This window comes from Impatiens glandulifera, chromosome 5 (assembly GCF_907164915.1).
Source record: "Impatiens glandulifera chromosome 5, dImpGla2.1, whole genome shotgun sequence".
NCBI lineage: Eukaryota > Viridiplantae > Streptophyta > Magnoliopsida > Ericales > Balsaminaceae > Impatiens > Impatiens glandulifera.
Window position 1 is genome coordinate 7,915,295 of NC_061866.1, and position 72,089 is coordinate 7,987,383.

General features: G+C 30.4%; 5 protein-coding genes and 1 non-coding gene across 7 annotated transcripts; 4 read left to right on the forward strand and 2 right to left on the reverse strand.

Moving 5' to 3' along the window:
* The first annotated feature begins 13,891 nt into the window (after positions 1 to 13,891).
* Positions 13,892 to 15,295, forward strand: LOC124938965 (benzyl alcohol O-benzoyltransferase-like). Its single transcript, XM_047479484.1, has one exon. It carries the CDS (start codon positions 13,892 to 13,894, stop codon positions 15,293 to 15,295), a length of 1,404 nt encoding a protein of 467 aa, XP_047335440.1.
* A 1,241-nt stretch (positions 15,296 to 16,536) lies between these two features.
* Positions 16,537 to 18,528, reverse strand: LOC124940508 (probable WRKY transcription factor 26). Its single transcript, XM_047481030.1, has 4 exons — positions 18,147 to 18,528; positions 17,949 to 18,050; positions 17,226 to 17,857; positions 16,537 to 17,108 (listed from the first exon to the last, which is right to left on the reverse strand). Exons 1-4 carry the CDS (start codon positions 18,462 to 18,464, stop codon positions 16,730 to 16,732), a joined length of 1,431 nt encoding a protein of 476 aa, XP_047336986.1. The 5' UTR covers positions 18,465 to 18,528; the 3' UTR covers positions 16,537 to 16,729.
* A 2,374-nt stretch (positions 18,529 to 20,902) lies between these two features.
* On the reverse strand, positions 20,903 to 28,451 carry LOC124940617 (protein SCAR2-like). 2 transcript variants are annotated; one of them, XM_047481139.1, is made up of 9 exons: positions 28,171 to 28,451; positions 26,781 to 26,944; positions 26,108 to 26,231; positions 25,916 to 26,030; positions 25,623 to 25,690; positions 21,895 to 25,519; positions 21,560 to 21,646; positions 21,362 to 21,466; positions 20,903 to 21,269 (listed from the first exon to the last, which is right to left on the reverse strand). In XM_047481139.1, exons 1-9 carry the CDS (start codon positions 28,323 to 28,325, stop codon positions 21,222 to 21,224), a joined length of 4,491 nt encoding a protein of 1,496 aa, XP_047337095.1. In that variant the 5' UTR covers positions 28,326 to 28,451; the 3' UTR covers positions 20,903 to 21,221. The 2 variants fall into 2 exon arrangements, with proteins under 2 accessions (XP_047337095.1, XP_047337096.1); XM_047481140.1 differs by having other exon boundaries at positions 26,781 to 26,933; positions 28,171 to 28,305.
* A 17,142-nt stretch (positions 28,452 to 45,593) lies between these two features.
* On the forward strand, positions 45,594 to 46,909 carry LOC124938803 (protein LURP-one-related 15-like). Its single transcript, XM_047479316.1, has 3 exons — positions 45,594 to 45,887; positions 46,262 to 46,492; positions 46,567 to 46,909. The coding sequence occupies exons 1-3, from the start codon at positions 45,630 to 45,632 to the stop codon at positions 46,711 to 46,713; spliced, it is 636 nt and encodes a 211-aa protein (XP_047335272.1). The 5' UTR covers positions 45,594 to 45,629; the 3' UTR covers positions 46,714 to 46,909.
* Positions 46,910 to 48,011: 1,102 nt separating this feature from the next.
* On the forward strand, positions 48,012 to 48,087 carry LOC124940780. Its single transcript, XR_007099517.1, has one exon. It is a non-coding gene; the product is annotated as a small nucleolar RNA SNORD36 (small nucleolar RNA).
* Positions 48,088 to 67,671: 19,584 nt separating this feature from the next.
* Positions 67,672 to 68,262, forward strand: LOC124938966 (protein LURP-one-related 15-like). Its single transcript, XM_047479486.1, has 2 exons — positions 67,672 to 67,938; positions 68,029 to 68,262. Exons 1-2 carry the CDS (start codon positions 67,702 to 67,704, stop codon positions 68,260 to 68,262), a joined length of 471 nt encoding a protein of 156 aa, XP_047335442.1. The 5' UTR covers positions 67,672 to 67,701.
* The last annotated feature ends 3,827 nt before the right edge of the window (positions 68,263 to 72,089 follow it).

Genomic DNA, 72,089 nt, shown 5'->3' on the forward strand with positions numbered 1-72,089 from the left:
GTGATAATATAACCTGAACGTCCTATTGTTATGCATACTTCATCAGAAATAAACACATAAAATATACACGTGTTGAAGTCATCGACTTTGTTTAGGCAAATGAGAGAGTCATGATACCCCATTTTACGTTAATCAGATTTGTATGGCTAACCTTGCAGATGTTGAAAGGCTAGATGTTGAGATGACAAATTCAGACAGATTTGATATGAGAATGAGGGATGTCGTGTAGATTGAGGAGAGATTAAATGAGCCCACATGTTTTCATGAGGCTTAGATCGAGTATCCTTCTTCAGAATCCTTGGGGTGCGATGCCATTCAGATGTCAAAAAAGGGTAGTGCAGAGAAGTGTTGGAGTATTAAAAATTGAGGTACCAACCTCATCATATTTTAGATTTGTTGTTCGAACAAAAAATAATTGATTAGGTAGAAAATAGATGCTAGTCACATGTGGAAGACATAATCCAAGCCACCCCTATTAGAACCATTTATCATGAAATTAAAAACAATGAATTGTTAGTTTTCATTCATGATGTGTCTGACGAGGAATCAATGATTCTGAGCTAAATTATGATGTCAATGAGAGTATCTTAATGAAATTCTCGACACATAACATGACATTAAATAAAAACAAATATCACTTGAAGGAGGTCCTTGAATTAGATACTAAAGTGTGGCCCAATGTGCACGAGATCTCACCCCTTTCATATACTTTTCATCCAAACTCTTCTTCATTAAACAACTATCAAAGTTGTTAGTTGAAGAAACTAAATAATTTGGAGTTATTTTTCATTTTTTCAATAAAAATTACTCGATTTGATCTCATATGGAGGACTTTTTAAAAGTATCCTCCCATGATTTATATGAATTTTTCTCACTATTTCGGTCATATATGTAGATGGTCTATTTTCATTTGGCAAAATTATTTCTGGCGTTGCTTATCAACTCTGGCTAAAGATCATATTAACCACCGTTCATAATTTTTGATAGGGATTCTTTCGACAATGTTTCATTAGTTCGTTCGGCTTGCTCTCTTTTTGGATGAATTCTCAACCAATAGCATAATCCCATTTCTAATGGAAGTTTTAATTTTATAAATTGTTTATGCAATTTAATATTAGATCATCAATTAATTGATTTTGATTTTTTTTAGTGATACTGTATTATTTACTAATTAATTTTTCATATATAACTCTTATTTGAATTTAACGAGAATTAATTTTTTATAAAAAAAAAACTTATAATGAACTTATTATGTATCTAATTATGAAATAACTAAATTAACATTCAAATTTTTTTTTGATTAAATGATCTTGTTAATTATGTAATAATTAAATTAATATGCACACACTCTTTCCTTAGATTTTTTTTCTTCTAATTATGCAATAATTAAATTAATATTCACATTTCCTTTAAATTAGTACTTAGTGGTATTTTATAATAATTCAATAATCTTCACCATTTTTTTTAAAAGCTATGTATATTAAAAATGATTATATTATTTATAATATTCACTCAATATGCAATAAATTAAATTAATATTAAAATAATAACAAAATCCTTACAATACAATGTTATTTCAACTAATTAAAAACTAACTCTAAATTATGAGAGTCTTCATCAATTTCATTTCCATCAAGATAACCATAAATTTTATTCAAAGCTTATAAAACTAAAATATAAAATATATCATTGAAGAAATTACGTTTTTCAATAGATAACCACAACTACAATTATTTTAACATCTTCCAAAATTTCAAATAAAAATCCAAAATTAACACTAATAAAAGGGGCATGCCAATGCCATTATTTGGATCTAAGATGAGAATATCTTACCAAGCACATCAACTAAGAGGACTGCTTCATCTGGATTATCGCCCATTTTCCAGACCTTGAAATCCGAAGGAAAGTATTTTAAATCATACCAAAATTTTAATACCTCCAATGAAAAAGGCCCTTGTACATCTCCTTGCGGGTCAAAATAATGCCACATTACAACTTCAGTGTTCTTAGAAAGACAACCAACCCTTGTTTGTAAGTTACCACGATCAACAATCGCCATACCCCGTCCTAAGGAATCTTGAGCATTTTCTTGGACATCAATATCATCATCGTCGTCATCACTGAGTTCTTCGCGTTTTCTTTTTATACCTCGGGAAACAATTTGGACATTTCTCGTGTCTCCAGAATCTTCAGGTCCCGTTTTCACAGTTATCTTTGTGACTTCATTTCCTTCATTCTTAGAAGAAATAAAGGTATGATCTTTGCGAACTTGATCCATACGCAAAGATGATGATAATAGTTGTCCCTTAATCATTTCCCCTGTCCAAATAATAATAATTGTATATAGTTAATGCATTATGTAATTCACTTATAACATTTAATGGCTTGGTATGCTTTTCAACGATTTGAATGCCACAAAATATATAACTATTGTTATTGACTATTATTGGAATTTATAAAAACTATATGAAATTTCACCATCATGTTTATAAATGCAAACTTAACTAAAAGAAGAAAAATGAGAAGAAGGGTAAGAGGCACAACCTTACAAATTAATGAGAGAATTGATTAATTGACAAATTAATATTTGTGTGAGGTTTATCAAACAATTTTTTTGTATGAGGATTAATGTTTTAATTGTACATCTAAATACAATATGACTTTTATGGTAATTACTAAATAGTAGAATATTACGAATAAGCTCATTACTATAACTTATGATTCTAGATTTTATTGATGAACTTTTTTAATGAGTAAGATTACAAAGTATGTCCTATTTAAGATTATTAATGCAATAACTTCTATGAAAATGATAACTAATTAGTAAGTCATTTATTTTTAGTAATTTTTTCATGTTTTTTTTATATATATATTCAAGATTTAAACTCCATTACTATAACCTTGTGCTTCTAGTGTTTACTTTTTTATTGACAGATTACAAAATATTTGGTATGTCCCTATTTAAGATTATTAATGCAATCTCTTCCACGAAAATGATAACTATTTAGTAAGTAATTCTTTTTATGGATATAATGTTTTTGTGGTATATATTCAAGATTTAAAGTCGATTACTATAACCTTGAGATTCTACTATATATAGAAAATTATTTATGCCAAAAATGATTTCGTTAAAACTTAAAAACATTTAAGTTTTATTGATAAATCCAGTAAGACATATATAAAGTGTAACTTTTATAAAATAATATAATTTAAATTTTATAAGATACAACTCATCTTCAATAATTAATATATACTTCTCAATTAGGCCAAATAAATCAACACTCACTATCATTTGATTGAAACGCATGCATGCGCTCAATTAGACCCTAAATATTAATTAGGTTATAATTAATCTTTTTTCTACTAAATTAGTAACTCAATACCCTTAAACATATATACTTCCTTCATGATTAATAAATCTTACCTCCCAGATTGTAGAGGTTGTACACTTTTAATGTGACATCCAATAACAGTGTCGTTATGTTAACAAATCTGATATTATTGATTTGTACCATCTGTGTCTTTCCTGACTTTATTTTTATTTTTTTAAATTTTGCAACAAATAAAAACAAGATAAATTCTAAATAATTCAGATTTTAATTATTTTTAAAACCGAGGAAAACAATATCGTTTTCAAACTAGTTATTTATTTTAATCAAATGCAATGATCAAATATAAGAATTTTTAGAAAATAAGTTCGTTGGCTCGGAATATATTTAAAATTATAAAATTTAGGCGGTAAAATGTTGGTGTCTCCACGTATATACACAAATTGTTTTGAAATCATTTTTATATATATGAATATGTTGATTTGAATTACTATTTATAAAACTTTACTAATTAAGATATCACAAACTATACAATATATAAGATTATTTTATATTTTACGTGCTACTAATAATATGAAGAAATATATTTATATCTTTTTTTTTATTAAATATAGTTGTATTTTCTCTCATATTACATTTTCATATTCGTATAATATTATTTTTCTTAATTTATATATATATATATATATATATATATATATATATATATATATATATATATATAATAGTTTAATAGGTTATATATATAGAGCGTTATTCACGGTGAAACTTTTACGGATGATATGTGAACAGAAAAATGTTGAGGTTACTCGTATGTGTCACGAGAAAGTTGAATCGGTAACTAACTAACTTTTGTCTTGTTGTTGGGTGACTAGTATCTGGAGTCTTTTGTAGAGTATCACTATGATTCATTGAGTGATGTCTGAGTGTTTGAGTAGTTGTTGAGAAATTTGGATTGATGTGGCTAATATGAAAGACCTACATAATTGAGTTACTATCCCAATTATATTTTGGTGGACTATCCAGCTGGAGAGAATCATTGTACTTTCACTGATTATAATTCTTCGATACGTATCATTCATAATGCTATTATTATAATATTTTCTAAGATTTATTTCAGAAGGTCGATTGAGTTCATTGGGGAGTTAATTATTTTTTTCGAGGACTTACAAGCTCAATAATCTATTGCTTTTGTTATTGTGTGCTCAAACGATTTTTTATCATTTTTTAAATATAAATAGACATTTTCAAATATATATATAGGTAGACACTAGGGATGACAACTAGTCAAATGAGATATTGCTACGATCCCACCTCTTCCCGGTGTTCCCTCTCACAATATTTTGAATATTAAAAACAAACAAACATATTTTACTTAATTATCCCTTTTCCTTGTGAGGAGGAACATGGGGAGCATTTATATTCCGGAGTAGAGGATCCTTGTTCATAACGGGTACCCTACCTACTGAGTAGTGAAGTAACAAACCAGATTCTCTACTATCGATTCCGGTGTTCCCCTATTCTGGACCAATCAAAGTGCAAAATTCTTATTATAATATCAAATCATCTTCATTCATGTAAAACCAAGCCTGAAAAACGCAATACAAGGAAGGAAGACATTTTACATCATTTACATAAGGAAGTCAATTACATGAGGAAGTCAACGAAACTTTCTTCATTCCACTCCGCTTCACCACTGTAAAACATATTAATTATTTTATAATCTATATAATTATATATAAAAACATATTTATAATTTTATTTATGTTGTATTTAAACTAATTTGTATTAATTATGTTATAATTTATATAATTATATATATAAATATAAAAAATAATTATAAATTAATTTGTGAGATATTTAAATTAATTATTAATTATTTTATTTGTGATATAACATATTAATAATTTTATAATTTATATAATTAAATTTATTTGTGGTATATTTAAATTAACTTGTACAAATTATTTCATAATTTATATAGTATATATTTTATAATTTATATAATTAAATATATATATAAACGTTAATGTAAATCCACTAACACATTAATGTAAAAACCTTTATATGTTAATGTAAAAATATTTATGATTTCATGTAAACCCTGCTAGAGAATAAAAAAGATGAAATAAGCGTTACCTAGTGAAGCTTGTTTCACTAGATATTTACAGCCTGAAAGAAGTGGAACAAGCGATACCTAATGAAACTTGTTTCACTAGGTATTTACATCGCTGAAAGGATTTAAACAAACGCTAACTAGTGAAACTTGTCTCATTAGGTATTTACAGCGCTGAAAGGAGTGAAACAAATGCTACATAAGTTAGTTTCACTAGGTATTTACAGCGCTGATAGAAGTGAAGCAAGCGCTACCTAATGAAGTAAACTTCAATAGGTATTTACATTAATCAATCACTCACTTCACTTTTATTTAAATAAATAGAATTTTGTCTGCTGCAATCCCACTTTTACTTTCTCTCTTATCGATTTTTCAAACCCTAGCACGAATCTTCTCTACTACAATCTTCTCGCGAGAATGACATTTGATTGGGTGACGTCGAAGGATCTTTGTGATCTTTGGGTAGATGTTAATGCAATTTTGGATCCCTTGAAGTGTGTAGCGACTTGCTGTTGGACATCTGCGATTTCTCTATTAGAAATCGTCCGTCGAGTTTTTGTCTTTTTTTTTTTGCAAATTCAGGTTAACCAGATCTGCAAAAGACTTTTCATCTTCTTTTCTGATTTTAATCGTCTTCCCAAAGTGTCCGGATGAAGTCGTCTGTTAACCAGGTAAAACCCTAAAAGATCCTCTCGTATTTCTTAACCGGTACCATTGTGACTTTCTTTAACAACTTCTTCAATTTTCTATTTGATGTCTATTGAGAAAGACCTATTTAAACTACTATCCTTCAAAGTATTTATTTATTTATTTATTTATTTTGGAATTACGAATTATGTTTCTTGATTGACAAAAGTATTTCCCTAAAAAATTTATACTTGCTATCTTGGTTGGTGTCAGGTGTTATTGCTCCAATATCTTCAATAAATGTTATAGGTGTTGAGGCCTACACAAATACATTCATGTTTCCCTTATTCACCTAAGGGGAAGGTTTGTTAACTTATAGTGAGATTGTAGAATGGAGAGGCTTAGAAACTTCCCGACTTATCATTATTCTAATCTCCATATACTCTATACTTGCCCTTTTTATATCGCTAAAAGATTAATTAGCTGTTTAGACCTAGGCAAGAAACAAATGTTGCATAAATTCAACATTTTGCTCTATTAATGGTTCCATATATGGTACAAATGTGCATGGACCCTGTAGAGATTCCATGGGGAGATTATGGCGATCACTATGCGGTTGAATCTTCAGGTATTTTCAAACTATTGAAAATGAGAAAATCGTACTTCAATATCTAGATGAAGATTTCGAGATGTCCCTAGCTACTGCAATTTTCTGAACAATTGCTGCTTCTGTAGCGAGATAATAACCAGTCATCTTCTCATGGGAGGTCCTATTTAATTTGTCTATACAACAAATGTTATCGAACGATACACAATCCTCTATTGGATATAATGGAGATAATTTCCATAGTTGGTTATATAACTGATGAGAAAATGCACAATATTACCTGAGACTATTTGGAGAAAGCTACACGAGAAGCCCGTGGGATTCGGCCTATTAAGGTAATGTGATTGTATGTGTGTGAATGATTGAAAATATGTATAGATTTTTCTTCTAAAATGTTCCGATCATTTTAATTTTTTCTGCTTATATATAAGATATTTAGTTGTAGAAGAGTTTGGGTGTTAATCACATGCTTCTATATATGTTATTCTTTTGCTAGGTGGAAGTGACATACGATGCTCTTCTTGCTTTGATTGAAAACTTTGTAGAGAAGCAAGTGTTAGAAATCTTCAGAAACAGATAGAGAAAATATATCGTAAGGTTGCTGCTCTACGACTTGTGCGATGAGCGGCAGATAAAGAATCGGAAGTTAAAGAAGAACTAGTCCCTGAATTGGTGGATGTAGTCGTAGGAGATGTCTAGTTAGTGAGATGATCAGTAGATAAAGTGTTGATATATAAATTGGAGCTTACAGATTTTATTGGCAAACCGCTGTTTAATGCAGAACGCATATTTGATTAGACAACACCTATTAGGGTGGTAATGAGTACTCTTTCTTGGACTTCTACGGGGGGCTGACTTACATCTGACTGGGAAACTTATGGTGTGTACTATTTTGGTGGATAATTATTAATGGGTGAAGAAGGAGAAGACTATAGTAGCTAGACGAAGCGGTTTCAAGATAGTCACATTTCCTTCAGCCTACATAAATATTTTGATGAGCTTGCACCTAACACTAAGGAAGGACTTGAGGTCCACTTTGTGGATGACTACAGTCAAATATTCGATTTGACTTTTGGAGAAAATATAAATTCCTTACCAGACAATTAAGATCTTTTAAAATTACTACTTTGTAAAATTTAACTGGATTTGATTTTTTTCTGACCAGTCTAATTCCTATTGAAGTTAAAACATTATAATATTATCATTTATCCTAAATTATTATTATTATAAATTATTTTGAGTAGAATGAGGTTTATTAGGTTAAAAGAAATTGATAATATATATGATTCTCGAGACTAGTTTTTTTACAGTAGTATATGTTTGTACCAAAAACTACATAAAATAATAACCTTCTTTTTTGACTTCTAATGTATTTTCTTTTAATGCAATTCGACATATTTAGGGTTTATTATGATTTTTCCTACGTTGTGTGAGGGTTGTGGTATGAAAAATTGTCATATTTGCAGTAACAAATTTGTAACAATGTTTTGATTATTTTAATAAAATGAATATTTAACATGGCGATCAAAACATGATAACAACAAACACTAACCAAAACAAATGATTTGTCATGTGCAAATAAGTAGTAAGGTTAAATTTCTAACTATTTTTCCAAGGAAGGTCCATAATTCATTTGTCAATAGTAGAGAGACATATATTTTAGATGCCACCATTGTTTGGCAAACATAGTAACAACATTTGGAAGCAAATTTTTCTTTCATATTGGACAACAAAACTGTATCCTTTTGAGAGATTGACATGAATTTAGCTTAAAAACTAAAAAAAGACATTACATGGGCTCTTGCTATCTTGATTATAAATTTACATGTCAGAATCAAGAACGCATATAGCAGACGATCACAGCTTTAGTGCATAACATGCACGACCATGATAATGGACATGCATGCGCAAATAACTGTACTTTTTTAACCACTAATATCTCATTTATTACTAATCACTTAAATTATTCTCCATTTCAGGTAAACCAACCACCAAATCTCAATTGACATCTCATCTCATCTCATGACCTTATATACACTTTTAAACACCTCATATCCCTCGACAAACCAAACATCAATCTCCACAATCGACCTTTAATCTTATGACCTACATTTTTTCATATACCTCTTTATCCCCTCGACAAATCACTAACCAATCCTAATTTTGATCTCTAATCTCGTGACCTTACACACATGTTTATACTCCGGTCAATCAACATATCATTTATATATTTTTAACCGTCGATATCTCCTTTTATTATTGGCTTCTTATCTCGACAAATCAACCACAAATCCTCACCTTGCATCTCATCATATTTACTCTTATCGCGACTTCTTTTACCCCCACTTTAACAATCAACAACCAATCTCCCAATCAACCACTTCGGTCAATCAACATCTCATTCATATATATATATATATATATATATATATATTTTAAAAAACTAATATCTAATTTGTTAAGAAGACCCCTTATATTTACACTCACTTCGGCCAACCAATCACCAAATCTCAAATGACATTTCATTTCGTGACCCACACACCTCTTATCCCCTCGGCAAACCACCCACCAGTCTTAACCGACCTCTTGTGACTGACACTTTTTCATACGCCTCTTTATCCACTCGACAAACCACTCACACAAACTTAGTCGAACTCTTGTGACTGACACTTTTTCATATGCCTCTTTATCCTCCCTCGGCAAACCGCCCACCAATCTTAATTGACCTCTTTTATCCCACTTCAACAAATCAATAACTAATTCCAATCGATCACACACCTCTTATCCCCTCGTCAAACCAACTACCAATCCCCCAATTGACTTTCATCTTGTGACTCACACTTTTTCATATGCCTCTTTACCCCCTCGACAAACAACCCACCAATCTTAGACGACCTCTTTTATCCCCCACTTCAACAAATCAACAACTAATATTAACTGATCACACACCTCTTATACCTTGTCAAACCAACCACTAATCTCTCAATTTACCATCATCTTATGACTCACAATTTTTCATATGCCTATTTATCCCTTCGACTGACAAACCACCCACCACATGACCTCCATCTCATGACCTCATACTTTCAAATGCCTTTTATCCATTGTTTAAAAGTTGTGCCACCATATATTATACTCAAGAAATCATTCTTTAACATTGATATCTCAAATATTTATAATACTCACTTTTAAATTTGTAGTTTTTGGAATCGAATCCTAGTCTTCAACATGAAATGTGAACACTTTAACTGGTAGACCACTTGAGATTGTTGAAATAATTTTATAATTTTGTGTATGTATATATATTTTGTATTTAATATTTACTACCAATTAGTTAATTAGTCGACATCTTATGACTCACAATTTTTCATATGTCTCTTTATCATATTTTCATATGCCTCTTATCACTCGGTAAACTAACCAGCAATCTCAATCGACATTTAACCTCATGACCTCACACTTATGAATCAAATATTTGATTCATATTTTTTTTGGGAAAAACGACTTAGCGTTATTTCATTAAAAATTCCCAAAAATGGGAAAAAAACCACGAGTTTAAGAGATCATTTTAGACAGGCCTATAATGATTTTGAAGTTGTAACATTCTGAATAAAAGCTAAAATGCTAAAAACGTAAATGAATTATATGATTACAATGCTTTCAATTCTAGTGAGTTTAAAAAACGGTAAATTCCAGTTCCTACAGATATTTCAGTTCTACTCCGTGCTTGAAATTCTTGTCCACGCACTAGTAAAAAATGTGTTATTAGTGGTGAAATTTAACGGCGGTATATAAAACCGTAGTTAATACCTTACATATAACTACGGTATATAAAACTGCAGTTAATATCTTACTCTAACTGCGGTATATTAAACCGCAGTTAATAGTCTTATTTTTAACTACGGTATATAAAAACCACAGTTAAAAGTCTTAACTTTAATTACGGTATATAAAACCGTAGTTAAAAGTCTTACAATTAACTACGGTATATAAAACCGTAATTAAAAGTCTTACATTTAACTGCGGTATATACAACTGTAGTTAAAAGTCTTACCTTTAACTGCAATATTATATACCGCAATTAAAAGTTTTATCTAGTATATAAAACCACATTTAAACGTCTTATTAAGATTATCAAACATAAAAAATCTTATTCATAAATTGTAATTTCTATTATTTTAGAAATTAATTGGGATACAAGTTACTTTGAGTATTTCTTAACTTTTATTATTTTAAAAATTAATTATGATATAAGTTTATAAAAATTTGGATAGATAAAATAATTATAAAAGTTAAATGATAAAGTATTTATCATTAATGTATAATAAATATTATTATTAATATTATATATATATATATGGATATTTTTATTAAGTTATTAGAAATATATATTACTAATATTATTTATAAATGTGTTATATTATTAAAAAAATATATAAATTATTTATTAATGTGATTAAATTATTTTAATGATTATATAAATATAAAACTAATATAATTTAGTTAAATCTTAAAAACAAATTGTTAACCGTTTTCAATTTTTTTTTTATATATAATTGTAATGGTAAATTTTAATTTTTTAGAATATATATTATATATAAATATAAATTAAGTAAATATACTAAAACTTTAAAATTTAAAGATATTTATCTAAACTAAATAATATGTATGAATAATCTTATATATATATATAATTTATTTATTAATAATTATTCTAAAATTATGCTTTAAAATATATAAAATTGACCTTCTAAATAATATAAATATATTATTTGTGCTTAATAATATTTATAAATTACTTTATTTTCAATATTTATATAAAATACATATTATTTTAACTATTATATATAAAACTGCAGTTAAAAGTACTTTAATAATTTGATAGTGGTAGGTATAAATTATATAGAGTATAAGTTATATAAAAGTATAAATTATAATTAAGTATAAATAATATAGGGTAGTATAAGTTATTGTGGTTCACCTGCCTATAAATTTAAAACTGTTAAAAATAAAATTTAAAATGTTATCATATTTTTAAGTAATTATTTTCACTGTTTTTTATCATTAATTGTGCAAATGTACTTATTAAATGCTAAAGACAGAAAATATTAATATATTATAAGGATATAAATATAAAAGTAGCTTTATAATAAATTTGATATTTGATATTTTATAATATATAATATATAATTAATAATATTATATACTAAAAATTAAGAATTTGAGGCATATGAAAAGTAGGGTTCAAATATGTTGTTCTAAATGACATATTCTTTTCGGGAAAAATGCCAATTTTATCACTGAATTATAATAGAATATTCACGTATATCATTGAACTAATTTTTGTTCGCTTATACCACTGAAGTTAAGATTAATATTCATCTATGTCACTACTCCACCAAACCTCTAATCCCGTTAAGTTTTTGTTAAATGAGACGACATATGGAATTAACATGTCATCTTTTTTAATTAATATATTGACATGTCATATTTTTTAATTAATATATATTATATATATTTTTATTTATTTAAAATTCTAAATAATAAAACATTTATAAAGTCATTAATAATTTCTTTCTCCTGTCCTAATTAACTAAACCCACCATTCTTCTTCTTTTTGATTCTTGTTTTTCAAAGGATTCGATTTCTCAAATAAAGGAGAACCGAAGAGAGACTGACGAGTTAGCGAGAGAATTGAGGGAAATGTGAGATGAGATTTTGATTTCAGAACCCTACAACGACGAACTTTGACATTTAGCTGAGCCTTGGACCTCAACTTTTTCTTCTTACTTCGACCAGTCTCAAACAAAGTTCACAATGAACAATGATGACAGGTAATGAAGTTTACAAATCTTCTTCTTTCTGTTGAAGGCTTATTTCTAGATTATTGTTCTTGTTCTCTTCCTATATGCTTCCTTATCTCTTCCGAGTTTGTTCTCCTTTCTCTTCCTATATTTCTGAATTATTGTTCTGTTTTAAAAAGATGAAACTATCTGATTGATTATGGTTTATATTATCAACAAGAATACGTTATCAAGATAGCATTTCTGATTGATTATGTGAATCAAGAGAAGAAGAATTGTGGGTTTAGTTAATTAGGGCAGGAGAGAGAAATTATTAATGACTTTGTAAATGTTTTATTATTTAGAATTTTAAATAAATAAATATATAATATATATTAATTAAAAAAGATGACATTTAAATATATTAATTGAAAAAGATGACATGTCAATTCCACATGTTGGTTTCATTTAACAGAAACTTAACGGGGGTGGAGTAATGACATAGATAAATATTAATCTCAACTTCAATGGTATGAGCGAACAAAAATTAGTTTAGTGATATACGTGAATATTCCATTATAGTTCAGTGATAAAATTGACATTCTTCCCTATTCTTTTCTATATACTATTTTCATAAAAATTAATTATTTTATAGAATAAGTCAAAAGTAATAAAGAGAGAAAGAAAAGTCTACCTATTTTGTATTTTGTGATGGTGATATCCATTAAAAAAGCGTCACATGTACAAAGAGAAAAAATTAACAAATGTGTGCGGTGAGGTGATGCTTCACTTTTGTGTATAGGTACTGTCACTTCATGAGTGAGATACAAGTAGTGTATGTATCTATTAAGAAAACGCCACATGTACAAAGTGAAAAAATTAACAATTGAGTGAGGTGATTGTTCACTTTTGTGTTAATTTAGTTATATATGTGAGAGTAAATGAATATTTGATTCGGATTGTGGTTGACCTGTCTATTAATTTAAAACTGTTAAAAATAAAATTAAAAATATGGGCATGAAATGAAAAATGGGGTTCAAATATGTTGTTCAAATGACATATCTTTTTTTATGTACTATCTTCACAAAAATTAATTATTTTATAGAATAAGTCAAAAGTAATGAAGAGAGAGAAAGAAAAGTCTACCTATTTTGTATTTTGTGAAGGTAATATTTATTAAAAAAAACGTCACATGTACAAAGAGAAAAAATCAACAAATTAGTGCTCAATTTTGTGTATAGGTGTCACTTAATAAGTGAAATACAGGTAGTTCATGTATCTATTAAGAAAACGTTACATGTACAAAGAAAAAAAAATTAACAAATGAGTGTGGCGTGGAATAGCCCATTGTATATGGGTATAAAAGGAGCCGGGAGATCTAATGGAAACACTTAATATGAGAAGAAAGAGCTCCTTGAGAAATTAATTAATGGTCGCCCATCGATCTGAAGCCATGAAACAGTTGGTGTTCAAGGTGAGAAGACAGGAGGCTGAGCTTGTGCTTCCGGCTAGGCTGACCCCTCGTGTTCACTTGCCACTTTCAGACATCGATGACCAAGAGGGTCTTCGTTTTAATATTCCCTGCATAAACTTCTACGGGGGCTCTGAACTTGATATTAGTGATGATATGGGTCGCCGTAGAGATGACCCAGTAAAAGTTATTCGTGAAGCCCTCTCCGAGGCCCTTGTCTTTTACTATCCATTTGCCGGTCGTTTAAGGGAAGGACCTGCAGGGCGTAAACTTATCGTGGATTGCACCGGAGAACTAGGAATCTTGTTTGTTGAGGCCGATGCTGATGTTACCCTCAAGCAGTTAGGCCTCCCCCTTCAACCTCCGTTCCCTTACTTGGAAAACCTTCTTCACGATGTTCCGGGCTCGGACTGTATACTTGGATCTCCATTTCTTTTATTTCAGGTAACGCGCCTCACGTGCGGTGGCTTCGTCGTGGCATACCGCTTTAATCACACCATGTGCGACGGGACAGGAATGATTCAATTCTTAACGGCTGTCGGAGAACTTGCACGAGGGAGAGAACCTTCTGTGCCCCCCGCATGGGAGAGAAAATTGATGAGCGCCAGGAATCCACCGCGTGTGACTTGCATTCATCATGAGTACGATGATGATGATCAGTTGGTCGGAGGAACCCCACTTGGCCTTGGGGATTTAGTTCATCGTTCTTTCTTTTTTGGATCATCAGAAATTGAGACATTGAGACATCTCGTCCCTACTCCCCAACAACTGGCTACCACATTCGACTTGATAACGGCCTGCATCTGGCGATGCCGTACCATAGCTCTCGGGTTCGAACCAAACGAGGATGTGCGGATTTTTTTTGCGGTCAATGTCCGCAACAAGTTATATAATCCGCCCCTCCCAACCGGTTACTACGGCAACGCTATTGCGTTTCCGAGTGGTTTGAGCACGGCAGGTATGTTATGCAAAGAGCCGTTGGGTTACGCATTGAAGTTGGTAATGGAAGCTAAAGAGGATGTGACAGATGAGTACATGAGGTCGATAGCTGATCTTATGGTCTTGAGGGGACGACCTCCCTTCACGGAGGCACGCGCCTTTTTGATTTCAGACTTGAGGAGGATAGGGTTTGGAGATGTCGACTTTGGTTGGGGAAAGGCCTGCTATGCTGGAGTAGCCAAGTCCGACGTGGGACACATACCGAGCTTGATCAACTTTTATGTATCCAGTAAGAATGATAAAGACGAGGACGGAGCTCTCTTGCTACTTTCCCTTCCTGCTACTGCCATGATCGTATTTGAGGATCAACTACAATGCCTACTAAAACATGCTATTAAATATCCTATCATATCAACTTTATAAACATAAATGAAGTGAAATTGACCATGACAAATAAGTTTATTTAAGTTATATTTTAAAATATTATGTCATCTATAAATTTGCTTTGTAAGGTATATTTGCTTAATTTGTGTTGTTATTTATAAATTTCTATATAGTTTTTTATATTTTACTATAACTATGAACTTCTTGGTCTTATATGTTATTTTTTAGTATCTCATATGAAGAATCTAATTTATTTGTTTATAAATGTAGTGGATGGATGGGTATTATCTAAAATATATATTTATCAATTTTCCTAAGTTGGAAGAGAAATTACTGCACATCCAATAATCACTTAGTGGGTTAATTCACATCAACGAGAGGTAATGATAATAAGAGTTAAATTCATTCTCGTATCGATAGATTTTTAGTTAGAGAATCTATTTTTCGAGGGTTTTCTAATATATTTTAAAAGGTCCTTCCATGAAGTTGTTCAGATCATCGACCGATTTTGATGGAACGTCGTAAGATGGAGAGAACATATCGACCATTTAGATTCGAAAATAAATGGTTGATCAATGAAGACTTTATATCGCGTGTGCAATAATGGTGGATGAGTTAGACATCAGTTGGTTCTCTATCGAGTAAACTCTTTGTGAACTTAAGGAATCTACATAAATTTCTCAAAAGCTGGTTTGTGGGAGATCGTACTTTATTTTGTGCTAAAATCAATGACATGTGTAATGAAATTAATGTCATTAACGGGGCTGAAAAGATTCGTGAACTCTCCGTCGAGGATGTTAATTCTCAGATTCACATTATTAGTAAGTTGTAATGTACTAACTTACACAACCCTTTATCTATTTACGAACTATAACATATCATTTATTTATTTTTGTCTAGTACAATGTATTTTATTGATTTATAAAAGGAAACAAAATTCTCTATATTTCATTTCAAAAAGAACTTCCAACACCTTAAAAAAAGGTTAAACTTCGACATCAGATAGTATGGTTGACCAAATCGATCAAATTCGACCCTAAATAGTTAATTATTTAAGTCATTAAACAAGCCAAATTGAAAAGCCTCCCACTAAAATTTAAACTAGAGAGTGCTTCAATCTTCAAAAAGTCCACCCATGGAAAAGATTCAATTCTAGCTAATTATCTTTAAAAAATGTACAATTTGTAGAGCCCAATGTCAGCACCTTCGCCATAGATTTGTTCTAATGTCTATGTCTCAAGACTCAACAATTGAAGTGATATAATTTGAAACACAAAAAGGAGCTAGAACTTAGAATCAAATAGTGATTATAAGAAATATGATTATCATTGATTTATAAGAAGTGTTGATATAGAATTATTAATATTGTCAAGGTTAATTGAGAGCTTATTATAACCTTTTTATCTAACTAAACCATAAACCTAAATCTAAACACAAAACCAACAAACAAACATTTTTTTTATCCGAAAACTTTCAACGTAGAAACGAATCAAAGAACGACTCCTCCATGGTTTCTTTCTTTGCGGCGTATGAACCACCATCCGCCATTGAGCTCCCGACTCCTGACAAACCGTAACTTCCGGGCCCTTGGATCAACTCTAGCCTATGGGGGGCTTGCTGCTGCGATTGTGGCCTTGTTCCTAAGCTGCCTGTCATTGCCAACGGCCTAATTGTTGTGGAACCGGCTATAGCAAGTTGTCTATTGACAGCATAACCGCCACTTCCCCTTGGTGCTGGAACATCGTGGTTGTGTTTTCCCTCGTAAGTTGTAATGACGGCTCTCAAATCCTGGGATGCTCTTTCCACGTGTTTTCTAACCGGACAACCAATCGACGTACATTTGTAATAGCTCCTGCGCCCAACACAAAAGAAAAACAAGATTAAATTTTGTGCATGAAAAAGTTTTCATAGCTAGAACACAAAAACTAATGTCTTCAAAGTAACGAGTACTTCTGACATAACTAATTACCTAGGATTCGGATTTCCTTTAACGACTTTTTGTCCGTATTTTCTCCAACGATAACCATCGTCGAGAATATCAATATCACTCGTGGTCTGAACCACGACCCGAGGCTCACGCACAGTCTTGTTTCCATTAGCCGAAATCGCCTCGTTTTCATTTTCATTCTCATCTAGAACTCCCCCTTTCCATCTTTTCGAATCGGGCTCGTTGGTTTCTTCCGATTTGGTCATAGAAGATTCCTTATCGACTTCTTCTTCTCCGAACGAAATTGAAGAGTTATCCGGCGTGTTCACGCTGACACATTCCGGTTTCGCATCATAGTTCGAAGAAGATAAGGTTGACTTTCTAGAAGGTTGAGGTTTAACATGATTATGTGTTCCTTTGTAAACAATCTCTGTTATTTCACCTTCCAAATTCCTCTCAACTTTCTTCTTTGTAGGACAATTCGGATAAGTACACTTATAATAACTACGAGGATTCTCACTTCCTTTAACTTGTTTCTGTCCATATTTTCTCCAATTGTAACCGTCGTCTGATTTCCTCTGTTCTCTCATGTATTGAGGGTTTGGCAGCGGCTCTGACCGGATCATCGCCTGAACCGGTACGAATTCTTCTTCTCTTTTGAACACAGCCGACGTCTGTTTCAAGAACATTAAAGAATCTCAGATAATTTTGAATACAAAAAAAAAACCATTAAATAGAAAGGAAGAAGAAGAAGAAGAAACATACCCCTGTTTGTGGAAATTGAAAAGAGAAATCCGAACCATTGTTAATATCATTCTTAAAAGCAGCAAAACCCGAAAAGCTTCCAGTTGTTGGAGATGGGAAAGCCTGATCATAACAAAAACAGAGTATTATTATCATTACTATTACTACTACTATTATTATGAATCGAATTAAGGCAAAAAAGATTGAATCTTTACTTACATCAGAAGAAGAGAGAAGAACAGGTGAATCCAAGAAAGAGTTTTGATTCATACCAGGTGGAAAAGAGAAGAAAGATGAAGGAGAAACAGGAGGAGGAGAAAGAGGTAGAAATGGGGGAGGGATTGATTTGAACTTTGGAATATCATTTCCATTATAATCTGAAAATCCCCAACTATTATCAGTTAAATCTTGGCCAAAGTTACCCATTTCTTCATTTCCTTTAGCAAGGAGATCAGTGAAAGAAGAATTCATGAATTGGGATGAGAAAGAGAAGGTAGGAGCATGAGAAGTATTCAAACCGCCACCAGAAGAAGACATAAGAAAAACCAGAAGATAGAGAAAGAGAGAGAGGTGGAGAAGATGATGATGATGATCAATTGTTGGACATATCTAGTGGAGTATATATTATACTCCTTTTATATATTGTAATGAAAATTAAATAAGTGTCTTTTCTTTGAGCTGCTTCTTGGAAACTAATAATAATAAATAAAAATAAAAGGAGAATTTTGACTGGAAAAAATTTGTGGGTCAAATGTTGTGGCCTTGACTGGACTTCACTAGGCGGCTGAATTAGAAGGGAGGAGGGGGGGTGTGATCATATGTGTTGATGTTTATTTGAGTATTTTTACACAGCCACTTGTCACTGTTTTAGTCAACATATGTATAATAAGGGTAATATGGGTATTGTAATGTTCTTGTTCTTAAATTTGATGATAATTATGCAACTGATTGCGTTGTTTTTGTATTATTATTATTAAACCGCCAATTGGCGTATGTTTTCAGGTGTGATTTTGTTTTCCACCATCAATGGTGTGACAACCAAATTAGGACAACCTATAATGGTTAGGTATATATGATCATCTGTTTATCAATGGAATGAAAAAAGGAATATTTGACTAATTTTGGAAGTTAAAAATTTTATTTTCGTATTATGAAAATTCATTATCGAATGATAACTTTACGAATGAATGGATCGAATAGATTTGAGAAATTGAAAAATGGGTATAAGTTATTTATTTTATGACACAAAAAAAGAAAGCTCTTCTATTCTTAATTCATGGTTTCTCTTGGCTATAATGTTCATCCGATGAGAGATGGGCTCGATTCCGATCGAGAGTATGCTCGTAGCCACCAATTAAATAAATAACTGTTAGGAACAAAAAGAATCCTTTAATTTAGTCTTCCACCCTTTCCTGGTAAAATAATCTCTTGTTAAAGGTGAAATCTTTATATATTTATGGGTCTATTTAAAAAAAAATATTCATGAATAGTCTATATTTAATTTATCTTAAATAAAAATATTGATAAAAATGTGTTCAATATCAATTAATTTTTAGTCATTGGAATATTGGTATATTTTTAGAAATTAAGTTTTTGCCTAACATTATTCTTGAACATTATTCTTCTCATGGCATTCACTTCATGGCGTATATAAAATTTCGGAAAAAAAACTGACTTAGACGTATGTACTTATACAACTAGCTCATTTAAACGTACGTACTAATAAAAAATCATTTAAACGTACGTACTATCAAAAATTGGCTCATTTAACCTCTTTTAGTAACCATGGTTAACTTTTATTTTTAAATTTATATATTTATTAATTAAATATTAATATATTTTCTCTCTCTTTCCTTTTCATTTATTATTTCATTTATTACTAATAAATGAATCTTCTATTTTTATCTTTTTTATAATTTTTTATTATTTTTATATGAGTATTTATGATTGATTATTTTAATTTTATTTTATATATACAAGCATTCATCATTAATTATTTTAACTCTATATTTCTTCTTTTTTTTATATAATTTTTTATATTCACATTAATTATTTTAAAATTATTTGATCCCAATAATTGAATATAACAATCAAAATTCTTTCAACAAAATTTTTTTTTAACACAAAAATAAATTAATTAAGAATTGAATAATAATAAAAACTCATTCATCAAACACTAAAAAAGTAATAAAGACAAAACAAATCCTTTACTAATATAAGTCGTGAATAAAAATTATTAAACTAAATAAGAAAAAATCCTTTTTTATTTTTATTATATTAAATTAAATAAAAAAAAAACCTTCAAAAAAATATTACAGTAAAACATAAAACTCATAAATAAGTTGTTAAATTTTTTTTAAAAAATGAAAATTTAAAAAATATGAGAAATAAAAACTAATAAAAAAAAAATGAAATATAAAAGTGAAATTAATATTAAAATAATAAAAAATTTAATAATAAAATAAATTATCTTGCTTAATTAATGAAAAAAAAGAGAGAAAATGTATTAATATTAAATTAATAAATATATAAATTTAAAAATAAAAGTTAATCATAATTATTAAAATATGCTAAATGAACCAATTATTGATAGTACATATGTTTAAATGATCTTTTATTAATATATACGTCTAAGTGAGTTAGTTGTACAAGTACATACATTTAAGTGAGCTTTTTTCCTAAATTTTTTTTTTTTTCGGTAGGATTATACTTCAACCACTTTTTAATAATGTTTATAATTAATAATGTTTAATTATTAATTTAATATGACACAAAAGTCAAATGTTTATTCCAATAAAAAAATACAAAAACTCTTAATTGCTCCTCATCAAGGTGATATCTCTTGAATCTGGTCATTTTATGATATTAACAATAGACTAATAAGCATACCAATCAAGTAAACAAAATTCCTAATTCGCCCCTCATCAAGTCAGTCTCACAATCCAAGAGCATTTCTTGTCCAAATATTTCAAACATGCCAAATCATATAGAAATTTCTTTATAAGAGAAAAAATATTAAATACAACACTAATTTATCTAGTAAAATGAATAGTGTGTCATTAAATATTTCAAACAAAGCTAATTGACTAATAGACCCCTTATATCTACTAGATGAATTGAGCAACAGCCCGAAACATACTCGAAACAAATTTGCTCTCCAACCTTCTTGGGAAAGCGATGGAGAAAGGTGGGTAATTTATACACGTAGAAAATATACAAGGAACATATAATTCAGTGAATGATCAAATATATTTTGAATAAGAAAAATAAATAACAGATTACTCACATTTGGTTCTATGAATCGCTCCAGTCATCGTCATCATCATCACTTCCAGCCAATGACTGCATCCAAACCATGATAATGTCAATATGATGTATAGAATGAAAGAAAGTTATGTTGATCTGAGAAAGAGTAAATGGACAAAGAGAGCGACCTGGCGAATTGAATTGGCTTTCTCTAATATAGCAGCAACATTTAGATTGGTTTTAGGACCCTGAACGCTGGGTCGTGTCACTGCTGTAGGTTTCAAGTTGAAAGACTGGAAAAGTGGAGAAGATTTTATCCATCAGCAGCAGAGAAAAATTATAGAATGAATAAAGATTTGCTGAAAAAGCACTCTAATTTGGCTTACTTTCGTTCTTATTTGTTCGAGGAATGTATCCCTTTCGTCAACCTTCTTTCCACTTGGAGGTCTAACCCTTTCTGTTACTTTCCTCAGCTGTTTGACAGATAAGTATTTTTGTTAGAAAGGTTTCATTTTTCTGGGCTTTGACAACACATATATAGCCAGTTTTGTTAAACATTTTCTTTTCACCATGATTTGAAAAATCTAAATTTGTTAGAAAATAATAAAGTATAATTTGGAAAATAATTTTGTATACCAAATGAAGCAAAATAAATTACACTAGAATGTGGAGCGTGATCCAAAGAAAAAATCTTATACCAAAAACATACAACTGTCCATACCTTGGTCTTATCAAGGGCAACAACAGCATCGATCAGAGGGTTTCTAGGCCGTGGAATTTTCTTCTGGAAACCTCCATTTGACTTTACATAAGCAGGCTCCGGTTGTGGAGCAAACATACTGTGATCCTCTGAATTTGAAGAAACTGACTGGGGTTTCCCATCATCCATATCGGTTGAGGCCAAAGCTGTATCAGGTGGATCCACTTTTTTCACCTCCTCCATAATTACGTTGAGAGACATAGACTTCTCATTTTCTGGGCTCGTGTCTGGAGCTAAGCCATCTAAAGGATCAATAGATTTCTCCTGTAATGTTTTGGAACCATTAGTTGAAGAACTATCTTCCTCTTTATGAGGCAGCCGTAACCTATCATCATCTGTAATTGATGGGACCATTGAAGATTGAGCCCCATTTGGAATGTGAAAATCTTCAGGCTTTTCGTTACTAACAACAGTTGATACTGGGGACAAATTGCACTCATGATTAGAAACCTCCTCTTTTATAGCTGAGAAAGTTGAGAATTGCATTCTTGTACTCTCTCCCTCTCTTATTTCATGGTCCAACTCTGATTGTGACATTGTCAGCGGATTAACATCGAACTGCCCCAAGTTTCTCTCTGGACCTTCAGGAGCATGTTGAAGAATCTTTGGTATTCGCCACTGAACCGGAGGTAGAGGTGGTAAGGGAGGCATTTCATCAAACATGTTTCTCGATGGACCAGGAAGATCAAATCTTGGAAAAATTGCAATTGGTGGAACCATGACTTCCTCATGTGCATTACTTGGAGGTAAGGGCGCATTTGGCCCTGAAACAATGGAATGATCCTCTTGATCCAACAAATTTGGAGATTCTATTGTTTTAACCGGAAAAGTTGACATTGGAGAATCTACATAGCCAACGTGAGTTGGCTTTGAGAACTCTGACATGGGAACTTCAGCAAACTTGGGAGAACCACTTGGTTGTTCCTCGAGATACAAGAAATCTGTAGTAGTTGATTGTTTTTCGCGTAAATATGCCTTTGGGCTTACTTTTTCTGCAGATTTCAGTTCCTTTTCGAATTGTTCAACTATCTGCAGGACCCTGTGTTCAATAGGAGCTTCAATCTGTGAATTGCATGCTGATAGTGTATCTGAATCCAGCACACTTATTTCTGAGGTGGTTAGTTCTGATCTTTTCATGATTTCATGAATATCCAAGGGCATTCCAGGATTATATTCCATATTCGTGTCTGCATTGCATAAACCTGTCTCCAAGCAAGTTCCGGCCCCTGTCTGTTGACCCATCTCTTCAAGCAGCAAAGCCTTTTCAATAGGTCCTAGAGAATGTTCTATCTCTATATGAGGATGTAGGGGTCCAGTTATTGAATTCGACTCTTCTACCACTGGCAAATCTGAATCTTCACTTAAATAAATATCATTGATAGCAGAAACCTCCATTGTTGCTTTTGACTGCTTTGTTTCTGTACCTTCAACAGAAAGAGGAACATATTCTTTGGAAACCTCTTTCGAATTTAGAGTATCTGAGTGGAACTCGTGTGGGACAGAAGCTGTCCTATCGACAAAGAAATCATTTTCTCCGTAATCTGCTTCACTGACATGACCCTTTAGATTATCCATGCTTGGTAGTTGAAGTTCAACTGGAGAAATGACTTTTGGACTTTCTGAGAAAGTCTGTTCCATAGAGTCATTGGTGAGACAATGGATTGATGGACTATATTTGCAGCTAAATACCACTTCTGGTATGACTATGGCATCATGCTCTCTTAAAACCACACTGCAAGGATCTGTAAGGGCCAATGACTGTGACTGCAATTCCGCACATGAAGCCATTGATAGAGGTCTCTCTTCGGTGTGTGATGTTATCAACTGAAGCTGCTCTTCTTTATATGCTAATGTAGATTGAGGCTTTTCTGCTGCAAGTGATGGTAATAATTGAGGGTAATCTTCTTCCCTTGACGATGTTGATTCTTCAGCTAACTGCATTTCTATATCTGACACAACCAATGAGGTATGCTCTTCTTTGTGTGAAACAACCAATTGATTATGTTCTTCTGTGTGTAAGAGAATCAAATGAGACTGCTCGTCTGCATGTAATACAGAAAACTGATCCTGCTCATGTGAAACGGTCATTTGAGGCTCCTCTGAGCGTGAAACAGCCCATTCATGATCTTCTTCTTCAAGCAATACGGTCATTTGAGGCTCCTCTGAGTGTGAAACAACCCATCCATGATGTTCTTCTTCTTCAAGCAATACAGAAAATTCAGGCTGCTTTTCTCCGAGTGCAACAAACGATTCAGGCTGCTCGTCAACGTGGAAAACAGTCAAATCAGATGGATCTATATGATGATCAAAAGGATACAAAACAGGTTCTTCTGCAATAGTCTCCACAAAATCTGGAGCCTTGAAGACCACAGTTTCGGTATCAGAAGTGTGTGGTTCTCCTTCAGTAGCATTTTCTGTGAAATCTACATCTTCATTGTTTTCACTCTCTAATAATTTTCTAAGAACAAGCGAAGTATCATCTTGATCTTGATAGTCTAGGTGGTTTTCAGCAGAGGACACAGAGAGAAGTGTTTGAACAGCATCTGAAGGAATATCAGAGATCTTGGATGCATGAAGTAAGTCATCAGAAGGGTATTCTCTATTTTCATTATTAGTATGACCTTCTTCATTGGATTCCGTATTCTCAGATGCATCTTCTTTTAAACTTCCTTGCAGATCTAAAGATAAAGATACAGGATGTGTATCTGTATGACATGAACTAGACTGTTCATCCCCAATTCCACAACTGTAGGTCGAGGTGTCAGCTTCAACTACGTATACATCATTGCAAACATTTTCCAGATGATGTGTTGTATTATTATTGTCAATTAAAGGCTGTTCAGATAACAAATGGTCATCTTCAGCTGAAACACTATCGTCAGACAGTACAGCCTTTGTCAGATTGCTATTATCAGTATAAGAGAGTTCGGATAGCTCTCCACTGGAAGAAATACTCTCGTTATCTGTTAAAATGAAACTTTCAATCGGTTGAGAATCTGGTAAGTCAGCCTCACTTGCGTCAATATCGGGTTGCTGCTTACTGGAATGAATATTGTTCTTGGATCTGCATTGCATGTCTGCTTCATTGTCAGAATCAATTGTAGCAAGGGCATCCATGTAATTGTCTACATCACTGGCAATGTCATCTGACTGGTAATCGCTTTCCATTTTTCTTTCTCTGTCAACTTCAATTTCCTTTTCATCATCGTCAATGTGAAGAGGGGAGAAAGTCTCATACGTTTCAGAACTGAATTGCCTTTTTACCCCTGAGAGTTCATATTTAGCTTCCTCAGTCAACTGATCAATTGGTGGTTTTGCTAGAGAGTCGTCTATATCTGAAGAAGATGAATATGAACTTCTTTTTGGCGATAGCTCTTCTCTAGGACTTCCATTACAAGGCAACAGAGGTGCGGAACTAACAGATATTTTGGGAACCACGTCAAGCTCTGATGAGTTTATTTTCAAGAATTTCTCCATATAACTCTGCTCCAGTTTATTTTCATTCAGTCTTCTCTTCAATTTTACACGAAATGCAGGACCATTAATACTATTTTCAACAGTCTCTTTGTGAAGCAAGTCATGCAATCTGCAATTTTATGATTCAACAATAGATAAGTTATTATCAAATTACACCTACAGTTAAACCACACTCATAAGTTTAGTCAATGATTGAAAAACTATGATCCCACCTAGTAGTGTGCACTTTTTGCAGGGCCTGGGGGGTATTATCTCCATTCTGCAAATGTGATCCTTTCTTCTGCAACAAGTAAAGCATATATTTATAGAAGAAAACTATAAGTTACAAAACTGTGAGTAACACTATGAACTAAGAAAACTGAAATTCTAATGATTTTAGACCTCATAAAGCCGTTTCAAACAGACAATTGAGCATATTATTTGTTCTCAGCAGCTCAAGTCACAAAAGAAAGCAAAATTTCAAAAACAGGTTAGTAACTAATGTGACATTACTCTTATGACTCACCTTAGCTTTCCTTTTCTTTTCCCTGTGACTTTCAGGATTTTCCAGTCCATCAACCTTAAAATAAGATGGATCAGTGTAACGTTTCAAACATGCACCAGCACCCGCAACATCAAACCTGCATCATCATTTATTTAACAAATTAGTCTCTTGCATCTCAACTTCCCCCAACCAACACAAACCATAAGGACATACTTGTCTAGAATGAATAATCTTGGAGGACCACGGCATTCTTCATAAGAGTCCATAACAAACCGCGGAAAATCTCCTTGTGTTATCAGATTCTGCTCCATCCGAAGATTAGGATGCCACTCAGTACCTACATTAGTTACACATCAACGGCATAATCAAATTTCTTAAAATGTAAGCATTTGTCTGCTATCCCTCAATAGCATGAGCATACCTAATAGTGTGTTCAATCACACAGCTTATTAGTTAGTCTGAATAATTTAAGTGCTTATTTGAATTAAATTTATTTAATAACTGCTTTTTAAAATCACTTAATTATTCAGATTTAGTTCAAATTAAGCTAAAAATTCTAGATTAATTTGATAAGTTATGAATGACTTAACTCAGAAATATGGTAAGAGAGTAAAAGAGACAACTGTAACCCTAAAAAATTAATCAAATCACATTCCTACAAGGATGAAACAGTCTAAGTACTTTTCCAATATTAGTTCCACATTTTACCATATCAAGTACTTAAAATTTAGATATTTTTATTTGATTTATCCAACATTTATTTTTAACACTTCAAAATTCAGTTTTCAGCATTCGTCACTTAATTTTCAGCTTTATCAAATACACCATAAGCTTTGATATAATATCCTCAGGAAAACAAGAGATGAAGTTTAAAATGAACCCATACCTGAATTATTAAGGAGAGACGAATGGCTGGTCTGGGATAATAATGTCGTCTCAATAGAAGGAAATTCAGCTTCAAGCTGTTGAACACGAACCAATAGACCATGACCTCTGGCAGCAGTAGCCATAACTTCTTCATGTAAGTTGTGAAATATTTCTGCAGCAAACCTTTTACAAATTGAAAGAAGTTGGTATTTTGTGAAGAATATTTGTCAGAGGTACAAATAAAGTAAAGGCTACAGAATAAGCAAGAAAAAATGGGATGAAGGAACACATTCAAAGTCACCAACAGGTGACAACATAAGTTTTTTTGCTGTCTTCCATAAACAAGAAGGAAAAATTTGGAAGGACCAAGGCTTCAAACTTGCAGAAGATATCAAGTGATCATGGTTAACCCAATGAGAGATATCTCTACCTTTATCTGTCTTGCAATGTATATCTACACTAGGACATTTAGAAGTAGGTAATTTTGACCGAAAACATTTGGGAACACTTTTGTTTTTGTTTCTGTATGTGAAAACATTTCTTGATACATAAACACTGGAATATCCAAGCTATTCAAACCAAGTACAGATTCTGCCATGTAAGATAGAACTTAAAAGCGTTTATTTTAATGTGAAGGGGAAACTATCATCAACCATCCTGCTTCATTTGCCAAATTCTAGTGGGAAAAAAAGGACAAAGAACATTATAAACTTCTTTCAGAAAATTCATATCTGGAGGTGATAATTCTCAGGTATCCTTAAATAAGATCACTGACCAGAATATACAACAAAAATAATGTTTGAAAATCGATAAGAGTGAGAAAACAGGCAACTCAAATTACATGTAGTTCGAACCTTTGTTAAAGAGAATGGTTCTAGTCCTGGTATCATAATATATCACTAGGTTTTAGAATTCATGAAACCCAAAGTTGATTGAGCATACTGTATATGAATATGATCATACATTGAAGTAACCTTAAGACAAGGAATTCATTGAAACATGATTAGTTAAGAGCTTCTTAATTCTCAAAGTCAACAAATTTGATTAGTTTTCTTGTCCAAATTCTCCTAATTGAAGAACTTATGACATCCATCATGCACTAAATCTTCAATACACAATCAACATTGACCAATCGAAACAGCATTTCAGGATGTCAACAAATACTTATCATTAGACACAGAAAGATCTCAGGTCTACATTCTTCCTAAAACATATATACACAGAAATCTTCATTTGAAGAAATCTAACATCAATTATATGTTTAAACCCAAATTAAGTTACTAATTAGAAATCATCCATCGAAATACCAATTAAGTAAGCACTAATTGCATAAACAAAACACAACCCACAAAAGCTACTAGAAGAGGGTCAATAGATAGAACTAGAAAAAGTTAATTAAGAAGACTAACTCTGCTAAGTCGCCAAGCTGACGCAAAAGACCGACGAGGCCAGCCATGGCAACACCTTCAAGTAAAGCTTCAGGATCATCTTTATCAGCTGCTCTATAAAGCTCTGGATCGGCCAAACCATATTCATTCTTTATTTGGTACCGACTCAAAGGCATATTCTTTGAATAGAAATTCAAAATCTCAGCCCTTTTCTTTGGTTTCCCTTCTTCCTGTTTCAAGCTTCAGCCTTCAACTTTACATTTCCACCATGAATATGAAACCGAGTAAATAGCTGTGCTACTGTAAGAGGAAGACATCAAGAAAGAGACAGAGAGTTTTCTTAGGTCTTGTTTGGTATTCTAAAATCACTTTTTTTATATGATGAAATTCATTTCCATTTTTTTTATTCTTTTTTCTTAACCAAAAGAAGTAAGATTTATTATTTTCCATTTTTATTCCACTCCTTATAAATGTATTTATAGGTACCTATTATTCAATTATTTTCAACTCATTTAATAATTGTAAGATGTATTACATATATTGATGAAGAGTAAAAGAAATATGAATAAAAAGTCTTTGATTTTTTTTGATAAATGGGTAATTTTATAGGAATTCAAAACAAAAACAAACCAGACTTGTTAAAATTGAAATGAAAATGAGAAATAAGAGTACCTTAGAAGAAATATACAAAATGTCACATTAAAACTAATAAGTTATAAGCACTTTAGACAATCACTAGGTATTTGAAATTATGTCAATCAAGCATGATGAGGGATGATTCTTAGGTTGTGAGTTATATGCATTAATTTAGGATACTTATGGGCAGAGTAGGGAATAGATAAGTTAAATCTCGAAAAAAATAAACCTTAATTTGGGATAATTATGGGCGGAGTGGGAAATAGATGAGTTAAATCTCGCCCAAAAAAAATAACCTTAATTTGGGATCATTATGGGCAGAGTAGGGAATAGATGAGTTAAATCTCGCCTGAAAAAAAAAACTCATACTTTTTTAATTTTTAAATTCAATTCAATATTTATTTATCTAATTCTCAAAAATAGGTAAAAGCATGTATTAATATACCTCTTTCATTCATAATTTTTCCAAAAAATTCAAATTCATATCAATTTTTTTTTAAATCTCATCCCACTTCAATTTCTAGATCTTTCTTTATACCCGTTCCTAATTTTTTTTTATTTTTTGAATTATAATTTCTTATGATAATTTTTATCATAATTTGAACTTTAATGTTTTATTATTTGTCTTTTTTATATATATATTATATCTTTAAGATCTTCACGAGTTTTATTCTTTAAAATGAAATTGCAATAATTCGATACAAAGCCACACATAAATAAGCTATTCAAAATTATGATTATTTATTTTTTACACTCACATCATTATGAACATATGATACACCATAAAAAAAAATTAGAATGGAATATGAAGATTAAATAAGTCTAATAAAAACATTCATGACTCTATGATCTTAATAATTAGTTAAAAAAATTGAAAATTATGTAATAACAAATAGGTGGTGGTTCATTATTCTTGTAGCACAATTTATACCAATTCTCAAAAATTATCCATTTCTAATTAAGGATACCTTTATCTCTATGCTCCCTACCAAACAATGACACAACTATGAGAGAGTTTTGGCATTCCATGCGTCACCCCCATGAAAATGTGATGCCCTCTTCATTAAGTCAAGAGGGAGTGGTAGTCTCTATCAATAACTAAAGTATTCAATCCTTAACATGTTTTACTATGGTTCACATATTGTGCTCATAAATAAAAAAGAACAATGAATCATTTTTTTTTGTGAACCACTCAAAATTATCCAAATCTTACTTCACATGAATATCTTTACATCTAAAAACGGTTATTCTCTCAATTGAGTCTCCAATTTGTTGAAAGATGTGATGATAAACCATTCGAGTTTAACACTAATAATATTATGTTTGATTGTAGAAGGAATGGTAATTATTTTAAGTAAATTTTAATGAGACTCCGATCTATTAGATCTTGTTCGATAAGGGTTTTGAAATGTGAAAAAGAGATATAATATAAGTGGAAAGGAAGCCCATGTATAGTTTCAATAAAGATCAACACTCCTTCTTTATATTGTTATTTCAAAAATTGTTTTAAATATTATACTATTTGGAATGTTGCTCATGAATTTATGGGAATTAAGAATGGAGATTTGTAGTATCATTGTCATGTACTGTCATTTTTGTTTCTTCTGACAAGAAAATGGGATGGACGGTCTAATATATCGGATGACAAATCTTTGGTTTATAGTGAATTCCTTGGGGTTTGTTTGATCTGTATTAATTTTTAGGTTAGATTATTAGAGAAGAATTCCATACGGATAAACTATTATTTGAACGAAGTGCAAAAAATGCGATATTTGTTGTCTAATTGAGCAAAGACTAATACCTTAATTGAGTCGGTCAATATAAAATATGTTTATCAAAGTGCTTTTCGTCTCTTGGTCTTTTAAATTAACTTTTGACACTAAATAAAATATAACCCTACGAGGTTTGATCATATCCTAGTTTATAAGCAACCTTTCTTTTTTTTTGTAAAAAAAGTTCATGTATATTAAAAATGATGAAAATCGTTTGAGCACAACGACAAAAAATAACATTAAGAGAAAATAAATAAATAAAAACGTTACTCAATATGTTATCAAGCTCGTAAGTTCTCGAGAAGAATGATTAACTCCCCGGCGGACTCTACCGACTAGCATCATAATAATAGCATTATGAATTATACGACCAGACGACTACTATAAGTGAAAGTTCGACGATTTATCTCCAACTAGATAGTCCACCAAAAAATAATTAGGATAATAACTCAAATTTCTCAATAACTATCCAAATACTCGGTCATCATCCAATGAATTTCAGTGATACTCCACAAAAGACTCCAAATACTATTCACCCTGACAATGCAAAAGTAAGCAAGTTGCCGATTCAACTTTCTCGTGATACATACGACTAACCATAATACAACATTTTTTCATGCACATATCATCCGTAAGAATTTCATTATGAATAACGCTACATTCAAAGAACGAGATCTTTGATGAAATTTTTGACTCCCAAAGTTTCTCCCAACAAAAATTATATTAACTCGTCTTAGAGAATAAGTTGTAGTAATGTTATCCATATTTTGTCAACGCATAACGTCTTGTTCAGACGGGGACATTTGTTTGCGTCATACCAAAAGTAAAACTCTATTTTGAGAATAACTCTCCATGATGTTTAATTTCCTTATATTACTAATTCGGCTAACGAAACCACTAGATCGATGATCAAACATGTCCTTAAATGTGGAATTTCTACATATATAAATGGAAACAAGCTTATGATACGTTGTAGCTAGACTTTTGAAATTACAACAACTGTTGTCCCAAAAATTGATCGAAGAAACATTCCCACAATGAATCTAGATTGTTCACGAAAACTTTTCCACATAGAATAATTTCCTCTCTAAATGTTACACCCCGCTGGATAATTAAACATTTTTGTAAACCAACCAGACCAATCGTAACCATACTTACATTTGATCATCGATGTCCAAAGACTATTCGGTTGTTGCAAATCTAGAACACCATTTTGATAAAAGAGACTTATTAAAGGAAATAAGATCTCGAATATACAAACATCATTGATCTTTAAAACATTTAACATTATTTCAACTAACTAAATGACAAAACGATGAGTTAAAGGATCCTAAATTTAGACATTATGTTCTTCATTTTCACTGTCAGACTCTTGGAAATAATTAATAAAGACATCATCTATGTGGGCATAAATGACAACAAAATCTTAATGAGGATTAACCGATCCCCTTTCAAGATTATTTTACTTTTTCATCTAGACAGATTATATTTCATTTTAGTGATAATCGGGTCTCAAGAGACCTTGAATCGTAATTTAGCACCAATGACATATTAAGGTATGCTAATGAAAGATCACCAATTTTGAACCCCAACACATTTGCCAACATCATCCTTCTTCTGTTCGAAACAAGATCTGAGAAAAAGATTGACTTATTAAGATTCACTCGAAGACCGGAACATGTATCGAATACCAAATATTCCGTATGTGTTTAAAATTCATGTAGGTATCCTGAACCATGCAGAATGTGTCATCAATAAAAAACAAATGTGATATAGAAAAATAATATCTTCTTGATTCACAACTCACACCACGGGTGAGTCTTGAATTTTCTGTGAACGCTATCTTTTTTAGAGAACTTCCATAATAATAACGAACAAAAAAGGAAAGATTGGATCACCTTGTCTAATCCTTCAAGAACTTTAAAACAATCTCTGAGAACTACCATTAACAATGACATAAAACTTAGTCGTCGAGAGCCAAAATCTAATCCCCTCAATCCATTTCGCACCCATTCCATTATGCTCATTAAATCAAACAAAAATTCTCAATTGACGTATAATAAGCTTTTTCGATCATTAAATTTTTTAAAGATTAAAATAAAAATATTTAATGGGTATGTTTGAAAATATCTTGAGCTGAGTTTAAACAAATAAATATTATTAAATTAATTAATATATACATAATTAAAATATATTTCGGAACATTATTTCTTATAAATCAATATCAAAATAAGAATTTAAAAGAAAAATAAATTCAAAATATATATTTTTTTTTTGGTCCAAACCCAAACCCAGTTCGAATTGAACCGATTTATTTTAATTTTATAATGAATATTTGTAAAAAAATAATTTAAATAATCCAATTGTCAAACAAGCGTAGCTGGTGTGGGGTAGAGTATTTATGTATCTTCTCATGCCTTGCCTTCATTAAAATCATGCTTTTAAGTTTTAACCTAACTTCAATAAATCATTATATAAAACTTGTAACATAATTTATAAATTAATATCTTAACTGAAGTATAATGATAATTTTAAAAAGCAGACATAATATATTAACAGTAATTTTTTAAGAAAATGAAAATTTTCAACCCATAACCATAGTTGATTAAATTTAGAAAGAGACTCATACCTCGGTATAATTTTGATTAATTGTTTTTTAAATTATATTGATCAACTTTATCATAACAATCAAATTTATAAAATGCTATATAAATAACATATAAGGGGATTAAATAGTTTGGTATTCTTGTAAAAACATTTATTATAGTTATTCATATTAATTTTAAATATGTAACCCATTCTACTTGAATTAACTAATAACTATTTTATTTTATTTTTCAATTTAAAAACTATTTTTTGTTCAGTAGTTATAAAAAGAGAGATGCAAAGTTGAGCCTTTAAGAGTTTGTTGATCTTGGTTGTTAGGATTTTTTTTTTGAATTTTTTTTTTAAAAAATTGTTAAATATAAAAGTAGTTTATTTGAGTTTTTAATTGATTTAATTATTAAAATATTTTTTTAATATTTAAAATTTAAATATAATAAAATAAAATAAATATTTTAGTATTTTAATTGATAAAATAAGTATTTCATAATTAAAATGTTAATAATGTGATAAATAAAATTAAAAAATAATAAAAAAATTAAATCCTAAAAAAACAAATTAACCCCCAATCAAACTAGCTCTCAGGTCTCGTTTGAGTAATGAATTATTTGAGTTTTAACTGGACTTTTCACACACAAAAAAAAAACTTGTTTGACCAAAAATTTTGAAAAATATATTTTTTTTATTTTTTTGTTACTAAAATAACCCTGCAATTAACCCTTCACATATTCCTAATCTCCTTCTCTCCATTTCTTTTCTTTAACTATATTATTCAATTTAATTATTTATTTGAACTATTTCAATTTTAATGTTATATTAAATAATGTTAGTATTTTATGAATTTATTTGTATTTAATATAATTAATATAAATTTTTTAAATGAAGTAATTTAATTTATATTAAAATAAAATATATATTAAAAAACTATATATATATATATATACATTAATATTAACAATTATAAATATCAAAATATAAAATTTTAAATGAATATTAATTTTATAAATCACTAATATTAATTTTTTATTTAATAATTAATTAATATTAAAAACATAAGTAAAGAATAATATAAATAAAAAGATTGAGGTAATAAATTAGTCCATCAAACAAGCTCTAATTAGTATGCAATTGGCCAGTTGTATATATGAATATATTGGAAAAAGAAAAGTCATGTTGTCTCCATTAATTAGTATGCTTAACCAGGCCGCACACTTTGACATGGGCAATAATGTTGAAGTATTGTGAATGAAGAAACATATGCATAAATTAATAAAATGCAATATTATTTTCAATATAAATGTATTTCCTACTTTAATTACCATATATTAAATAAAGCTCCATATTGCATCTCTTGAGAAATTAAGGAAATACATGATAGACAGTATGGAGGCATTGGTCGGTTGTTTGGAAGATAACAACTTATGTATTTACTTTGTATGTTGTAAAAAAAATCAAAAAAAATTGATCAAATAAACTGTGTTTAAATTTATTTTAATTAAATTGTGTATAAATAAAAATTTAACTTTCCGCAGCAATCTTATTGACTTAAAAAATTATAAAAATTCACTCTCTTCTTCTTGCACTTTTTCCTTTTTTATCTTTGGTTAATGCATTATGTAAAGAGTAAAATTTAAAAAGACGAGTCTAATCTTGACATCCATTGCAACTCCCCATGGTGGTAAGTTGCGGGTCGCTCTGATCATTCATCGGTTCTAACATGCGCATATTTTTCTCATGTTCATTCACGGGACCTGTCAAGGGGAGACTAGTTAAGCTATTGCATAGGGCTTCTCACCTCATATGACAGACTTCATAGCTAAGTTATGCAAATGACTTGAGTATTTGGTTGATGCATTCTTCAATGAGAATAAAATTTGAGAAGAGATTTGCGAGAAAAATAAATGCTCACACACAAGCCAGGGGAGACAAGTTAAGCTACTATATAGGGTCTCACGCTTCATCATATGCCTGCCACTTCATAAAACCGACTTGATTATATTATTTTTGTTAAAGTTTTTAATTATTATATTTTTTTTAATTTTATGGGCACAAAAAAATGGAATGCGCCTCTCGACTCCTAGGGCTGATCCTGTTCATGCGACATATGAGCCCTAGACCACAGGTTCGGCCAACAAACATTGTTGATTCGATTTTGGTGATTATGATAGTGATATGACCGTTCATTGCACTATGTTTAAACTAAATTAGTTTTGATGTGTTTTCACCACTTGGTTGTGATCGATGAAATAATTTGAGTCCTTCAAAAAATAGTATTTTACTTTTTTGTTCATGCTAAATTTAATATTTGGGTGGATTTGAATGTGTAATGGTTTTGATGGGTTTTTATTGAAAATGTATCAGATTATTTATATTTGAGAATTTTATCTTATAAGTTGGTGATTTTTGATTTTTTGGTGGTGGTGCACAGACAACCAAATTTTAACAAGCATTTTATAGTTTTTTTTTTTAAAAAAAAGGAATAATTGTTACATATTAAACTAACTTCTAAAAATAAAAAATAAGGTAACATTTGGATCATATATTGGTTCATAATTAATGTCTTTTTTTTTATTGGCCAATAATTAATGTAACTTGGAATCCAAGAAGAGTTGCACATTTAACAATATCATTCACTTATGTAGAAACCAAATGATTTGAACTTTACTTTGAAGTTTCGGCTTATTTGGGGATTCAACAACAATATTATTTTTAATAAAGTTTACATTCTAACTTTTAATTTTTATTCCATATTATTCACCCTCTAAAAGTTATTTTTAAAGAAATTAAATAATTTTAATTTTTAATTAGAGATAATTTAAAATATTAAAAGAAACCAGTTAATTTTAATTAAATAATAACTTTAATAATTATTTTAAAAATAATTTATAAATGTTTATTAAGAGAATAGATGATTTTTAAAAATGTTGTTTCCTTTTAAAATATCTTTTTATTTTCCTTTGGGATCTTCTTTTTATTTATTTATTTAATTCATTATTATTATTTTTAAATATGATTTAAAAATATATTTTTTAGAAATATTTTAAAATTATTTAAAGCATTAAAAAACTATAAATAAAATAAACTGAAAGAGGGCAAGCAAACATGCCCTAAGAATTGGACAGGCCGACAGTTAAAATTATAACCATTAGGCTTAGGCCTGTTTGAATATTTTTTTTACATCCTTCTTACAAAAACAAATATTAATTTTATTAGTACTAAATAAAATATCTCATTTTGCCTTTTTTTTTTTATATATATTTCTTTGTTTTTTATTTTATTTTAACATAGCCTGGAGGGCTGGAGGCTAGAGTTGTTATTAATTAATTTTTATTATTAATTTAATTTAAGAATGTAAAAAATAAAGGTCTACACTAATAAATTTGTATAACATATATAATCCAACTAACATAATTTGGAACAATCGGAAGGATAAAATATGAACTTTGACATTTTATATGAGCATAAAATTTACATGCACTTCAGGATATATATGGTAGTTTTATTATTTTAATATATCTTAAGCCAAGACACTACATGACATCAGCTCCTCAACTCAATTTTACCTTTTAATACCTAAATTTTAGAAGATTTTAAACGTTTTAATAGTAGTCTCCTTTGAAAAAAAGAAGAGGAGAATAGTATTATATTTTTATTAGTTTTAATGTCCTTTTAAGGCATACAAAGAAGGAAAGGAAAAAAAATATATTATCAAAATGTAACATAACCCATTAATTATTTATTTATTTTTTAATTTAGTTTATTATTATTATTTTTAATTATTAAAAATAGATAAAACCCTATGCTAATCTACTCGTTTTATTCATAAATTTTTCAAAACAATTCTAAGTTCACCCCAATTTTCTTTCGAGTTTACTCAACTTTAATTTATAGATTCGTAACTACGTATAAGGAATTATATATAATATTGTTGGTTAAAATTATGATTTTTTTAACTAAAATTTTGTATCATATTTTATTTATTTTTAACTATTTAACCATTCAATTTATCAATTAAATATTAAAAAAGATTATTTCATTTTTATACAATTTAAAATTAAAATAATAATTTAATTAATTAAAAATTTAAATCCAATAAAAATCTCTAATAGTGATTGACCTATTATTATAATTAAAAAACGAATCGTGACATACCACACAACTTGTCACGAAATAGATTAAAAGCAATTTAAAGAGAAACAAAAAATATGTGATATTATTATTATTATTATTAGATATTGGACAATAATGACCCAAGATAATTAATCTTTCAAACAAACACACATTTGGATGGGTCAACTGCATGTTATGGATATTCTCCTTTGGACTCAACATCCATTTGAAAGCTTATTTGGAAAGAAGAATAGATATGGACACCCAAAAATATCTCAAAGTTCTTATAATTGTTTCATAAAAGATCAAATAGGAAATAAGATGAAGTATGGGTTCGATTTTCACTTAAAATATAAATATATTTGTATGATAAATCCGAAATTCCTACGTTACTTTGCCTTGCATTTGGATGAAAACTAATATTATAAATTTTAAATTAATTAAAAAATATAGTATAATCAACCCGAAAAAGAAATCCGAAAAAAATCCGACCGGACTCTATTACTTTTTGAAATTAATCTCCCTCTTTAATACTAATACATTAGGAATTACTTACAAAGTTTTAATAATTTCATTTAATTTTTTATATTAAAAGTTAATAATGATGGATTTCAAATCTTTTATAAAAATAATTATTTTTTCATTGTGGGTCTAAACATAATACACCATAAATAAATTGTGATTTTAAAAATTCATAAACTATTAATTTTATATTCTAAATTGATGTTATACAAAATAAAAAAGAGGTATACCCACAAAATATTTATATACAGGCTTTAATAGCTTGAATAAATTCTTAAAATAAGTGAGCTCTCAAATTTCTTCAAATGTCTATCCATGCATTTAAGGCCAGTATTGGTATACAAGTAGATATATCATAAACAACTGATCATATTGTTAATAATATCTAAAAAAAAATTAAACTAAAATTTATAAATGATCAAAATCCCAATCATTTAAACCATATTTGTGAGCACTATGTGTAATCAGCAAAATTAGTATTGGTATTCCAATTTTATTTATCAAATTTTTACTTAATATAATTTTATCTTAGTTTGACTTTAAATGAGCTTTATACACTACATGTATACTTCAATAATAATTCTAAGATTTTCAAAATTATACCAAATTCATAATTCGTTACCTAAATAATTAAACCATAACTCAATCCACTCTAATTCTATAGAATTCATTTCTCACAATTCTGATTTTGTCTACGATGATATTCTTGTCAAGTTTAAACATTGCTAAAACACTTTTTTTTTATTGAACTATATTCGACACTATTTTTGTGAACGAGTGTCTCTTCAATATTCTTCTCCTCAAGCTCATATTTCATTTGATTTTCGATTTTCTTTGAATTGTGTTTCTTGTTATCAAGTTTTATTTTTCTTTTTAATTTATAATTTTTCTATCACCAATTTTAAGATCCATTGTTTAAAAAACAAAAGAGAAAGTTCTTAAATAAATGTATTAATTACTCTAGAAGTGAACTATGATATAATTAAACATAGAAAATTAGTATAGTGAGCATACTAAACTAGAAGATTTATTTTCATTTGCAAAATATAAATACTTGTTTTTTCTAATGCTTGCCCTATACATTCAGTGGTTTGAATATAGTTGTGGGCATAAATTCATTCCACATATAACTTGGAAATCATTTTTTTTCAGCCACTCGATCTAGATTTTGGTTTACCAAGTGACAAAATATTTGAATTAAGGGGCTTATCGAATTGAAAATGTTTGAGTAAGTGTGGTCGCGACGACGGAATGAACCTCTCTTTTGTATTACTTGAGATGAAAGCTGTGATCACAAGCTCAACCAAAAACCCTGCATAAAAAAAACAAGAATCTTGTGGTTATGACAAGTGAGATAATCGAGCATCTAAGGGTGGACCAAATTGAAAGGAAAATTAATTGATTAATAAATGAAAAGCTCGTGACAAGTACAAGTACTATTCATTGCCTTTCTTGGTGGGGCTGTGGGAATATTGGACCATTAGGTTTGTTAGTTAGTGCTATTTCATGAATTCGTTTAAAATTTAAAACCCTATACCTAATAAGTGCACACAAATTAATATAGTGTTAGAGAAATGTTAATTTCCTAACATATATTTAATAAAGAGTCAATTTATTACAAGACGGTAGATAATGACAAAAGATATATTATAAAAAAAAAGAAAAGCATTGGCCAAACAAGAGTAATAGAGTCTTCCATAATTTCAATTTATTCTCCATATTAGATTCATTCAATTTCAAATATATTATTTGCTTAGAGTTGCTTCTCCAAGAGTCAACTCAAGTAAAGGGATGGAAAAACTTCTTGAAGCCCAACACATCAATCATGGAATCCTTGGAACCAATGAATCATGTGAAAATAAAAATATTTGATTTGTCAATGTTTACTTTCAAAGTCGAACATGACTCCAACAAAATCAATTGTTGCTTATAAGTAACTCTAAAACTCTTGGCATTTGTCTTAATCGTGATCAACGTGTCATCCACGAATACTAGGTAAGAATTCCCCACATAGTTTCCTTGATTACCGATGTTTCAACCCTTGATCATACCTTTCAACTCAACCTTGTGCCATAATCATGTTAAAGGCTTCAATGACAATAACAAATAGAAGGAGATATAAGGGACCGCCATGTCTCGATGTCCTCTTGAAATATTGGAAAATTCCTCATTAATAATGGTGGAAAAACAAGCTGTTGAAATACAAAACTTGATCCATCTTATCAATCCATTATTTACTCATACTCATTCTCAATATCTAGTTTGCAGTATGTCATTGTCTCACTCATTTTAATAATTGAGTTTAGGCACTCATTTACACTAAGGAATGAATCAAATGTTTGCCTTGATTACCAATTTAATAACTTGATCAATTATTGCTTTTACCAAAGACAATCTAATTAGAATGTGCGTCTTGATAATAAATAATTAAAACTCACATATATTGTGATTTCAAATCCAGCAATGTGAAATAGTTCTCACTCAAATTATTGAGTTTAGTTTTTGAGTTGTGACTATAGATATGATATTTTATTGACGACAAGAAACACATGGCTTGGAATGACATAGATTTCACTATTCTAGCTTCGGAGGATATATTATTTCTAGTTTTTGTGAGGATGTGAATTTCTTTATTTTTGTCATTTGTTATCATCATCTCCCTCTTTTAGGGTTTTATTATTAAATGAAATCTATGAGCTAACCTGTCCTTTATTTTAGTTCATTATTCATACAAACTTTTCTAGATGTATAAAATAATAATGTGAATTTGTCCATGTCTTTATTTACTAAATAAGGATGGAGACTTTATTATTATTCATTATGTTGTCACATTACTAGAGCAAATGAGTCCAAAAAATTAGCTATTAAGATTATATACATTATTGTGTTTTCTACACATACATATAGGAACATCTTATTGGCATACCTAATACCTAGTTGTGGCCTAGTCCAAAGAAAAGCTAATATTATTTAGTGGGAAGTGCTTTTCCAAAGGTAACCCCTTTTTATGGCACCTAATTTGTTTTATTCAACATTATTTCATTTTTATTGCTAGTGTTTGTCTCCCCTAGAATTCATTATTTTTGTTATTACTCGCTGATTCTATTTTCAATCAAATCAAGACGAAGAAAATAAAATAAAATAATAAATACATCGGATTCCATTTACCTAGTCTCACTTAAATCTTAAAGCAGAGTTTACTCGCTGAAAATAGTTGTTTATTTGAAATTATCGTGAAGTCATTGGGACACCTGCCTCATTTTCACAGGAATTATTTGGATTTTAGAACTAAATATCTATAGAACAATGTCATATCCTATAAACATAGATCACTAGGTCACATTACAAAGAGGAACTTAGGACAACACATTAGAAACAATATAATTAGAGAATAGAACAAGATGCCAGTGAAGTGCTTAGACAACTAGTTTTTGTTAAGATTATAACTAAGAAGTGCTTAATGATTTTTTTATATAAATATATATATTGTATATACAACTAGAAATCTTAATTTAGTGCTTATGCTAGTAATTATTAATTTATTGATGCATAAATGATGGAAATCAGTTAAAAATTAGGTCAAGAACACGTCATCGCCTTCATATAACTTATATGGGTCGAGATTTTAAAATCAACCATTTATATGTATGATATGTGGTGTTCATCATTCACTTTGGAAAAAAGTGTCACATTTTTAGAGAAAACGATATACTAATATGTATAGTTAAAATAACAAAATACCCTAATGAGGGTTTAAATTATTCGAAGGGTCAATATTCTTAACTTCCAACATTAAAAAAATATAAAAATTAAGGCATTATTAAATGGAAAGATTAGATATCCTCCTTTCCCTTTCCAAAGACTCTCCGCAGTGCCCCTTCTCATAGTATATATAAAAGGGAGATAAGATTGCAACATATGCATCTCATATATTCTCCTCCTTCATCTCTCTGTGGGTGCATGTGGCTTTGGACAAGATGGAGAAGCAGGGCACGTGCATTACTAACTCTATGCACAATTAGGGCATTAGTGCTTTATATTTTTTGAAAAAGAAAAAATATGTAATCTCTTGATATGAGTTAGTGGTTCATGTGCCCTTCTTCGCCATCATGACCATTGTTTCAATAATGATGCTACCAAGTGCCAACATTAACAAGAAGCCATCCTAGAAGGAAGTAAATAGTCTACATATCTTATTTGCACACTTAATGAGAACCATTAACAATGTTTTTGATTTCTTTGTTTGGGTTCTTAACTACAGGGTTTTATTAAAAAAAAAAAGATGGTCCATGTTTAATGAAAAAAATATAACAGTGTCGTTTAAGCAAAAACGATACAAACATAACATGAAAAATATTTAAAAAATCATAAAACATAAAAATAAGAAAAAAATTATAAACACGTCGCCAAAATATTATAATAGTTTCAGTGATCGCGGTCGACCAATTCGTTTACTCTACGACACTATTATTGTGACGACATGGAATGATGTCTCTTCGGAAAAATCGGTGAAGGTAGTTGGTAAACTCAATAAATTTTTGAGAATATCCGAGCTAGTTAACACTAGTTTTTTTTATGTTTTTTTTATTAATGAACATTTTGACTTACGCGCTTTTATTGCTATTTCTTAAATAATTAATCTCAATTTATTTCGAGTGTGTTTGATTACATTTTAAATACTTATATTTTTGTATTGTTTTTATCATGATGCTTAAACAACTCTAATTTATATCAAATTTCATATTTTTGGAATAATTTTTTAAAATTTGTTTTTATTAATTATCAATATTTTTAACACGTCTAATACTACAACAAAATATATAGTTGAATAGTCTATGATTATATATGTAAAGTAAAATGTGAATATGTTAGGAAGAAAATATTATGATTTTTTTTTTTATGTTTATTAAATAAATATTATTTTTTATGTATCTATGGAATGTAGATAAGATAATCAAATATAATCAAATCTTTATTAGTGGCTAAGTTATGGTAATCTCCTAGTACAATTAATGTTTATAATTTCATCTTGCCACATTTATCTTATAGAATGTGAATATGTGGTGAAGAAAATATTGTAGAAATTTTATGATTTATTGAATAAATAATTTATTTTTATATTTATCTATAGAATGTTGAAAATCATCAAATATAATAAAATCTTTGTAATCTTTATTAATTTATGTGTTATGGTAGTTGACATAGTATAATTAATGTTTATAATTTCATCATACCATTTTTTATCTTAGAGAATATTCTTACACGCCTACTAAAATGATTATTTCTTAATTTTATCCATATCAACCGCCCCATACCAGTATTCTAGTTAGTGGCGCATATGGAGGAGGATTTTCTTTAAACAGCCGCCAATTATGAAAATTAAACTTTTATAAATTGAATCTTTTAAATTGTTTTTTAATGGGAAGTTCATTGATAATGTAGTAACGCAAAAGTTGCATCACTTTAAAATCGATTACAAAGAAAATACGAAAAAAAGGTCACATCAATTTAAAAAATGATCATAATCACAATAGGTAAGATTAAAAGAAATCAATTAAAACTAGATATAACATTTTCCAATAAAGTGGTACATCAAACAAAAATAGAAAACACGGAATGCATACTTTTTTGGGGGAAAGTTTGAAGCTAGTCTAGGTAAATGAAAATAAAAAATGACATTTGATTTATTATGAACCATTCTTAACATTTGAGCTTATTTAATTATAATTATATTATTATTAGTGACAGAATTATAAATTATAGTTATGGTGTACTTGAAATCTTTTTGGATAAGTTCAAAAATAATATTGGAAAAATTATGTATTACACGAGTGAATGATTATGAATTTTGCAATTTCTTTAAATTAGAGAATAAAATAGTAAATTAAATTGAGAAAAATTAGGAATTTAATAGGTTATGTCACATTTCTACGCCTTTGAAGCATTACTCATATTTATTGGGTTATGTCCTGAATTATTGATATATGTGGATTGACACGATTATTTTTTGATAAATAAAATTTGGGAAATATCTGGGCTACAACCCAATTAGCCTTATGTGTAGATCCTTCATTATTTGCAATGTTATCGTTTATTCATCTCGACATTATATGATGTTCAATCTAAAAAATCGACATATTTTGTGACAAATATTATTTGTTCTTTTTGAGGAAAATTTTTCTCACATTCATTTTTTTTTAATTTTTTGTCGAATTTCTTTTCATCGTTATTATGCTACTATTCATTAGACTTAAATAACTATCAATTTCATAATATTATTAAATTGATTATTTTAAATTTTCTTTTTATAAATTATATGGTGTCAATTTATTCGATTAATAGTTTTGGGCATTGATGATCATATGTAAGTATGGTCATGATTGGTTTGATTGATTCACCAAAATGTCTAATTATCTAGTGAGATGTAGCATTTGGAAAAAAATTATTCTATGCGGAATTTTTTTTGTAAATAGTCTAGATTTATTGTGGGGATATTCTTCGATCAATATTTGGGACGATATTTGGTGTAGTGTCAAAAGTCTAGAAACGACGTATCATAAACTTGTTTCCATTGTTATATGTAGAAATGTTATAGTTACAGAAATGCTTGATTATCGGTATATTGATTTCTCTAGTTAAATTAGATATGAAAGCATATTAAACGTTATAGAGAGTTTGTTTAATAATAGAGTTTTACTTTTGGTAGGACACAAACATGAAGTGTCCCCCGTATGAATAAAACGTTATATGTTGAAAAAACATTGATAATTTTCATGTGGGACATTGCTATAGTTTGTTCGTTAAGATGATTTCATATAATATTTGTTGGGAGAAATTTTGGGAGTCAAAGATTCTTTTAAAAATTTCGTTATTTGGATGTAACATTATTCACGGTGGAATCTTACAGATGATATGTGCATAAAAAAAGTTGTATTATGGTTTTTCGTTGTCGTATGTGTCATGAGGAGGTTGAATCGACAACTTACTTATTTTTGCATTGTCGATGAGTAACTAATATCTAAAGTAATTTGTGGAGTATTATTGGAATTCAATGGGTGATGTCCGAATATTTTGATAGTTATTGGAAAGTTTGAATTGATATAATTGAATATGTTTGTTTAATTATGTTTATTTGAGTATTTGTTATTTATTAATTTGTGTTTATATTTCCCATGTTCAAATAATATTTTAGACTCATTTACATGTCACAACTATTTAATAATAATAATAATAATAATAGTTATTTAATTAAAAAAATAAAAATAAAAATAATAGTTATATTAGTTATTTAGTAGTTACTTACTAATTTACAGTATTTTTAAATCATATTTTGGTTTCTATTCATTTTATCTATGTATTATTATTTTTAAATTTTTTTAAATTCATTTTAATTTTATTTTTTTTCCAGCCCAACCTAATTCTAATTTTTGGATACGTTTATGGATTTACATATTTGAATTATTATCTTAATTATTTTTTGTTGAACTATCTAGTTTGAGAGATTTTCGAAATTTAAATTAATGTAGTCGAATGATATGTATCATTAATAATACTATTATCAAAATGTTTTCTTAAATTTGTTCTGAAACACAAATAGAGAAGTTGACGAGGAGTTAATCGTTCTTTTAGAAATTTTACGAGTTTGAAACTTATTGAATACCAATTTTTTTTTTTTTTATGTAACTTAAACAATTTTTTATTATTTTGAATACACATATAACATTATAAAAAAAACTTAATGTTAGAAAAAATATAAAAAAAGAAAAGAAAAGAGGCTTTGAATAATCTAATATGTATAGATGAATCTTAATCTTAGTATCTTAGAACCCGACGGCGATGGCTCAGCCACCTACTTCTTACCCTTCAACTTCCAGCTCCGGTCAAATCGCAGTTGTTAACCCTCAATTCTGTGCACCTTACTCACTTGATATCATCATCCAAAGGAAGCTCCTCACCCTAACTGAAGGCAACTTCGCCGTCGCCGACGTTAATGGCAATATCTTGTTTCAGGTCAAAGGGAAACTCTTCAGCCTCCACGATCGTCGCTTCCTCCTTGATGTCGCCGGAAATACCATCCTCACTCTTCAACAAAAGGTACGGTTACTAATCCATAGTATGATGTATTCTCGATTCATCTCTTAGCTCAAAATGGGATCTTTGTTTAAACAGATACAACTCTCTATTGCTGAATTTGAACTGTAGAAACAATTGTGAAAACATTAATTTGAATTTGTGCATCCAATTTTACAAGAAATACCCATTTGTATATGATGTATTTGAGGTCCAATTATAAGGTTATTCTAATACTATTAGTATTGATTTATAAACACTTTTGTATCTGAATCTAGATGATAAATACTTGGATGAATTTCCAATCATTTCAATGATGGGTTTTCCATATCTATGTGTTTGTTGCATTGCGATCTTTACCTTTTCTGAAAAAAACTGAAGTGGGGATGAATTTTCAGATAATTAGTGTGCATAAGAGATGGGTAGTTTTCAAAGGAGACAGTACTGAATCTAAGAATCAATTATTTAGCGTGAAGAAGTCTTCTCTGCTCCAACTTAAGACAGAATTGGATGTTTTCTTGGCTGCAAATACTAAGGAACGTAGTTGTGACTTCAAGATCAGTGGAAATTGGTCGGATAGGTCTTGTGTCATTTATGCTGGAAACACTAAAAACGTTGTTATTGCTCAGGTAAGTAAGTTGTATATAGAACATATGATGATTGTATTTGATTTGATCTGATCGAATTGGATTGGATTGCGCAGATGCACAAGAAGCATAATGTTCAGAGTGTTTTGCTTGGAAAAGACACGTATTCTGTGACTGTTTATCCATATGTAGATTACGCCTTCATAGTTGCACTTGTTGTGATCCTCGAAGAGATCAATGCCGACAAAAAAGGAGAGGATTGAGAATCGATGAACTTTGAAGGTATTATTACATAAATTTTCACGTTTAATCCTGTCTATTGTTTCTTAGAACAATTTCATTCTTTTTATTGTATAGTATATTAGTTATTGCACTTGTTGGAAATTAAGCAGTTTCAGAATATTTATGTTTGAGTGAAAACTTCTAAATAGAATGGAAAGTATTAATTTTATGTTTGAATATTTAGAATGGAAAGAATAATGCTTTTGTAATGCCTACCCATAAGAGATTGTGGTAATGAAATGAGCCTATAAACATGTTTTTTTTTTCAAATTCTTGATTTGGGTTTTCAAAATTTGTAAAAACTTATGCTTCCATCATTCTTATGAAGTTCCATTTCTTGCATTGCCTTTGCTAGAAAAGATTTTGGGAATCTAAAATATAGTATACAAATTAGTTCCAACTTGCTTTTACTACAATTATAATTGAAAAATTGAAGTAACCAGGTATAACTGAGTAATCAACCCTTCCAACACAATGTTTTTATATATACATAGAAATGAAAACTTTAAAAGATGCCACCTCGTCTTTATCGTAAAAATGAGTAAGTGTAGTCGTTAATTACTAGCACGGCCCAATAAGCTAAACCCCTTCGGCCAAATTTGTGATTTGGGCCACGAAATTGAACAATACTTAGGCCAATGATGTCACATTATTTTCTAACACCAAAATTTCCAACTCATAGACCAAAACATTAGGTTTAAGTTCAATCACGAGATTTCAATTTGGGCCGAAATCCTTCTAACTATGCCTTGACACTTTTTTTTCTCAACTAGGGTTTTTCAATCCGCTGCGCAGCTAATTTCCAATCTATATAACAAACAATTTCCATATTCTTTCACAATATTCTATTCCTCCACTCTTGTCTTTCTTTGTTTCTTTTTCTTTCTACAATTTCGTTACTAGTTGTCGCGAAAAAGGCTTATCTAGGTCTTCTCTTGCATATTTGAGTTGATTACTCTTTATCATCCTTTTGGTTCAATTAGCTATATGTAATAGAGATGAAAGTGATGATTTGTTCCCCCATATGAGCTTTTCTCATTACTGAGAAATCTAAGTCAGGAATTTCTCTGATCGTTCACTCTTAATTGTTATATATTAGTTAGATTTGATTTACTTAGTCATGTTATAGATTTTAGTTATCAATGCATATATTAATAGAAATGGAGGAAATTATCTAAGCTCTTCTTATTCAAGCCAGAAATATTCGGATCCATTTCTATTATTTACTATTTTTCATAAAAAAATAGTTTCATTTATATTTTACCAAAAGATCATCTGTCTCTAATGATGTTAAAAAAATTGGTTCTCCTGAAAAACAACCATGATGATTAACATGGAGTTTTGATTTGAAGAGACATGAAGATCAATTTATGGTTTTAGATTAATTTAATTTTCTTTAAATACTTATATATTTGTTTAAAGTTTGAATTAGTTTCTAAGTATTAATTAAAGAGGTTCTGCATTCTTTCAATTCAATTGATTTTTAAGAAGTTTAAATTTCAAATTACTTCAGACGAGCTAAAAGTTTTTAAAAATTATGTTTGCAATCTATTTTCTTCCATTGATATATTCTTGATTTTATAGTACTTCTATGGCCCGTCTATTGGTATAGTATAAACTATACTAATAGTGTTATTTATACCTTATATTTAATATAAAATTATAATTAGTACCCCTAAATACAACACTTTTTTTTTTATCACTTAATTTTTAATTTATCATTATAATCTTTATTAATATTATATATAATTTATTATTATATAATATATTAAATATATTTTATTTAGTTTTAACATTATTATTATATTTAATTATTTTTAATATATATATATATTTTTAAATAGTTAAATATTTTAATTAAAAAATATTTATTTATTTTTACAATGATAATTTTATTAATTATTAATTTATATATTTACTTGTATTATAAATAATAATTTTATTTTATTATAATTAATAATAATATTTAAATTAAATAAACATAATTTATCGTTTATATTATAATTAATTTTTTATATGTTAATTAAATTTAAATTAATTATTAAATAATAGTACAATAATTTATAATAATAAACAATATTATTTATAATTAAATAAATATAAAATAATAATAATTAAAATTAAAATTTTAAGTTAATATTTATACTTATACTATATATATCAAACACAAAATTATAAACCATATACATCTTATATCATTTCTTATAATTCATACCAAATATCAATAACTTATACAATTTATATTACCTTATATTATTTATATCTCGTTATAATTTATACCTCTAAACAACTTATACCCTATATAATTTGTACGTTACCTATTATATGACTTTCTTTAAAATGATATATTAATATTTCTAAACAATCATTATTATCACATGGTTTAAGCAATTATTACATGGTCTAACATGTTTTTAATATTATGTTTAGACATGAGTTGTTAAAAAATTCTTATATCTATTTTATTTTTGATAGGTTTACAAATGATAGGAATACAAAATTAAGGCTACAATGGATAAAAATAAATTAAGTCACATACATTTGTTAATTAACTTTAAAATATCATCCATATAAGTATTTGATTTTTTATATTATTTGCATTCTTTATTTTTTTGGGTTGATTTCCACTGATGATTGATAATGATTTTAAAATTAAATATTTTTGTAAACATTATTTAAATTATGTTTGTGATATATTTATTTATTTTTGGTTTTATACAGATAAATTTTTTTTTTAAATGGTATATTAATATCTTTTAACAACGCATCAAGTATAAAAAGAACAATAAAAAAATGTTAAAGTCTGACATGATTTCTATATTCCCTTTAGACTTGAGGGTGCTAAATGAATTATTATATTATTTTATGATAAATTTATCTATACAAAATCAAGTCTACTTCAATAGATACAAGTAAATTATATCACAAACATCTTTTAAATAATCTTAAGACGTTGATTATCACTAAATCTATCACTAAAACTTGGGATTTGTGAATTTTTATTATTTGCATTCTTGGTTTCATATATTTTTCTAATTATTTTTTTGGCGATTTCTTATTTTAAAAATTGAATAAGTTAATTTGTAAATATTATTGTTAATTAATTTTAAAATATCATCCATAATATTTAAGTATTTGAGTTATTTTATTATTTGCATTTTATCTTTTCTTGGTTGATTCATATTGCATAGGGTGGAGATGATTGTTAATGATTTTCATCTTAAGACGTTGATTCATCACTAAAAAGTAAGTATTTGAGAATTTTTATTATTTACTCGCTTTGTTTCATATATTTTTTTAATTAATTTTTGGTGATTTTTATATTTAAAATTGAATAAGTTTGTGAACATTAATTAAATTATGGTATGTGATATATATTATGATGTTTCCTATATTGTTTCATCACAATAATGTTCACTTTAATTTAAAACGATATAAGTGAGAATTGAATTGATGACTTTTTAGTTTTTTATTCATCACTCTTATTACTTGAATTATTTTGTACTTAATTAGAAATTTAATATTAAACTAGCATGTATCCCGTGCATTTGCACGAGTAATAATATAAAAAACCGTAAAAAAATATTATGGTAAAATTTTTATGGGCGGATCAACCCACAATCCGACCAAAGTATACATTTACTCTCACATATATCCAAATTAACCACAACTCTCGACCCGACAATCCGGACACTTTAAAAATTAAGCATCATTATATATATATAGATTAGTTAGTTAAAAAGTTGAATTTATATTGTTAAAATGTCACGCGTTTATCAAATTTTGGGTTGAATTTAAAATATAAAGTGTTATTAGCCTAGTTGGTTAAAAGATTGTATTTGTTTTGTTAGGTTGCAAGTTCGAACCATACTTATAGCATTTTTAATTTTATTTTTAACCGTTTTAAGTTTATGGGCGGGTTGACCCAAGTATCCATTTACTCTCACATATATCCAAATTAACCACGGCTCTCGACCCGGCAATCCGGGACACTTTAAAAATTAAGCATCATTATATATATATATATTTGTAATATATTTTGAAACTAAGTTTTAATTTATAATTCATTTATCTATTTTTCTGGTCTAATCAAGACTTAAATTTATTTTTAACTGCAACGGTATAAAATAAGCTGAAGGGTAGAGCATATTAAATCATGTCCTTAGGATCATGAGTTCGAATCTTCATTTCTATCTCGGCTAAATCGAATTCTGAATGACCCTAAATTCTTGATATCAGAAAGCAGAACCTCTTCTTCCGTGACACCGCCAGAAACATCATCCTCACTCTTCAGCACAGTGCACATTTACTTAATCAAATCTTGATGATCTCATTAATTTAGTTAATAATAAAAAAAATTCTTCAATTGATTGTTCTTTATAATTTGTAATAGTTAACAATTATCATCACTAAATCACAATGGAGTTAGTAGTCTTTAATTTTATAAGTTTTGTTGAAGTATGTAGTCTTTTGGTTAGTAATGAAATTTGATAATTTTGTATTATTTCATTTCAACAAATGGTATGAGACTCCAAAATCTTTTAAACATGAGTGAATCAATGTGTGAGCTTGGAGTGAGGAATTGAATATTGATTTAATTGGTTTTTTCAAATCAAAGAAGACCAGAGAGAAATGAGGAATGAAATGGTTAATGGCACGACAAAGAGATCCCTAGTTTTAACTGTCTCCACTACGATAATTTGAGCGAGTTAATAAAAACTTCACGCTCCAAGGGTCTCCGACTTAATAGATAGAGGGTTCGAGTTGCTCGGTGATCTAACATTTAATGTTGCGAGAACTAAATTTAACGAGATGAAGATGACAAATATATTTGAATCAAACGCTTAATTGAGCGATATTCGAGCAAGTATTAGATAGACTTGTTAGATATAAGTGTTCAATGACCATCACTTTGACACATAATTAATAATTTATGATAATTTAATATTATTATTTTAAATTAATAAAAAATCTTCTTTGTTTTTAATACTACCATCTTTAAAAGATAATATGAAAAATATTTTCTTAATATAAAACAATGAATGTCCATAATATGTTACTAGCATAAAAATATTTATAACAATATCATAAAAATATACCGCTTATTATATTTTATAATGTTCATATCTAAATAATCCATAAGTACCTATTTAATTAAATAAGACATCATTAAACTGGTAAGATAGTGTAGATTATATTACTTGATTTCATCAAGCGACTAATTCTATAACTTGATATTATAGTTCATAATTTGAATGAATATACGAGTGGTTGTAATTGAGTTAACGACGCACATTAATGTTCCACACGAGACCACTCATGATATATAATTAATAATATGTGTCGGTGGTGCATCTCGTAGAGACTATTATGAATTATCACTAGACTTGAGGTGCTCAAATAAATCATATGTGAATCATATATTTTGACATAATATGTAAAAGAACGTTCAAAGTCGGTGGTTGGGTATATGTGAAATATATATTTGGTCGAACCTCTCGGTCTTGATCAAAGATCCTTGGTCGGATCTCTTGGTCCTAGTCAGACATGTCGATCCTCAAGAACATCAAAATTGTAGGTTTTGCACTTTTGATGGAGGCATGAATCCTTTAATCCAAGGTCTTGTGTAGATTTACAAAGCTACCAGGAACATTAGAAACATCATCCTAAGGTATCATTCCACCTGGGTGATGATCAATTTGTTCAAAATAGTTTGAAAACGAAAATCGGGTTTTGGGTTTTAAAGTTGTTTTGAAGTGTAAAGAGCTTGCCAATAGCTTCCGTATACTTCATATGCTTGATTGATACCAAAACATTAACACTGGTTGTTCATTTAAACCAATTCAAGAACTTAAATTTTATATTTATTTTGAAAATTTTAATTTTGATTAAACATGATCGGGATAGATCAAACATGATTAAAATAGTTGTCCAACATCATTAGAAACATGCTGGGAAACTTTTTAACCTGCTGTTTTCGAGGATTATCCCAAGAATAGAAAACCTGTTTTTTAATTTTTTCCAAATTTAAATTTGGGTTTTTTCGTTTGAGATCGATTGATCGATCCTAACTTCACATAAAGCTTGTAAATGATCCTTAGATCGATTTACAATAAAAAATCCAACAACTAGGCAACATACAAGCTTATGAAAACTGAAATATAAAATTTGTAATTCTAAACTAAAAGTACGAATGAAAGTTTACCAAGTGTCGGAGAACACTCTTTAAACCTTAATGAAGCTTTTTAGATGCTTGAATCCAAGTTTTAAGGCTTTAAGCAAAGATTTTGAAATATCTGAAAGCTTGAGCTTTAATGACGGATTTTTTTGTAAATCTTAATGTGAGGCTTGAGATAGGATCTCTTGGCTTCGGAATTGTTAAGGGAGGCTATTTATAGCCACCCGAAGTTAGTTGAGGAAGCAAAGTGACTTTAATTAGTCAAAAGTCATTAATGGCGTTTTGATTGTTCTTCTGGAAAATTTCCAGAATACGCATCGTTGATACCTATAGATATAGGGGAAATGAACACCATAGTAGGGTGATCATTTTACTTTTTGAATGGAGTCAAAACAATTAGAAACAACTGAGTTCCATCTTTGAAAAATCAAAGATGGCTGCTGTTTTTATCCTTCCAGCGATCGCGACGAAGACGAAGGCTATAGATAAAACAACGTCGTTTTGGTAAAAAAACGTAGATGCAGAGCGGTTCGTTAGCATTCCGTCCGTGTTCCGTTGCGTATTGGCCATTCCGTTGCGTTTCAGCTAATGGGACGTTAACTAATTCGCTGCTTCGCGGGCGCGCGCTTCTTTTGCTGCAGTGCGCGACTCCTGGGCGTTGGATGGAAATACAATATCCATCCAAAGGTCGTGACTTTGGTTGTAGCGATTTCTCTGTATTTCGGCTACACCCGATTATATGTTTTATTTTTTTTTATTAAAACCTTAAGGATTTGTTAAAAAAATTTTCTTCACCTTTTAGTTTTATTTTTAATTCTTTAAAATACACAAAATATTTAAAATAATTATGAAAAATATTTTTCCAATTTATTTTAATTTTTTTGTATATATTTGGATTAAATAAATAATTTTTGGGGAAAACATGGGTATCATATTTTATTCTAAATTATTTATTTTAATCCTTTGATTTTTTTTTAAAATTATTTTGAGATAAAATGAGTAAAACATTCATCCCAAATAATTTTATTTATTTATTTGACCATTATCCTTAATTAATTAGGTTTTAATTATCCCAATATAATTAATCTAATTATGTTTAATTAGGATTTTGGCCTTATGATTAATTATTTTGCTTTTATTTATAAAAAAATAATCAAAATAATTAATTTAAAATTTATTAATTGGATAGGTAGATTTTTAGTGTTTATAGTAGAGGAATGAGTTACCAACCTCCCGACAACATCTCAGCTCAATCAGACTCCGTTTGAATCTTTAGTTTGATGAACACAGTTAAACTATAAACAAACATATGTTATATTTTCTCTTTCTACCTCTTTTTTTTTTACATTATCTCTTTCTTTTTTGTTTCTTCTCTTTTAAATAACAGAGCTATTAGAATTAGGGCTGCAACATAACCCTTTAAAATAAGATATTACCTTTAATGAATTAAAGTAAACTTAAACCACTATTGGACTTTTTTTTCCATAATTGGAAGCCCAAACAAAAATAATTCGTTTTGTCGCGAAGTTGAGAAGAGAATGAGGTCAAATGAGGATATGAAGACACATACACCACTTGAAATTGGAGAGATTCCTTTATCTATTGAGCTAGAGGGATCATGAAAAAGGGATGAGCAAAGAAATAGATTCCTCCATTGACACTTCGGAATTTTGAGTGACTTTCGAGTGAATAATTTAAAACTGTTTGCTAACATCATCGAGCGATTGAAAAATCTTATTAAGATTATTACTAGGTTGCAGGAATTATGGGTGAGTTTTCATTTTTCTTGTAATCCCATATCTTAGTGAAAATGACATTTCCTGTAATTCAAATTCGTTATTAGTTTAATATTGTGTATTTATGTGTTTGGATGGTAGGATTCCATTCTAAATGATGTTTGCAAGTCGTTGGTTAGACTAAAAACGCCCAAATTATGTGAAATATTTTTAACAACTTGTATTTGTGGCTGCTAGATATGTGCTTTCTGATCTCAATCTTTCTACAGGCATTATATAGTGTGTATGTACGTATGTGGGTGATTGATTTGAGTTCTAAAACTGTTTAAGAGAATGTTAGAGTTTAAACAAACTCTCCGGATTTCCTTGCAACATGTATTAATTCCTGAATTTTGTTGATGATTTATACTCTTTCATCTTCAAGTTTGGATAAGAATAAGGTTTGTTTTGGTTGTTGTGTGAAGAACAAGGAGAAAAAGTAGAAGGTGACTAAGAAGGGAGACAAAGCTTCGATCGGAAAATGAAGCTGGGCAATCGAGTTTTGGAGAGCATTGAAAAAAGAGACAATAAATGAATGTTATTATAGATGCAAACATTGCACATGGCTTGACAAGATTGGAACATATGACTTCCCACTTTCCAAATAAGAGTTGAACCATCAAAGCCAGAGTCACACACCAAGAACTCTACTCGTGCCTAAGCTTATGTCCGGTCCGGTTGATCGGTTAATAAAGCCTAGGGCCTTGTTTGGTTTCTCGTTTATTTTGTAATTTGTATTACTTACATTTAAGGATCTTTGGTAACTTCTAAAAAGCCATACCAAATTTAAATTGTTAAATAAATATTTTCAACAAAAATATAAAAGAATAATTGTTTAAGCCTTGTTCGGAATTTATTTATTTTTTCTTAACTTTGATTTATCTCATTTTCCAGGTATTTTTGAGATCTTGCCTACAAATACTCATCTCGATCTCACATATTTATTTCTCACACCATGATGATAACCTAGACGCATGCCTTAAGAACAAATTGATAAAAAAAAATTATTCGCATATTTATGTTTGAATTTATCTTTAGACGCATGTATTAGGGTTGAATAAATAAACAAAGTTTAAAAGAAATATTTTATATAAAATGTCCAAGAGTATATAGTGGAAACCTGTTAGGATTTAGATCCCCAAATTTGACCTGCTTGAAATAATCTATAAAAATGAAAGAAAAGAATAGCACTAGAAAACACAGATTTATAGTTGTTCACTCAAATGATCTACGTCCACTTCAACCGCCACCATATTTCACTATGAAGAAGAAGAAATACCGAGTTTTTTGCCTCACACTTTATCTTTCTAGAATTCAGTCTAATCAATGTAAACCCTTAATAATAACATATTTATAGAGTAAATATTCAGGTAATAATAAAACCTAAATAAATATTGCTCAGGCCCAAGCCCAAAGTAAATAAAAACCCAATAAACTCTAATTAACTATGGTAGAGTTTATTATAAGTGTAGACTCCATAATTCAATAATCTCCCACTTAGAGACTAACTTCATCATCTCTCGATCTCTAGCGGCTTCCATCTGGTGTCTTAACGAAGAAGACCAACTAAAGTTGCACACAACTTCAGTTTTTCGTTTGTCACAGATTTCATCAGCATATAAGCTGAATTCTTATTCCCGAGAATCTTCTCAAGAGATAACACTCCATCTTCTAAAACTGATCGGATGAAACAATAACGAACCTGTATATGCTTCGTCTTGCCATGGTAAACATGGATTTTTTTCTAAATGAATGACACTTTGACTATCGCATCGCAACAGACTTCCCTCGTAGTCTTGACCCAATTCTCACAAAAAGGGTTATAACCACATCATCTCCTTAACAACTTTTGTCATAACAACATACTCTACCTCACAACTAGAAAGAGCAACAATCTTCTACAATTTTGAAACCCAAATAATTACAGTACCACCTAGAGTATAAATGTATCATGTTGTGTGCTATTTCTACTATCAACATCACCACCATTGTTAGCATCAACATATCCTTTCAAACTCACATTAGACTTTCGAAAATATAAAGCGAGACCCATACTTCCTCTTAAGCATCGTAGTATTCACTTTACTACTTTCCAATGTTGTCTACCCAGGTTGCTCATGAATCTTCTAACAACTCCAACTGGATGTTCTATGTCTGATCTTGTGCAAACCATCGCATACATAATACAACCAATGTCAGAGGCATACAGAATAGTGACCATGTAATTTTTCTAATTCTCTGTTAAAGGCGAGTGATCTTTAAATAGTCTGAAGTGACAAGCTAAGGGGTAATAACTAGTTTTGCATCATACAAGTTGAATTTGCAAAGAACTTTCTTCACATATTCTTCTTGTGAAAGTTTGAGAACTTCGTTATCCCTGAAAATTCTCATTCCAAGGATTTGTTTTGTAGCACCCAAATCCTTCATTGCAAACTTTCCAGACAACTCTTTCTTTAGTTTGTTATTCCCATACAAGCTTGCTTCATCAATCAACATGTCATCAACGTAGAGGAGCAGAATAATGTACGATTTATCAAACCTCTTGATATAGCAACAATGATCAACTTCAAACCTCAAACAATTGATATTTTTCATAAAGCTATCGAACTTTTTGTACCATTGCCTTGGAGCTTGTTTCAAACCATATAGACTTTTCTGAAGCTTATACACAAGCTCATATTTTCCTTTGATTTCAAAGCGTTGTGGTTGTCGCATATAAATCTCTTCATCCAAATCACCATGAGAAAAGTAGTTTTGACATCCATTTGTTAAAGATGAAGGTCTTCTTTCACAATCAAACTCAAAATAGACCTAATTGTATTAATTTGACCACTACAAAGAAGATTTCATTGTAGTCAATACCATTTTTCTGTTGAAATTCTTTCACAACTAACCTTGCTTTCTACCTCATAGATGTTCTTCATTAATCATGAAGTTCCATTTGTTCTGAAGTGCTTTCTTTCCCTTTGGTAGCTTAATGAGCTGCCATGTTTAATTCGACGTCAAAGAGTCCATCACATATTTCATTGCAGACTCCCACTTAACTAATTCATTAGATTGTATTGTTTTCTCGTAGCATTTATGTTTGCCTCTATATATCAACAAGATATAGTTCAGAGATGGGGACCTCCTCTTGACTGATTTTCGATTTTTGACGATCTTCTCAGTTATATAACCGTTGTTTGCTGATTTACCTCTAGGTCCATGTTCTCAACAATTTCATCTTCAATAACACACTAGTCTTCTTCAATAGTTGGTATATATTCAACTAAAAAATCTCTCAAATCGACTGTACTAGTCTCTTCTAGTTTGAAATCACCATCTAATTTCTTACCAACACAATCTTTGTAGAGAATTTGTTCAATGAAAATAACATTTCTGCTACGAATAATCTTCCGATTTTGATAATTCCATAAATGATAACCAAACTCGATATCACCATAACCAATGAAAAAATATTTATTAGTCTTTGGATCAAGCTTGCTCCTATCACATTCATTAATATGAACATATGATAAACAACCAAACACTTTCAAATGAGAAATATTTACCTTTTTATTGCTCCAGGCTTCTTCAGGAATTTTGAATTCAAGAGGAACAAAAGATCCTCTATTTATCAAGTAGGCAATAGTGTTATAGCTTTTTCCCAGAAAGTTTTAGGCAGCCCATCATGCAGTTTTATGCTTCTAGCACGCTCGTTCAATGTTCGATTCATCCGTTCACCTACTCCATTCTTGTGAGGTGTTTGGGGAACAATCTTCACTATAATGATACCATTCACAACACAATTGTTAGGATCGGGATTGCCAATAGGGACTAGGGTCCGACTATTGTTGAATGTTTACACACACGCCGGTTGATACTAACCTTATTAGAGGTTAATATCGGTCTCTATATACTTTACAAGTTGTCACAAACTCTTGAACTGAGTTCAAGTGCGGAAATGTTTATTTCAACTTGAAGCAACACAATCATGGTTTAGCAGCAATAAGATGACACAAAATAGAAGGAAAACACAACATGAGATTTATGGATGTTCGGAGATAAAACTCATACGTCACCCATTCTTCTCAAACGTTGAGAAGGATATTCACTCAAAATATTCAAATAGTTTACAAGGCTTATGTCGAATATCCGAGACTTATTTACTGCTCGTTTTCGATCTCTCAATAGATTCACTCTGTTGAACATAAACAAATTCTGTCAACTTACAATACTCACCACTCACACAGAATAAATGGAATTGTAATACACAGTAACAAGATTCTAACACTTGTGAATATGACTCGTTAAGACAGATAGCTCAAGATAATTCAGTTGTCACAAGATAATATCTCACTTCTATATCAAGCTTAACAGATAACAAGGTAAAGTACTCAATCCGGTTGAGCTTCGTTCTCTTAAATAGACATATGACAACGGTCATATTCTTCTTTAACGGATATATTTGCATGAGAGTCCTTTCTTGATTGTGATTGGTTGGAGTTCAAGGTAGTACATCAGATACTTTTATAAGTCAATATGGCATTAATGAGATTAATGATTTCCAGGGAGCAGATCAACATTCAGTTTTGTATTATACTAATTTGATTGTCTAGAATATTGTGATAGACATCTGCTTCAAAAAGGACTGTATCGGACTTATACCAAAATGGGTATCTGAATTATTTTGGCAGGCTTCTGCTCCCAAGAGGATTTCATCAGACTTGTATAAAAGATGCAATGTTACAGTCTGGATATATGAAGATCGCCATTTGTGATTGCCGAATATATTTAGCCTATCATTAATATAGTAACTATCAGTTTTCCTGTAGATAAAGTTGTTTAAGCATATAACAAGTTCTGTTTATGGGAATAACCGATCAGATTACCGTTGGATGGGTAATATTGATTCTGTATATAACACTAAACTGAGTATAAAACCGGTTCTGCTTCAGTAAGCCGAAGAGACTACCGATCAAACTGCCGGACAAACTACCGGACATACTATTGGACAAACTACCAGATAAACTACCGGATATACTACCGATTTTGCTTTGTGAATAACCAGTCAGTTTACTGATCTTGCTGAGCGGTAAAACCGAAAACTTCTACCGAACCGATCATATAACCGATTGAAAAACCAGTTGCACCGTATTTTTATAAAATCGATGATTCTACCGGTTGTTCTTTCTTATAAATTACTGAAAGGATAAGACCAATACTGAAGAGATAATGCCGATTTGCTCTACCGGTTCCGATTTTCTTCATAAAGAGCCGAACATATAATTCATCAAACAACCAATTCATTCTACCGGATGCGCAACCTTTTTACTACCAAAATGATAAAACCGAAGATATAACCGATCCTATAACCGAAGATATAACTGGTTGCGCAGCCAATTTACTATAGAACAAATGTTACTGGTTTTCATTCTTGTATAAAAAGTGAAGAGTTAATGCCAGTTACGTCTCTTCATAAATAACTGATGACTGAACATAAGGCCGATCATTTTACCGATTTGCACCATCTTTATAAAACCGAATATAAAGTCGATCATAAAACCGAAGATATAAAGTCGGAGACAGTTTTTCCAAATTTTCCTTTAAGGTAGGACATATCATTTCTTTAAGGCAGAACATAACAGTTTAAGTTTCCGGTTTTTCTTTATCCTGCACAAAGATTAACTTGGTTAATTTTGTTTAGATAATTAATTACTACTAATTGATTATCTAATTTATCTAACAATTTCTTCTTTTTTGATTATTTAATTTAAATATTCAAAACTTTGTAATTGTTGGCCGCTTTAAGTTAATTTTGTTTCAAACAATTTCTCCCTCTTTGATAGTTTATCATAAATTATCAAAGCCAGTTTTTATTTGAAAAATTGTGATTTGATTTCTTGCAATTTCTCCCTTTTTAATTTTTAACTTTTAAAACTATCAAAATCAGTAATTAACGATATACTTATCAAGAAGCACTCCTGTTTAATAACGGTAAATAGAGTTAGTAAAAATAAACCAAAATGTTTCAAATCCAAGAATTCATAGAGTAAATGCATTATAACGAGTGAAAGAGTGGTAGGATTTAGTGTCTCCCTCTTTTCATTTTTTAGAGCGGTTTTGAAAGTTCGTCCTCTATCCATCCTTACATGAAGCCCTGATTTGTGTGGTCGGCAGGATCAACTTCAGCAGTGTTGTCAACGGAACTCCCGCCACCTCTTCGTAATCTCCAGTTAGACCGAGCACTACGTGGAACTTATGGTGGAGGTACTTCCGGTTGAGGCCTAGCTGTTCTGCGTTTTCGTACTAGTGGCACTTCATCCTCATCCTCCAGTATTTCATCACCTTCCTATTTTTTTACTTTCCGTCACTTCATCATTCGGTTTTGAAGGTTCTGCTGCCTCAAACTTCTTGACCTTCTTTCTTTTAACCACCTTAGACTTCTTAGTGGCAGGTGCTGGCACAACTGTGTCTTTATTGATTTCCTCTTAGAGTTTTCATGCAGCCTCTTCATTTGCCTGTTTAGTCGCCTTACCTTTCGCATCCTCTTCTTCCTGAAACCAACGGGCAACTTCTTCATACTCCCTTAGTTTCTCAGCATCAGCAGCGCTTTGAGACTTTACATGTTCATGAAGTTGGGAAGAAACAAGTTCAACACTAGTGAGAGTTCTAGAAACGATGGGATTCATATCACCTAATTCCCATTGTAGCTTCTGCCCCAGTCCCGCCACTAATTGTCCTAGTCCTTTGACGCCCTGCCTCAATTCTCGCCTGAAGTCTATCAGTTCTTTACTTTGAGATTCCTGCTTTCCTTCCATATTATCTAATCGCGCCAATACATTCTCTTGCCATGGAGCTAGGGAGTTCATGATAATTTGGACAGGATCCGGCCTTGGGTTTTCTTCAGAGGTAGATCGTGTTGAACCAAGAGCGCGAGATCGTATAGGTACCACATCGTGAGAGCTGACTTGGATAGATCGTTCAGGAATTTCAAGTCCCTTTTTGGAGACGGCAATATCTTGACCACCCTCACGTTCTTCTTCATTGGACGGAGATCCCAACAAACCGGATTCAGTTACAAAGTCAGATTGAATTTTAAGAACCTCGGCTATGCGCTCATGCTCTTGTTTACCAAGTCCTAGGTGTTGTTCTTTGACGCACAAACCCTTAACATCATAACCATCAAACAATTCTTTCTCTTCAGATGGAGTCCTGTTCGGTTTAGAGGACTGACCTTTTTCAAATCGTGGTCGCTTGATTTCAATTGCTTGATGTTCTTCTTGAGGAGGAGGCCCCTCTTTAACTAGAATATACACCTCTTCAAATTTGGAGATGGTGACCTAAAAGTCCTCCATAACTACTTTCAAAAGAGACAAGACCTTCTAATCAGTTTCTGTCGCACCCTCCATCAAATTCATCTTTTCTTCATTTTCTGCAATGATTGGAAGCAAGACCTTTCTTATGGAAGTTGCTTCAACTAGATTGCTTCTTGACAAGGCCTCAGTTACTGAAGAGGTCTTTGTCAAGGCAAAGATAATTTCTTTCAGACCCAAGAGTGCAAACCATCTCTTATCTTCTGGAACCTCCGGAAATACATCACTGAAGCTAGTTTCCAGTCTAGCGTGTGCCCATGTATAGAAGAGATCTATGGTCTCTCTTGCCTTTTCGTTCACCTTCTTGAGGATATTTGGAACGATTTCTTCAGCCTCGACCTCAACGTTGTGAATAGGTTCTGTAACAATGTTGATTTTTGGAGTAGGAGGGTCTGTAGTGATGATTGGAACCTCCTCCTAGTTTTCTTGATCTTCATGAGTTTGACCAATAGGAGCCTTCTCCGGCTTACCAGTTTCATCAACATTCTTTTCCGAACCGGCTTCATCTATCCGACCGGTTTTATCACAAATATCAGCAGCGCTTTGAGACTGTACAAGTTCGTGAAGTGGGGAAGATATAAGTTCAACGCCAGTGAGAGTTCTAGAAACGATGGGCTTCATCTCACCAAATTCCCGTTGTAGCTTCTGCCCCAGTCCCGCCACTCTTTTGTCCTAGTCCTGTTACGTCCTGCCTCAATTCTCGCTTGAAGTCTATCCGTTCTTGACTTTGAGATTCCTGCTTTCCTTCCATATTATCTAATCGTGCCATGACATTCGTTTGCCATGGAGCTAGAGCATTCATGATAATTTGGACATGATAATAACGAGTGAAAGAGAGGTAGGATTTATCTAAACAAAGATTAACTTAGTTAATTTTGTTTATATAATTAATTATCTAATTTATCTAACAATTTTCCCCTTTTGATTATTTAATTTAAATATTCAAAACCTTGTAATCATTGTCCGTTTTAAGTTAATTTTGTTTCAAACAATTTCTTCCTCTTTGATAGTTTAGCATAAATTATCAAAGCCAGTTTTTATTTAAAAAATTGTGATTTGATTTCTTGCAATAATACTCTTTGAAATCTGAATTGATGTATTCACCTCCGTTGTCGGATCTCAAACACTTAACCTTCTGATTTGTTTCATTTTCAACAAAATCCTTCCACTTCTTTAAAATAACAAATACTTCAGACTTGTGTTTCATAAAGTAACTCATACTTTTCTTATCAAATCATCTCTAAAAGTCACATAATAGTATTCTCCAATAGAAGAAATATTTGCAGGTCCCCACACATGAGTGTTTACCAACTCTAGCCTTTTTTTCTTTATCTCCTTCCCAATATTTAAGAAACTCACCACTTTCTGATTTCCAAGAATGCAATTTTCAAATAACTGATGTTCAATAGATTTGACTTCTAGAATCTGTTCATTCTGTAAAATAATTTTTATTATTTTTCGCTCATATGGACCAACCTGCAATGCCACAACTCATTGTTCTTTGAGTCATCAACTACATCAACAACTATTTCTCTACACGTTGAAGTCATGTATAACGTTCCAACTTTGTGATCTCGAACAACAACTATTTCTCCTTTAGTCACATTCCACGCACCATTTCCACAACTAAAATTGTGACTTTTTTTTATCAAGTTGTGTAACAGAAATCAGATTACGCATTAAATTTGGAATGTGTCTCACCTTATTAATCTTCCAAACAGAATTGTCTACCATCTTCAATTTGATGTTCCCTAGGCCAACAATATCAAGTGGCTCACCATCTACGAGATCAACTTTCCCACAGTTTCTAGGCACATAATTCTCCATTAATTCTTTGTGGGCAGTGGTGTGGAAAGAAGCTCTCGAGTTCAAAACCCATGAATCTATCGGGCTATCAACAAACAAAAGGAACGCATCAGTGACAGTTTCTGTAACTGCATTGACTGCATCATTTTTATCATCACCATTTCTCTTCGGTACTTTGCAGTTCCTCTTTAAGTGTCCTTTATTTACCATAATTCCAGCAATCAAATGCGCACCTAGACTTGGACTGACTCCTCCTATTTCTCGACATAGATCTGCTCTTACCTCGGTTGAAATTTCTAACATTATTCATGCCCTTGTTTTCAACATTCACAATAGAACCTTTGAATGTTTTACTAGAATCAATTTTACGAACTTCTTCAGCAAGAATACGATCTCTAACTTCAATAAATTTCAATTTTGAATTTCCAACAGAGTTACTAATTTATACCCTCATAGGTTTCCGGCTATTTGGTAGAGATGCTAAAAAAACCAGGGCACTAACTTTATCCTTAAAATCAATCTCAACAGATAACAGTTGATTCAAAATTGTATTAAATTCGTTCAAATGAGTAGTGACAAAAGTACCATCAACCATTCTTAAATTGAAGAGTCTTTTCATTAAATGTACCTTGTTGTTAGCATATGGTTACTCAAACATATTAGAAAGAGCCTTCATAAGAACCATGGTGGTCTTCACCTTTGCTACGTTGTGAGCAATAGTTTTGGCTAACGTCAATCAAACAACTCCTAAAACCTGTCTGTCAAGGAGTTTACATTAAGCTTCATCCATCTTCTCTGATTTCTAACTCAAAAGAATATGAAGCTTATTTCCATAGAGTAATCCTCAATTTGTATCATCCAGAATACATAATATGTTCCATCAAATCTTCTAATCCCGTATAGGGGTGTTCATCGGTTCGGTTTCAGGTTATTCGAGTTCCTCAATTCGGTTTCTTCGAATTTTTTGTTTTTTTCGTCAATTCGAAAACCGAACCGAATTCGAATAAATTCTAATTAAACCGAACCGAATTCAAATTTATATTCGGTTTGAACTTCGAATAATTCGAATTCAAACCGAATTCAATTTTCTTTTATTTTAAACTCAAAATAAAATGTACCAACAAAGAATTGAACCCGGGGTCTATACCATGGTAGGGTACTATTCTACCACTAGACCACTAGTGTTTTTGTTTCATTTTTTTCTTTTATTATAAATCTTAATTCGAAATATTCTAGTTTGATTATTTTGAACTTATTCTTAAGTTAAGTTTGGAAAAATAAATAATAAAAAATGAATTCGGTTTTCGGTTTGGTTTTCGAGTTGAAACCCAAACTCGAAAACCAATTCGAAAACCGTATTTGAATTCGAATTGGTTTGAAATTCGATTCGAAAACCGAAAATGAAATTCGAATTCGGTTTATTCGAATTCGGTGAATTCAAATTCGGTCGGATATTCGGTTCAGACCAAATATTGAACACCCCTAATCCCGTATCCTATACTGTTCTCGCCTGCCATCATTTCTAATGCTTTAATCTAGCCTATCAACTCTGATATCAGTTGTTAAGATTTGAATCCCCCAAATCCGACCTATTTGAAACGATCTATAAAAATGCAAGAAAAGAAGAACACGAGAAGACACGAATTTATAGTAGTTCACTCAAATGAACTATGTCCACTTCAGGCACCACCAAATTTAACTATGAATAAGAAGAAATACAAAGTTTTTTGCCTCACACTTTATCTCTCTAGAATTCTGTCTAATCAATGTAAATCCTTAATTATAACATATTTATAGGGTAAATATTTAGTTCATAAAACCTAAATAAATCTTGGTCAGGCCCAAACCCCAACCAAATAAAAACCCAATAAACTCTAATTAACTATGGTAGAGTTTATTATCAGTGTAGACTCTATAACTCAACAAGACCATCAATTGATGGGCACATGAGACATAACACAAATACCATTTTCATGTGTAACCAAACGCCAAACATTGATTGAAATATTTTTCATTCGTATTCGAGAACGCAAAACATTTTTCTTTCCCTAATATTTAAAAGAAAATTGGGTAGCAACTCTAAAAAAAACAAAATTAGTTTATCGATATCATTTAACTCTATTTCTGGTTCCTCACTTCATATTAAGCGAGTAGACTTCCAAAAACTAGTTCTCTCGTTTCGTTTATGAGATTCAATAGAAATGTAAGCTACGAGTTAAATGAAATCGATGTTAAGTTAGACTCTAATTTAATTTATTCATCACACTCGAAATTCGAGAATAATGTAAGTAATGAGACAAAAACATTAAAGTCGAACATACGCTTTAGGATGTTGAAAAATTTTACACTTTTTTTATTTGTATTTGATATTAAAGATAAAATTAAATTATATAAAATATTAATAAAAAATAATTTTTAAACAAAATTATAATTTTTTTGAACCAAATATTATTCTATAACATAGAAGCTAGAACACCCCCAACTTCCATTTCAATCTTAATGGGTTATTAACTAATATTATTGATTTAATTTATTTTTTTAAATATATTATAACAAAATAGTTTAAAAATAATTTAATAATTTTATTATTAATATAATTTTATTATTTCCCTAGGAAAAAAAAAGAGGTTATATTCCAAAAATAGCCTAGTCACAAAGTGTTTTACAAAAACAACATTTTACTTCTGAAAAAAAAGACCCTTTTACCCTTAATAAATTGTATTATTCTTCTTTTTGTTTCCCTTTTTTTCTTCATTTCTTCTTATCTTCTTCTCCAACTCTTCATCTTCTTTCTCTCTTCTTCTTCTTCCCCAACGTTTCATCTTTTTTCTCTTTTCTTCCTCGTCCCCGCATACCCGACTCCCCAGCAAGCAACCGGACGCTCCCCTCGACTATCCCCGACTCAACGAAGGACGCTTCCCCTACCCGCGACTACCCAAGCAACGCATGCAAGGCGATCTCTCCCACTGATTGAGCTCTGACAACGCCAATGGGTATGCGTACATTGCGTCTACGCAAAATATAGTTTACGTAGGACAATTTGCGTAGACGTAGACGCAAACTATAGTTTGCGCCAACACAAAGTATAGTTTGCACCAACGCAAAGTATAGTTTGCGTCTACGTCTACGCAAATTGTCGTATGCAAACTATACTTTGCGTAGACCCAATGTACGCATACCCATTGACATTTGTCGAAGCTCAATCAGTGGGAGAGATCACCTTGCATGCGTTGCTTGGGTAGTAACGAGCAAAGGGAAGCATCCCGCGTTGAGTCGGGGATAGTCATGGGGAGCGTCGCGGGAGCGTCCGGTTGCTTGTTTGCTAGGGAGTCGGGTATGCGGGGATGAGGAAGAAGAGAGAAAGAAGATGAAGCGTCGGGAAGAAGAAGAGAGAAAAAAAATGAAGACTTAGGGAAGAAGAAGAGAAAAGAAGAGAAGAAGAAATGAATAAGAAAAGGGAAACGAAGAAGAAGAAAATTTACCAACGACAAAATGATTTTTTTTTTCGGGGGCAAAGGTTATTTTTGCAAAAAAAAATTGTAACTAGATTATTTATGAAATATACGATCCTTTGGAGGGTCATTTCGTCAAATTTCCCTATATATATAATACAAGTGGTAGAGTTACAAAATTAAAAAAAAATAGTTTGACCATCCTAACAGTAATATATATGGAAGGTGGAGGTAGACACTTTCTTCTATTAATAATCTTCTTCTCTAAGTTTCATAAGAAATTGTGGATTAAAAAACAAGTTCCAAAAGATACTAAACGTGAGGAAGAAGATTACAGGCTTTCAAAATACCAATATAAATATCTCAATCTTAATTACAACCCGACGACGGTGATTAATTATTTATGGCGACAACTTCTAGCTCCGGCCAGATCTCAGTCGTTAACCCTAAATTCTGTTCACCTTACCCAGTTGATATCATCATAAAACAGAAGCGCTCCACCCTAAGTAAACAAAAATACGCCGTCACCGGCGTTAATGGGGATTCCTTGTTTCAGGTGACAGGGAACTTCTTCGGCTTCCATCACCGTCGCTTCCTCCTTGATCCCGCCGGAAACACCATCCTCACTCTTCAGAAAAGTGTATGAGCATGCATTCAAGATGTTGTCTTTTTCCAACCCCATATCTGTGTGTTTGTTGTCTTATTTGAAAAGAAAAATTACATTTTTCAGAGTATGAGCATGCATTCAAGATGGGAAGTTTTCAGGGGAGACAGTACCGATTATAAGAATCTATTATTTAGCCTGAAGAGGTCTTCTATGTTCCAAATAAAGACTCAATATGATGTTTTCATGGCTACCAATCCAGAGGAACGTGGTAGTTGTGATTTCAAGATCTATAAAAAAGAGATCTATGCTGGAAACACTAAAAACATCGCTATAGCTCAGGTAAGCGATTTTCTATAATATTATATAAAATGGATTGAATTGATTTGATTTAGTTTGGTTTGGTTTGGTTTGGTTTGATTTGGTTTGGTTTGGTTTGGTTTGGTTTGGTTTGATTGAATTGCAGATGCACAATCAAATTGGTTGTTTCAAGAACAAGTATTGGGTGACAGTTTATCCTAATGTTGATTCTGCATTTATAGTTACTCTTGCTGTAATCCTTAAAGAGATCAAATCAAAAGCAAGAAGACGCAATGCTAGTGGAGGAATAAACAATAATAATAATAATATTGGAATGTGATCATATAGTTTGCAGTTTCATTCTCTTTATTTTATATAGTACTAACAAATAAAGACAGATGTCTTATGATATGATGTTATTAATGTGTGATTATTTGTTGTAACTTTATGTTGATTAACTCATAATAAATTATGTAATATTTGTCTATGAACAATTACACTTTACACATGCATATATTGGGTCGACAGAGTGAAATACACATTCAAACTCGTTTTTTATTTTACTATTTGATTCCGACCTCAACAATATCTCTATTTTTATACACATACTCAATTTGTCGGGTACCCGATTCCGACGAATACTCATTACTCGATTAAAATACTTATAAGATTGTAGATGTTAACCAAACATAAATTTAATAATAATTTTATCGAAATGTAAAAAAAAATATTACTTACCTACATACTTATGTTTAGACAATGAATAAAGATAACAACTTTATTGTTACTAGCATGAATCCCGTACATTTGCACGGATAAGAATATATATACAAAATATTATTTACCTATAAATATTTTAGATAAAATTAATATTATTAAAATCTAATTTATTTAAAATTAGTTTTAGTTTGTAAAAATTAAGTTTAATCTAAACTTAATGTTAACATATATATTTTATTCCCCGGCACCCACTTAATCCCTTAATTGACCATCATCTTGTGACTCACACTTTTTCATATGACTCTTTTATCCTCTCGACAAACCACCCACCAATCTTAGTCGACCTCAATTGATGACACACATCTTATCTCTCGTCTAACTCAACCACTAACCCCCCCAATTGACCCTCATCTTATGACTCACACTTTTTCATATGTTTCTTTATCCTCTCGGCAAATCATCCGTTGACCCTAATCTTGTGACTCACACTTTTTCACATGCCTCTTTATCCCTCGACACACCACTCACCAATCTTAGTTGACCTCTCTTTTACTCTCACTTCAACAAATCAATAACCAATCTCAATTGATCACACACCTCTTATCCATCGTCAAAACCCAAACACTAACCCCAACTGAACGACATCTTTTGATTCACACTTTTTCACGTCTCTTTATCCTCTCATATGCCTCTTTCCCCTCGACAAACCACCCACTGACCCTAATCTTGTTACTCATACTTTTTCATATATTTCTTTATCCCTCGATAAACCACTCACCAATCTTAGTCGACCTCTCATTTACTCCCACTTCAACAAATCAACAACCAATTCCAATTGATCACAGACCTCTTATCCAGCGTAAAATCAACCACTAACCCCAATTGACCATCTTGTGACTCACACTTTTTTTTATATGTCTCTTTATCCCCTTGGTCGAAAAACTACCTACCGCCCGACATCCATCTCGTGACCTCACACTTTCAAATGCTCGTTAAATCAACCACTAATTCCGACCTCACACTCGACAAGCTACCCGAACTCCATTTCGTGACCTTACACTTCAAATGCTCCTCAAATCAACCACTAATTCTAACCTCACATTTTCAGATACCTCATATCTTTTATTTAAAAGTTGTGTCACCATATATTATAGTTAAGAATTCATTCTTGAAAATTTAAATTTGCATGTTTTCGAATTCGAACCCTAGTCTTAAGCATGAAATGTGAAAACTTTAACTGCTAGACCACATGAGATTGTTGAAATAATTTTATTATTTTGTGTATGTATATATATTATTATTTTGTATTTAATATTTATTACTAATTAGTTAATTTTTATATTAACTAAAAAATTATTTATACTCATAAATTATATATATATATATATATATGATGAGAGAAAAAATATATTTATATAAAATTAATGATGAAAAATAATATATATATATATATATATATATATATAATTAATGAGAGATAAAATAATTAGGAAAGAAAAATTAGTTATTATTATTTATAAAATTATATATATATATATATATATATATATATATATATATATATATATATATATATATATATATATATATATATATATATATATATATATATATAATAGTGTTATTATGTATATAATTATTGATAAGATAATATATATTTTATATGATTAGTGAGAGAAAAAAATATAAGATAAAATATATTTATATAAAATTAATAATGAAAGAAAATATATATAATATATATATAAATTTTTTTTGTTATAAATGCATCTACCTCATAAAACTATTTTTATGGAGGAGAGAGTGTTAGATAGAAGCTTATAAGTTGGTTGGTTGGATTGAGTTAGAAATAATTTGAAGATAGCTTGTGAAGGAACCACACTAGTATCCCTTCCACTTTGCTGGGCGTGTATTTGAATTTCTCGTTTGAATCAACTTAGATGTATAAATGGTTGGAATTTTAAATTAATTCTATTAATTAAATGGAAATGAGTTGGATAAATAAATTAAATGTAATTTAATCCAAATAAATATAAATTCATACTAAATTCAAATGTAATTTTTTGATGAAATTTAATGCATGTGGATAAGATTGAATGCAAATCAAGAGTCTTTAAATGTCAAAAGTCTGGGAATGGCAACCGTTGGATGAATTATTCGCCGTTGGATTGATAAATGAATTTATTGTGATGATTTAATTTCATCTATAAATATTCCTTCTATATCTCATATCTCTTTTTCACTCATTCCATAATTTCTCTAGAATTCGAAAGGTTTTTTATTGGGTGTTCTTCGAGTTCTTCACCTAGTCGAATGTTCTTCAAGTTTTTCACTCAATCGAGTATTCTTTGAGTATGTCAGATTTGGGGGATCCAAATCCTAACAACTGATATCAAAGCTGATAGGCTAGATTAGAGCATTGGAAACGATGGCAAGCGAGAACAGTATATGACGCGGGATTAGAAGATTTGATGGAATAAATTATGTATTCTGGAGGATACAAATTGAGGATTATCTATATGGAAAGAAGCTTCATGTTCTTTTGAGTGAGAAACCAGAGAAGATGGATGGAGCTGAATGAAAACTCCTTGATAGATAGTTTATAGGACTTGTCCGATTGACGTTAGTCATAACTGTTGCTCACAATGTAGAAAAGGAGAAGACCACCATGAGTCTAATGAAAGCTCTTTCTTATATGTATGAGAAACCATATGCTAACAACAAAGTACATTTAATGAAAAAACTTTTCAATTTAAAAATGATTGATGGTACTTCTGTCACTACCCATTTGAACGAATTTAATACAATTGTGAATCAACTGCTATATGTTGAGATTAATTTTGGGAATGAAGTTATTGCTCTGATTTTATTAGCATCTCTACCAAATAGCTGAGAACCTATGTGAGCAGCAATTAACAACTTTATTAGAAATTCTAAATTGAAATTTGTTGAAGTTATAGATGGTATTTTTGCTGAAGAGGTTCGTAAAATTGATTCTGGTGAAACGTTCAAATGTTCTTCTATGAATGATGAAAGCATGGGAAAATGTATTGATATAAATTTCAACTGAGGTAAGAGAAGATCTATGTAGAGGAATATGTTGAGGAGTTAGTCAAAGTCTAGGTGGACATTTGATTGCTGGAATTACAGTAAGTAGGTCTAGTTGA

Coding starts and splice junctions, on each gene's coding strand:
- LOC124940617 (XM_047481139.1), bottom strand. CDS start 28,325: ATGCCTTTGAGTCGGTACCAAATAAAGAATGAATATGGTTTGGCCGAT. Junction 26,232..26,780: donor GTCTCTCCTTAATAATTCAG/GTATGGGTTCAT, acceptor TAACTAATGTAG/GTACTGAGTGGCATCCTAAT. Junction 21,270..21,361: donor AAGCCAATTCAATTCGCCAG/GTCGCTCTCTTT, acceptor GTTTGGATGCAG/TCATTGGCTGGAAGTGATGA.
- LOC124938966 (XM_047479486.1), top strand. CDS start 67,702: ATGGCGACAACTTCTAGCTCCGGCCAGATCTCAGTCGTTAACCCTAAA. Junction 67,939..68,028: donor TCCTCACTCTTCAGAAAAGT/GTATGAGCATGC, acceptor TACATTTTTCAG/AGTATGAGCATGCATTCAAG.
- LOC124938803 (XM_047479316.1), top strand. CDS start 45,630: ATGGCTCAGCCACCTACTTCTTACCCTTCAACTTCCAGCTCCGGTCAA. Junction 45,888..46,261: donor TCCTCACTCTTCAACAAAAG/GTACGGTTACTA, acceptor ATGAATTTTCAG/ATAATTAGTGTGCATAAGAG. Junction 46,493..46,566: donor AAAACGTTGTTATTGCTCAG/GTAAGTAAGTTG, acceptor TGGATTGCGCAG/ATGCACAAGAAGCATAATGT.
- LOC124938965 (XM_047479484.1), top strand. CDS start 13,892: ATGGTCGCCCATCGATCTGAAGCCATGAAACAGTTGGTGTTCAAGGTG.
- LOC124940508 (XM_047481030.1), bottom strand. CDS start 18,464: ATGTCTTCTTCTGGTGGCGGTTTGAATACTTCTCATGCTCCTACCTTC. Junction 18,051..18,146: donor TTCTTCTCTCTTCTTCTGAT/GTAAGTAAAGAT, acceptor TGTTATGATCAG/GCTTTCCCATCTCCAACAAC. Junction 17,858..17,948: donor TTCAATTTCCACAAACAGGG/GTATGTTTCTTC, acceptor TTCTTGAAACAG/ACGTCGGCTGTGTTCAAAAG.